Below are 72,089 nucleotides of genomic sequence, written 5' to 3' on the forward strand. Positions count from 1 at the left end.
CCCCTTCCAATAGGCTTTTGTATTATAGACTCTCCCATAAAGAGAGACTTGGTATAATACAATCTTTGTGTTCCTTGTGACCTTGGTGATTCTATGAAGATGGAAAGCTTCATGCATCACGAGCATAACATAAACTTTGTAAATAGCATTAACCATCCCCGGCCTTAGTCCCAAGCCCTCAAACACCTTCGAAGGTGGAGAGAGCTAGCGGGGAATGAGGGTAGGGAAGAGGAAGAAGAAGCATTCCATAGGAGAAAGAAATAGTTCCTCACTTATCATCACTCTTCTTGCTAGCACACATAATAACATAATAATGAAGATGGAGAAGATGGAAAGCTTAAGCATTGAAGCATGGCTCTTGGTTGGATTTGCATTCCATAGCCAAGAGTGTTGGTGTAGGCATTCAACTTCTCAACAAGCTTGGAGAAGGAGGTGAGTTCCTCTACTTTCACCAAGTGAGAATCCTTGAAAAATGAGTGTGTGAGAGGGTGTATACCCCCAAGCACACCCCTTGCTTGCTTTGGTCTGCCCCTTCTTTTTGCTCAAGCTAGAAGCTCATTGGACCCCTCTAAGGCTAGCCAATCACATGTATAATGCATTTCAATCAACATGGGTAGCATTAGGACAAGTGTCCTCCTTACCTCTTTGAGAGAGAAAGCTTGAAAATATCTAGATATTTGTTGAATTGAACTAGAAGCTCATTGGATCCCTCTTTAGCCAAGCCAATAGGATTCAAGCCCACCATGTGGCTAAGCATAGGGAGAGCCTGACATGTGTCCTTGTGCCCCTTGAGAAAGGGGGTGCCCTTTGGGTGAGTGGTGGGAGGTTAAGTCAAAGATTCCCCTAACTTTGGGGCTTTCCCCCTCCTTTGTAGGATCTCTTTTTGACTCAAGCACCTTACCCCCCATGCATGGGAAGCACCTCAAGCACCTTCCTCATCAAGCACGACAAGCACCTCAAGCACCTTAGTCATCAAGCACGACAATCACCTCAAGCACCTTAGTCATCAAGCACGACAAGCACCTCAAGCTTAGGCCGGGTTCCCACCTCAAGCACTGCCCTAGCTTGCCTAAGGTCTAAGGACTTTTAACACTAACCTTTGGAGGCCTTTAATGAAGCTCACCCTAAGGTCTTTTAAGCTCCATTAGATGCACGTTGCTCTTTGATAGACTACCTCCTTTTGGACCCCTATTGAAATGTAACCATCTCTCCTCTTGGTCCCTTATTGAGATAAGTCTAGAATCACTTATTGCACATTGCTCTTTGGTAGACCATCTCCTTTTGGACCCCTATTGAGATGCAACCATCTCTCCTTTTGGTCCCCTGCTGAAATAGGTTCAAAAGCACATGTCTGTGTTCTAACTCTTGTTCCCCTTTTATCTTCCCATATTAAATGATCAGTTTAATATGAGAAAATCATTTGGTAAACTTAGATATTATATTTTATGACAATCCTAGAAAAAGGTTAGCATCATTTCTGTCAATGCCCTTAAACACTTGGAAGGATCCAAGCGCATATGATGGAGCTTCTTGTCAAGGTCCACCAATGACTTTATTCCACGAAATTGGAAATAATATGCTCACATAATGAAGGAAAAGTGTTGTAATTGACTTGCTACATCAGTATCCTCCCAACCGGCGGTCTCATGGAGTGAGAGAACTCTTCACAAAAAGTGCATATTTGCAAGAACATCCAAGACAAAGTGTATACATCCACACCTTTTGTGTAGACATCCTCATCATTTGCTCCCCATAAGCTCTGGAGCCATCCATGCTCTCAAGTCATGGTCCTTCCTATGGGGAGTCCGGGACACACACTTTTTGTAACCTAGCCTCAAGGCTATATCTCAATCAATAATTCCAATGCGAGGCTGGTGATCCTGGGTCAAATCTAGCACAACATTTCTTGGATGCAAGTCACAATGTAGCACGCTTTGCTATGAGCTAAAACAATCGTTTGCACCATAGCATGAATGAGCGATGGTGTGTTATTACAAAAGGCCTTAATGCGGCACGTTTCAGCTTCAGACAACACTGGATGAGAACCTCATTCAATCCCTCTACCATCTCCTTGAAGCTTTCTTTGACAAAGGTTCCCTTCTCATAAGGTCACGACATGAGCATGTTGCAAATAGTTACCCCATTGAAATAAGGGGAGACGCTTATCCATGGGACTTCCCATGCGTGCCCAATGCTTCAAACAATTCCATTATGCATGAGATCCACACTTAACTCTTTTTCAAAGGACTTTTGACATGAATTCCAAGGGATCCCAAGTCCTTTTTTGCAACATAAAAAGTACCTCTCGAAAAGACGGAGATACCCTTTAATTGCACTTTTTGGCACTCTCCATAAAATCCACGCCCTAGAGTAGCAAGATGCAAGATTGCATCGTGCTCAACACCAAAGGAAAAAGTACATGATGAATGTATAAGCATAAGATCCAAGTAGTTGGCACGAGCATTTTTCATAATATATGTCTCTATCTTCCACAGAAATGGCCCTATGAGCTTGGGTGGCTCCAGTTTCTTAGAGAAGAAGAATTGTGCATCCATGTCATGAGTGCACTTGGTCTTTGCTTTCTGTGAATGCCATTACAAATCCATTCCTTCAATCATTTAAAGTGCACACTCAGTGGCAATCCATCATGTAAATCAATGCCGCATTTTGTCATATTGTCGATGATTGGGGACGTACACGAGAGTGCCTTGTCCACTTCAATTGGATAAATATTCCTTTTTCCATCATTGCTTATCGCCTCTCTAAGGAAGTGGTCTAAGAGACTAGGATGCTTCAAGGTGTGAGCAAGCTCATTTAGTGTGAGTACTGTCAGGACAAGGGCAAGGCCGGACTAGACAAGGGCAAGGCCGGGCTAGGCAGTGTGGAAAGGGAGTCCAACTAAGGCAAAGGGCTAGGAGCCATGCTATATAGTGGGTGGTTGGGAGGTGGACTCCTAGGTGCTAGTTCCCCTTGTCTAACATTGTTATCAAGAGCAAGGTTTCTATTTTTAGGAAGGCACATCCGTGGTGTTGGAGAGCCACACAACTTCTTGCATGCTTTTGCATGTCGGGGTCACTGAGGCCCTGGAGCTCACCCCCTGTGAGGAGGACAACGAAGCCGACGGCGTGGGCAACACCACTTGCTAGGGGAAGGGGTCAACAAGAGACCTGCATCGAATTGCACCCTCTCGGGTTTGACGGCATCGCGCGACCCCGCTGACCATTTCATGTGCCTGCGCAGGCGCCCTCGACCACCATACAAGGCGGGGTGAGCAAATGCTCCCCCCTTGCGCTGTCTGCGGGCGCCATAGCCTGTGAGGAGATTTTTTTTCACACCCGGTGGGCGCCCAACCCATTGGGGGTTAGTGGCCACAAGTTTTTTCACCAACTAAGGGACAGTACCCATAGTGGGGTACCCCCCCCTCCCTCTTGTGAAGCTTCGAGCGAAGCTAGGAAATCCGACAGAGCCAAGCAAGGGCAAGGCCAGGAAATACAAAGGCAAGGTGATATTTTTTGCTGCGTATCCTGCATAATCTTGTTTCGTACCTTCATTCAAGTCATCGGCAAGTTATCCAAAATACACAAACCAAGTGCAGTACAGGTGCTCAAGGAAAACATACCTACACTATTGAATTGTTTTCTTGGAACCCGGAGCAAGATTACATCCTCAGTGGAAATTGGAGCACGAACAAAATTAGCAAGGCTAATTATCGCTATCAACGGAATTCTTTATCGGTATTTACCAGTTGCGGTACATCATGTATTTTTCTTGCTATTCCTTGCACTGCACTGTGTCACCGTGGATTCAGATATCGATATGACTTTCGATTTCGAGCAAAATACACCTGATCCTGCCCATGATGGCTCTCGGCCGGAAGCTCCCACGGAGAGTGCCCACGACGCTACGACAGGTGACGACACCTATGAATTGCTCGACATTCAAGAATTTCGTGCATTTCAGACACGCATATCAGTCATGGAAGGAAATTTTTAATCTTCAAATGAAAACGCTACTAAATTATCCACGTTAGTGATCCAATTAATGCAATAACAGTCCAAGGGTCCTGTTGACATGCACATGCATGAGCACGTTGCTACACAGGGGCAAGGCCCTTCTAATCAAGGACAAGGTCCACATGCTGATACTTTGCACACTCTCACTGCAAAAGAGGTGGATGAGTTGTTGAAAAACAGCGAACCACCGACTTTTAAGGGAGAAGACCATGATCGCAATAAGGATGCAGTGAATATCTTTCTCAGCAAGTGGGATGGAATTCACACCTTACGGCATACTCCGGCCACAGTCAGAGCACTGCAAACGAGCTTAACTCTGGAAGGCAAGGCCTACAAATGGTGGATGTCTCTCAAGGAGAAGAATATCATACCACAGAGTTGGGCAGCTTTTGAAGCTATGTTTCGCAAGGGATTTTTGCCTACAAATGAGGCAGATTGGAATTGGACGGCTTGGGACACGTGTTCCATGCACCAATACCCATCATTACTTGAATATATATCTCACTATCGGAATGTTATCCTCAAGTTGGAAGGCTTAGATAACTTTCAGCAAGTACGGGGATTTATACGTGGTCTGACACCAGAGCTTAAGAAGCACGTCAAGACCCAAGACCCTAAAACACTTGAGGAAGCCATAGTCAAAGCACATATTCATGATGATCCAGATGAAAAGAAATCACATAATACTCACCTGCCTGCTAATACACATGGTAATACATGCACACAGTATGGGCACAATAAAAGGAAATTTATAGTAGCCAAAGAAGCATCTAAAAAACCCAAGGGATCCAGAGGTCCTCTCTCTCCTGAGGACTTTGATAAAGCTAAGAAAGAGAAATTATGTTTTCAATGTTTAGGAAGCGGTCATGGCAAAAAGGATTGTCCCAAGGGGAAATCTGCTGCTCATGGCAAGGAGAAAGCAATGTACATGGTGCAACTGCTGCCTCTTGAGTCTTCCTCACGATTCTCTACAGTGGAAGTAACACACACCGAGGTGGTGCATGAATGCTGTCTCACAGCTTCCATGTGGAAACAGACCTTCGGACCACATGAGTTAGTATGTATGCACGGATCTTTGCAAGGGCACAAGGTGCGCATCTTGGTAGATGACGGTGCTACTCACAATTTTATCAATTACGGATAGGTGAAAAAACTCAAATTGTCTCAAACTCCAAGTACCCACCGCTACAAGGTAGCAATGATGAATGGACATGATACCGAAATCTGGGATACTCAAGTCAGAGCTGTTCCATTGGAAGTACAAGGTTACTCCACATCCTTGGATTTTCAGGTTATGAACATGGAGAGGGCAGACTTGGTCCTTGGGAGGGAATGGTTGCATGGCCTAGGACCATCACTGAAGCGTAGCTATGAGCACAACAGGTTGATGTTCGAATCCCATGGCGCACATGTATTGTTGTTAGGAGAGAAAGATGTACCTTCTTCACCATTGATATGTACAGCTGAGCTTATGCATCTCATTTCTGATAATGAAATAGATCAAGTTTTCTTGTGTTACTCATTGTCTCATTTTCTCTCTAACATTGAATCTGTTGAACATTCCTCAACGCCGCATGCTTCTCTCTCATCTCTTCCCCGAATGGCTACTTCCAAATAAGCAAACATTGCTAGTGAGTTACAAAAATTATTAAAGGAATTTCAAGATGTTTTTCCTAATGATTTGCCACCAGGATTACTGTTGACACGATAGGTGCAACATAGCATCGATGTGGTTGCAGGTAGTAAACCTGTCAGTAAACTGCCCTACCATATGAGTTACTCTGAAGCTGCTGAGGTGGAACGTCAGCTTCCTGATTACCTTAGCAGAGGGTTTATACAACCCAGTTCTTCACCATGGGCTTCTCCTATCCTATTAGTGAAGAAAAAAGATGACAGTATGCGCATATGCGTAGACTACCGTGGCTTAAATGCGGTTACGGTTAAGAACAAGTACCCATTGCCACGAGTGGATGAGTTGTTTGACAAACTCACTCATGCTCGCATTTTTACAAAAATAGACTTGAGGTCAAGTTATCACCAAGTCCGTATTCGACTTCTGATATACCCAAAACTGCATTCCGAACAAGGTTTGGCCACTACGAGTTTTTGGTAATGCCCTTTGGGTTAACCAATGCGCCCGCAACATTCATGACACTTATGGATCACTAGTGTCTTGAAGCCGTACTTGGACAAATTTGCCATCGTTTTTCTCGATGACATTCTAGTCTACAATGCTTTTGAAGAAGAACACTTACAACATCTAAGGCAGGTGTTCGAATTGTTACAAACAAATAAATTATATGCCAAGGAATCTAAGTGTGATTTCCTGAAAGAAGGGGGACGGTTATGGAGCAAGCTTTTTTTTTTGCATCCCACCACCACTACCTCCCATTGCCGCCCCTTAGCACCCATTGCCACCACCAACTTAGCCCACCACTGGTGGTTAGTGGTGCCAACTTACTACCACCATATGTGCCACCCCTAATCCTACAACCATAGCCCATTGCCGTCCCTCCCTCCAGTGGAGTAGCCAAGAATCTCCTCCTCCTTCTATGTGTGTGCGCGCCAGCTCCTACCCTCTCCCCACCCCCCTCTCTCTCCCTCTCTCTTTATCCCCTCACCCCTTCTCTCTCTATCAGTCCCTCCCCTTCCCCGTCTCTCTCTCTCTCTCTCTCTCTCTCTCTCTCTCAGTTGGCCCTTCCCTTCTCTCTCTCCCCCTTCCCCCTCTCTCCCTCTCATGATCCCTCTAACCCATCCCCTCTACTGCCCCCTCTTCTCTCTCTCTCTCTCTCTCTCTCTCTCTCACACACACACACACACACACACACACACATCCGCCCCTCTCCTCTCGCTTCTCTCTCTCTCCATCCCTCATCTTTATCTCCCCATACCCTCCCCTTCTCTCTCTCTCTCTCTCTCTCTCTCTCTCGCGTGTGTGTGTGCGCACACGCGCTAATAGAAAGAGGAAAATGGTATAACCTTTCTATCATCCAAGTGTGGTAGATTGGTTATCCCATTTCCCTCTTGAATAATAGGTCTTGAGTTTAACTCTCGTATCTTTGAGGTCTCTTGGATAGTTTCCTATGATGTTAAAATCCTCTTCTTCTCGGGTGTGTGTGTGTGGGTGTGAGTTAATAAAAAGAGGAAAACGGTATAACCTTGCTATTAGCCAAGTGTGGTAGATTGGTTATGCCATTTCCCTCTTGAATAACAAATCTTGAGTTCAACTCCCATCATTGAGGTCTCTTGGGATAGTTTCCTACGATGTTTAAATCCTCTTCTTCTACTACTACTTCTTTTCCTTCCTCCATATCTTCCCTCTCTCTCTCTCTCTCTCTCTCTCTCTCTCTCTCTCTTTGACATGGATAGATTACCCCCTTTCCATGTGGCTAGACAGACCCTCCTTGTCTCTCACACAAACCGAGGTCACTCAGCTTATCAGAGAGGACTTGATTTAGTTAGACACTTGGAGGACATGGATACATCCTATGGTTGTGCATGGCAAAGAGGGCTTTCTACATAGAGAATCTGCTTGAGCTTATAGAGGATGGTTTTGTGACCAGACTAGCCTGATTGAACACTCATCTATCCCATGGATTACGATGTGTTACTGGACAGATGTACACATCATCACATTAGTTAGAGATTGAGGCTAGCAAATTTTGAGGAGTACCATCAGAGGCTAGGGTTGAGAGAGAGCGAGGTGCGGCAGAGAGAGAGAGAGAGAGAGAGAGAGAGAGAGAGAGGTGGGGGGGAACGGGGTAGAAATTGTGAGAGGAGAGGGGGGGGATACCTTCTTCTTCTTTTTTTTAAAGAGGGAAAGAGTGGGAGGAAGTGTGTGCTTTAGGAAAAAAAGGAAAAGGGAAAGAGTGGGAGGAAGAGGGTGCTTTAGGAAAAAAAGGAAAAAAAAACAAGCCCAAGCAATAGCGATATGCTTTTTTTTTTTTTTTCTTAAAGCACCCCCTTCCCCCTCACTCTTTTACTCTTTTAAAGGGAAAAAAAAAGGCATTCCCTCCCCTCCCCTCTCTCCCTCTCACAATTTCTACCCCCCCCCCCCCCTCTCTCTCTCTCTCTGCCACATCTCGATCTCTCTCAACCCTAACCTTTGATGGTACTCTCTAAATCTTCTAGCCGCAATCTCTAAATGATGTGATGATGTGCGCATCTTTTGAATAACACATCGTAATCCATAGGATAGATGAGTGTTCATGTAGGCAGGTCTGATCACAAAACCATCCTCTGTAAGCTCAAGGAGATGCTCTCTGTAGAAAGCCATCTTCATGCCAAGCACACGCATAGGCTGTATCCATGTCCTCCTAGTGTCTAATTGAATCAAGTCGTGTCTAATGAGCTGCGTGATCTCGGTTTGTGTGAGAGACAAGGAGGATGCGTCTAGTGTATAATAGTAAAGGGGGTAATCTATCCATGTCAAGGGGGGGGGGAGAGAGAGAGAGAGAGAGAGAGAGAGAGAGAGGCAGAGGCGAGGGCAGAGGGGGAAGAGGTGGCGGCAGGGAGAGAGGGGGGGGGGGAATACAGGGGGAGAGAGGGGTGACAGGGGGTGGACACAGACACACACACAAAGGGTGACGAGAGGTGGGGGTGGAGAGAGAGAGAGAGAGAGAGAGAGAGAGAGAGAGAGAGAGAGGAAGGGGCGGGGGGGACATGAGTATAGAGTGATATGAAAAGAGAGAGGAAGAAGGGAGTGGAGGACCTTGTGGAAGGGAGGCGAGTTGCTGGAGGACAAGATGGAGGAAGGGAAGGCAGTTATAGGAGTAGATGGAGAGAGGAGGTGGAGGATGGAGGAGGAGGAGGAGGTTGAGGAGGAGGAGCAAGGGAGAGAGAAGGAAGCACATGGGCGGCGAGAAGAGGAAGGGGAGGTAGAGACAACGGTCCTTTAAAAAAAGAAAAAGCTCGCTCCATTGAGCTCGCTCGAAGACCTAACTCTGAAAGAAGAAATTCACTATCTGGGGCATGTTATTTCAGCTAATGGGCTATATATGGATCAATCCAAAGTGGATACAATCCGGCAGTGGCCTTCTCCTAAAAATCTGGAAGAGTTACATTTTTTTTAAGGATTTGCAGGTTTTTACTGAAGGTTCGTCAAAAACTATGCTAATATTGTTGTTCCCATGACGGATCAACTGAAAGGAAAAGGCAAAGCTTTTCAGTGGAGACCCGCTTAACATCACAATTTCGATATGCTCAAGGAGCATTAGCTACAACTCCCATACTAGCTATTGTAGATCCTTTGAAACCATTCATTTTGGAAACGGATGCCAATGACCGTGCTATTGGATCAGTCCTGTTACAAGACGGACGGCCAATTGCATTTGAAAGCAAGAAGCTTGATGCAGCTCAGCATAACTACTCTGCTTATGAGCGTGAACTCTATGCAATAGTGTCTGCCTTAAAAACATGGCAGCATTATTTGTATGGTGCTCAGTTTGAGATTGTGTTTGACCATAAAAGCATCAAATGGTTTACACAACAAATGGATTTGAAGGGTCGGAAAGCCAGGTGGGCCGAGATTCTTCAGGAATATGACGCCAAGCTCCGGTATCGTAAAGGTCGATACAATGTGGTGGCTGACGCTCCAAGTCGTATGCCGGAGATCAATTCTCTCTTGTTCACGGAACTTCGTAGTGAATTTTTGGATTCTCTCAAAGGTAAATATGAGCATGATGAAGCATATTCCAAAGTGTGGATCCATGTACAAATGAGGGATCCTTCTCACTCCAATGATGGTAGTGTAACGTTAACCTCCACACCTAGTTCTCCTCTATCGAGCGATGAACTACAGTGATGGAAGCATTTCACCATCGACAATGGGTACCTACTCCATAAGGGGAGAGTTTGTGTACCGACGGACACAGACATTCGGCGCCAAATTCTTTATGAATGTCATGATAGTCCAAGTGCAGGGCACCCGGGTATTAGAAAGACTTATGCTGTCGTACGACGACAGTTTTACTGGCAAGGTTTACATGGCTTTGTTCAAGCTTATATCTAGCATTGCCAAAAATGTCAAGTTAACAAAGCAGAGCGCCTGAAAGCAAGAGGGCTCTTACATCCTTTGGAGATTCCCAATGGAAAATGGAAAAGTATCTCTATGGACTTTATTGTGGGTTTACCAACCACTGTACGAGGTCATGACTCGGTATGTGTGGTCGTAGACCGGTTGACTAAACTATGTAAGTTTACTCCAACCAAACAACGGTTAAGACTCCAGAACTAGCCAAGTTATTTGTGGACAATCTATACAAGTTGTATGGTTTGCCAAGTAACATTGTCAGTGATCGTGATCCCAAGTTTAACAATCATTTTTGGAGGGCTGTATTCAAACGATTGGGTACACAACTAAACCTCAGTACAGTCGATCATGCAAAACTAGATGGTCGGACTGAACGAGCTAACGAAGTGCTAGAGGATATGCTAAGAGCATACGTCAACAAAAAACAATCATACTGGGAAGAATACTTACCTATTATCAAGTTTGCCTACAATAGTGCTAAGCATGTCACAACTGGATTTAGTCCTTTCATGCTCATGTATGGGTTTCAACCTAGGTCACCCGTTACGGTGGGGTTGGCAACAAAAAAGCTCCAACAGGTTAAGGATTTTCTCCAAGACCACATGGATATGCTGAAACTCGCTCGTCAAAATGTCCGACAAGCGCAGGATCGGTATAAGAAGTACGCTGATGAGAAGCGTCGGCAAATTACCTTCGAGGAAGGGGAGGAAGTATTTTTATGTGTGCCAGAACATTCAAAAAGCCTGCAAACTGGGCCAACACCTAAATTATCTCCTCGATATTGTGGGCCTTCCAAAATACTCAAGCGAGTAGGTGATCGTGCCTACCAATTACTGCTACCTACACATTCTCATATTCATCCGGTGTTTCATGTAAGCCGTTTACGTAAGCGGTTACATGGGGACGACAATGTCATTGACCAACAGATTTTGGTTGATTTCGTTGAACCTCCTACCTTACCGCACGAACCTGAATGTATTTTCGACTATCATGAGTTACGTACGCCTCATCATGTATGTCAACAAGCCTTAATCAAGTGGAAAGATCGACCTGAGGAAGGTGCCACTTGGGAAAACATTAGTGTTCTTAAGAAGAAGTTCCCCACTTTTGTTTTCGAGGACGAAAACTCTTCTTTAAGGGGGGAGTAATGTCAGGACAATGGCAAGGCCGGACTAGACAAGGGCAAGGCCGGGCTAGGCAGTGTGGAAAGGGAGTCCAACTAGGGCAAAGGGCTAGGAGCCATGCTATATAGTGGGTGGTTGGAAGGTGGACTTTTAGGTTCTAGTTCCCCTTGTCTAACAAGTACACTGACCTTGGTACATAAGGACATGCGTAGGGATTTTAACACAGCCTTCTTTTGCTCCTCCATAGTGGCCATTCTAATCTAAAAAAGCAAACCTTAATTGCTAATAAATTTTGACACAGTCAGTTCCATACAACTAACAAATTCATTTTAATTTATCACCTCTTTCAATGTAAGTGTGCTTACAAATTCTAAAAGAAAACTACTCCATTAGATGATGAGACCAAGTCAAATGATATGACTTAACATCAAACTCTATGGTTCACAATTTCAATAATTGACATACAACACCAAAGAATATGGTGTAACGCCAAAAGAAGGCGTGTATGTAAAAGACTCCTAAAGGAAAACATCATGGTATAGTGACATACATGGCCAAAAATTGCATGATCAAAATCCTAAAGGAAAACATTGTGGTATAGTAACATACATGGCCAATATATTGCATGATCAAATGTCAAAAATCGACATATGTATCAACCCAAAATTGCACACACGACCAATATATGACCAAGTGCATATTTAGATGATGCCTTTTCACCTACATTACCCATGCATAAAATAAAATACCACAAAAGATAAATGTTCCCTTTACATGACATAGTAAGTCAACTTAATGATCTAATGGCGAGAGAATAAGGCACAATCCATACAGACACATGCACATACACATCCATAATGCTTTTTAATTAGACTTCATGTCCATACGATACCAAACCATACAATTCAATTTTCCATCTACAAAAAAGGTCACCAAAAAGACCTAATGGCTATGAAATAGCATGAGAGAGAGAGAGAGAGAGGGGGGGGGGGAGGTGAACATGGGGTCACTTGGAAGTCTAAGATGACGCCCTTACATGAGTTCGATATAGCATTCAAAAAGTTGCTCTGATTTCAAATACACTTTCGAGTTTTGTGTAGAAGCAATTGTACGAGAGCAAGAGAGAGAGAGAGAGATCTTCCCTCAAGCTTGATGTTGCAAAGCTTAAAAAGAAAATGAATTGAAGTGCATGTCCATACACGTGCATGCGCGCACACACACACACACTCACATAGAGAGGGAGAGAGATGTGTTTCCATTATATTTCTTCATCTCTTTCTCTCATACATCATGATCAAAGGTTTTTTCCCCCATTATGATGATATTGTACATCACACACACAAACACAAAGGTTCTCTTTGACAGTTTACATGAAATTCGAAAGTATTTAGGAAGCTGAAAAAGAACATTTGAAAGCTTTTAAGGCAAGAAAGAGTTAAAACTTCTTACTATGAGATGCGTGCATGGTAATGATAGCTTTAAATGCACAAAATGGGTAACCATCTTCTCATTGAAAAACCATCAAGCTAAGTTAGAAAGATAGTGTGGCACTATTCAAAAATGACATCAAATTTGCTCATTTATAAAGATAAAAGAGAGAGAGAGAGAGAGAGAGAGAGAGAGATTTGCTCATTTTTCAAGATCAGAGAGAGATAGAGATAGAGAGAGAAAGAGAAGGATACAACGAGCAAGGGGGGATGCAAGCAGGTTGTGACCTATTGGTTGGTCTGTCCTACTTTTTCGCCGCCTTCTATGGTGGCTAAAGCTTTTTCTTGAGCACTAGTAAGGCCTCATTTGATGAAGGCCAACCCCCACCAATAGAGTTAGCTTCTCCTCTTTGTCGTGAAGGATCATTTTTGCTTTATCTCTCCCTCGACATCACAGATGAGAGACTTAAACAGAGGCTTGTGTTCTTATGAGCTTCCTAGAAATTCCTTTTCTTATGCAAAACCAAGTCATATGGCTACAACTGCTTATACATCTAGTGTGGTGGATGAGGAGAGACAATTGGCAAAGGAGCAAAGAGCGATGGGATGCAACCAACGTGGTCTTTGACAAAAGGACCACGATAGATGAAGAAAGAGTTAAAAGAAGATTGAAAAAAAGTAATTGTGGAAAATACAAAAGTAGTTTTGTAGAATTCTCTTTCTCATAGTACATACATAAAAGTTTGCTCGATCACTTAAATGCATGCTCGTACAAAATGCTTTTCGAGAGCCCAACTTAAGTGTACACAAAAATCCATGTCTGTGAATCTTAATGAGTGATGTGATGTGCGGTGAGAGAAAACACATAAGAGATGTTTTCAAAATACGAAAAGAATACCATGGATGCATCCGAAATGTCCAAAAACTTAGGATAGCACTTTAAAACGCTGAAATCTGACATCTCTAGCTCAAGATATAGCATTTTAAAGCTTGGGGCCTCATGAGCTCAGAACCAAGCGAAGCGAATAGAGGTCCCAAATGGCCTCATGAGGTCAAAACCAAGTGAAGAGAATAGAGGTCCCAGATGGTATCATTTTAAAGCCTGGGGCCTCATGAGGTCAGAACCAAGCGAATAGAGGCCTTGGATGGTATCATTTTAAAGCCTGGGGCCTCATGAGGTTAGAACCAAGCGAATAGAGGCCCCAAATGGTATCTATATCTTGAGCTAGAGATGTCATATTTCAGCGTTTTAAAGGGCTATCCTAAGGTTTTTGGACGTTCTGGATGCATCCTAAGGCTTAAAAATACTATATCTTACGTCTAGGGCCTCGTGAGGTCAGAACCAAGTGAATAGAGGCCCCATAGATCCCTCAAGGGCTTTTGCTCGCTTGGTTATGACCCTTTCATAGTCTTAAATAGTACCTATCGATCGCTATCAAGTACGATCCGTTCGAATTTGAATTGCAAGTATTTCATAAAAAGGTGACTGATGCTTGTGCAAGATGTACACGTATAAGTACTTCACTTTATAGGATAGCAATAGCGGGTCACAAAAAGGCGTTCGATGCTCGTGCAAGATGTCAAGCGCCTTACTTTTCTAGTGATAGTGACAATTTCACCAAAATGGTATTCTTGGACATTTTCAAATGAGAAAAAAGGCCTTTTCTACATAACGTTAACCTTCTTCCTATTGGCTAAGAAGCATTCTCTTACTAGAGCTGAACGACCCGAAAACGAGTCCAATTCTTTCCTAATGGAACTGCAACCTTAAAGTGCAGGACTCTCTCTCTCTCTCTCAATGAGACGGTGGTGCTAAGCTCTTTCTCTCAGTAGCACCGTCCTCCACACCACTGTGAACTACAACCTTAAAGTGCAGTGACTCTCTCTCTCTCTCTCTCTCAGTGAGATGGTGGTGCTAAGCTCTTTCTCTCAATGAGGTGCTACTGACTTTGAATATAGTAGGAACTTCTCTCAATGGCTAGGCATCCTTTTAATACGTCCTCGCTTCAAATGAAGCCGAGCTGCACCAGAATTCAAGAATCTAATTAAGTTGCGCCAAGAATAGAGCCCGAATTGTACCAGGAATCTTAGCTATCGATGGGTGTAACACCTGACACGAGAGAGAGAGAGAGAGAGAGAGAGAGAGAGAGAGAGAGAGAGAGAGAGAGAGAGATCCGCAGTGTTGAGGGAGGGGTGTTGTTCGGGACACGTGTCTTGAACACCACCCCCCTTAAGAGATGTATAGATGTATAGATTCATTTAATTTCAGCTGAATATTCATTGGGCACGGAAGGTCTAGACTCTAAAGGTAGAGAAAGAGGAGTCAAAAGGATGTAGTTGGTGTTGCAACACGAGCTTCTACTCCAGTCTCCGCAGGAGCTGGACCCACGTAAGCGATATTTTGTGGTGCGATGATGTGATCAAAATTATGCTTCTTCTTCTTGTGATAGCACCGGCCATCGCTGTTCGCACTGGTTCTTTTCTGCTGGGCACGGCACGTCGATCGTTTTGCTTCCTCATCCTCTTCTCGCAACTTCTGTCTATCGACCCCTGATAGCTCGCTGCTAGGGTTTTGCGTCGACACTGCAGCACAGCTCCTCTCCTTCAAGCTTTCCCCCCTTGTGATCGTGCTGCCATCATCGAAGCTATTTGCACAGAGTCAAGGCTTTTCATGGAGCTCCAGCGCTTCTGCCATGCTCTACCTTGATCGTCCCTCCTTTCAGGTGAGAGCTCTGTCGAACCTCGCTTCTTGCGGATCCAACTCTTTTCTGCTTGATTTTCTTTTCATTGACATGCTCTACGTTTTGCGGCTCTTTTCCTTGTTTTGCAGGCCCATTATAAGGTCTGATCTGGGGCTGATCTGGGGTCCTAACGCAAGTTTATCAAAGGTTAAGTTAGCATTGTTGCGAATGGCTCAATGGTGGCATGCTAGCGTTGTTCATAAACACCCTCATCAGTATGTCACCTCCTACAGCTCATTGCAAACATGTACACGTATCACATGGAGGTCATTTCTGTCTCCTGCTGGCTGGGAATGTCTGATCGTGCGAAAAAATTCTCCAGAACTCTTGTCGGATATGTCTTTGCCTTCCGCACCAAATTTTCCGTCAATCAGCTGCTTTTGTGATGACGATCCATTAGTAACAGAGCACTTTTTCAACAAGGATGGAAGCACTCTCACTCTACGTACTAAGTTGGAAATTATGTACAGTCCGTGGGCAATGAGCATGCTAAATGGATATCAAATTCCAGTCAGGAAGTCTTTTAAAGAATCGACTGGTGGGCCGACAGGTGGTGGTAGAGGAGGAGATGGTGATGGTGGTGGAGATGGTGGAGGTGGTGGGGGAGATGAGGGGAAGGAAGAGCAAGTATGGGTGCTTCCATTTCTCACCATTGCTTTTGCTGCATTTCATTTGGGCTATTGCATTGCAATATGGATGAAAGATGAGTCGTTTGATTTTGAGTTTTTTCGCACTGGCATTGGACTTTTCTGCCTACTAGCCTTGGCGGCAATTCGTTTGAACAAGTAAGTTTTTTTTTGATGCTTTATATTGCTCAGCCTTTTCTTCTGTTGTAAGTGGAGATTTTTATGATTTGTATATTAGTGACTATGGGTCGTTGCTTGCAGCCGAACAGGAATGGATGCCTACCTTCTGGGTTTGGGAGCATCTGTTGGGGTGATGCTTTGGACAGGTACGATTTAGAGATGAAGTGGTTTTTTTGAACATAACTACATGGTTTTTGTTTTCTTTCTTTTAGTTGGCTATGTTCTGTAAACCACGAAATGTATCACATGAGCAAGTTTGCGTATGCAAATACTTCCTCTTCTGTGTTTTTGTGTGTTCCCACCCAAACAAAGTCAATATAACCGCTAGCTTGGAACCATTGCACTTTCTATCTTAGGAATAAGCAGACCACTATCACTATTGCCTTCTCAATAGCAGTTGCTCTGTCTTGGTACATACCTTTGGCATAATTCAGATGTGATGACTTCAGTCCAACAGCGTGCAAATAATCTCGATAAATAAGTTAGTCACGGGAGTCTCATAGTTGGGAGGATTTTGAGAAGTTTCATCGCTTTCCTCTCCCGGAATTGCATTAGGATTACCTCAATTGTAGGTGTTCCTCCTATAAAAACAATAGAAAAGTTGTGTTGTGATACCACTGTAATCACCCGCTGGTTGGATGATCCACTCAATCACAAAAGCAATAACAGAAATTGGAACAAAATGAATAAACTCATTAAGTCAGTATTCAAACTGCAGCAAACCACACTTGATTGCTTGAAGTCGAGACAGAAGGGTGGAGTTCCTTTTTGGAGTCCCCAAATAAGCGCCCTGGCACTATTGTTTAATTTTACTAAGAGAGAAATTTTCAACTGTTGACTGTTCACATTTACAACTGAGTTCCGAGCTTTTATTTACAGGCTCTAGTTTCAAAAGCAACTTACAAATCATTCGCTACATACCAAAGTGACCATAGTGCCATCAATCCATATAGCTTCGATTTTCTGCCGCCGTTTTTATTGTGGGTGGATGCGTTGTGGTTTGGGCAGGAAGGTCCGTAGTATTTGTTTGTGCGTTCCCTCCGTTTGAGGGAAAGGCTTTTTAATTTCCCAGATTGGGGAGACCTAATCCCAACTTTACTATGCCGGGTGGAATAAAGTTGGCCTTTGCACTATTGTCAAAGAAGATAAAAGCCTTTTGGTCTCTCACTTGCTCTTCAGAGCTTTGAAGACTCATCGTATGATCGTCGTGTTTCATTTCTCAAGGATTTGACACTAATCACATATTGGCCTTGAGCGAGCGTTGGAGGTTTGCTATTGGCATAGGCCTTCTCCACTGCTAGTGGGTTCCTTCTCTAGGCTGTAGTTACTTGTAAATGCATTTGCAAGCCTTTGCAGGTGCAAATGTTTGCCAAACTTGGAGTTCGCTTGCATGTTGCAAACTTGGCTATATTTTAGGTAACATGTTGTTTGAACTTTGAGCTGTAAGCTATGAACTTTCTAGTTTTCCGTAATGTTTTTATTTATTAACTTTTAAGATTTTTTGTTGAGCATTATTGTGGATGTTTCAAGTTTACGTTTCCAACTGTAAAACTCTACTCTCAATTATGAAGACATGCCACGAATGCAAGCTCACCCACCCTCAGTGCATTCTTTTGCAGACTCTGCATACTCCGCATTTTCAAATGCGAATGCGATGAACGCTTGTATAGATGCTCTAGGCTAGCATGGATTCACTTGACACAGTTGATGATGGCACGAGTCTCTATACAGAGCTTTATAAAGGCCTCATCCCGCACTCTTTGTATTATACAGAGCTTTATAAAGGCCTCATCCCACACTCTTTGTATCATACACAATCTCACTCTCACTATCTTACGTTGCTTTTCCAGTTTTGGAACCCTCTTCCATAAATGGTTTGTACCGGCGTTTTGACAGTTGTCACACTACGGTGGGCATCTGCCATGACGTGCATATAGTTTTAGGTTAGAGGAATCCAACGAGCCATTCCCCGCGTCACTCGTATTCTTGGGTGGGCAGATATGTGAGTTTCACCCAAAAACCTAGTGGAAGTCAAGTAATTCATTTTATGATTTATTTTTATAACTTTGTCTTCCTGTCTTCTAGTTTTGCCCTACCTAAGCCTTTAGAAATTCTTAAGCCCAATTCTCAACCTATAAACGGAGCAGTAGAGCCAATGTTTTGGATTAGATGAGACAGTGCTAGAGATCAGCCCAACGGTTTTGCAAATCAGCCCCGTGGCATTTTGGACCTTCATCATTAGCAGCCGCGCTGGATCAGCCATAACTGCCAGCGTTTTCAATTTTTAGCCCTTTGCCTCGCCGGAAGAGCCACGGATTCTCTAATGCTAGTCGCTTTGCTGTAGCTCAAAGCTTTTGGCAACACATCGAGCCTCTCTCTCGGCCATTCCCTCACCGTGTCGAGTGCTCACATTGAGCCTCTCTCCCAGTCATTCCCTCGTTGCATCGAGTGCTCACATCGCTGTCCATCGTTTCCTCCATCATCAGCTGCGTTTTCAGCCCTGATTCCCACGACAAATGTGTTGCGTATAGTGTGCGAGATATGTGTTTTTGCAGCCAGCTTTCAGCCCTTGTTTCCTCTCACATTGAGACCGCAAATCAGCCCTAGATCTACTCCTTGGTGGCCATGAACAACCCCTCATCGAGACGGATCCAAAGGTGCATCAAATCAGCCCCGGAGGTGCTTCATCTTGAAGAGTTATTGCGGCGACATTCCACATTCGAGTCAATAGAGTCTACACTTGAGGTATTGCATATGTGTACATTGAACATTCCAGTTATGCAATCAAAAGCAAATATGTGTACATTGAACATTCCATTTATGCAATCAAAAGCAAATACCACATTGGCAACGGTGTGGGGGGACCCTTGAAAGGGTTGGTTGGGACCCCATCGGGTCTCTCTCTCTCTCTCTCTCATTCCCTATTTTCAGGAAAATAAAAGGAACCATCTTTCATACTTGAAGCAATCATGAACGTAAGGAAAGATTGTGGAAGTGTAAAACCTAGATCATCACAAATTCAATCTGCTTCACCTGACAGTTCTATAACTTAGCCTCGTTCATTTGTTTTTTACCTAGTGTTATTCATCCAGAATAACTTCATAGTACGAGAGTTTTTCTTATTATAAAGATGATTATGGATAGAGTTTCTTATCCCCGTAAGTAAAGTAACAAGATCTTAGAGGAATTGCTCTTGTTAACTCTCATTAAAGAGTTTTTGTTTTGTCCACATAGCCTCTTTAAATGCTTGGCCTTTATCACTAATGAAGATTTTAAAAATCTTGCCATCTTTTTTTAATAGTGCACAAGCTACAACATGCAACCTCTTTGCAACGCCAAGAGAGAGAGGTGGCATCCTGCTAGTGTCTTCAGCTTGCAAGCCTTTGGCTTCCCTTCCATACTCTAGTGCGTGCCCTCTTCCCCCATCGCCACCTCCACTATCGTGGGTTGCCCTCATTGCCTTGCCAATCAAGGCTATCCTAAGCTCGACAAGTTCACCTTGGTGCACTCAACTAGCGCTCCAAGTCCCAAGCGGTAGTCCTCTTGGATAACTACGCTTATAGTGCCTAGCTTTGTACGTTGTTTTCTACTCTTTGGATTACATTTAACATTCTAGATACGCTAAAAGTCATATTTTTACTAAAAGGGCCAAAAAGACACCATCAAAAAGGTCTCTTCAACTTCAAGCGAAGACTTACCAAAGTCTACCGCTCGTTCAATGAGAAAAAAATAAGCTTACCGTCAACATCATGCCCCAAAATTGAAGCATTGGAGAGGCCAAGAGAAGAGTCGAATGTGGACAAAGAAATTAGAACATGGCATCGCCTCTTGTATACCTTGGCACCTAAAGCCATTGTATTTTGATTCGACGATTACAACAAGGCTAGGATCCTTGTTAGATTCCCGTTTGGAGTTGTATGGTCTTTGTGTTCATGAAGATCTTGAAGTAAGTATTGGAAATAATGACCCAAGTTTAAACGATGCTCTAAATGCCATAGAGCAAGATCATTCCAATATAGAACAATGCTAAAATCTTGATTGGCATCCTCTTAACCTATTGGTCAAATCCGAATAAATTTAAATTTCATTTCCCATTTGCATATGCATGAATAATTTAAAGCTTTTTTTCCCATTCTGTGTCCCCTTTACATTGAAAATATGTAGCTAGTCTGTAAAGGTCTGAGACACTGCTCATACTTATTAGTATGTGGTAAGAGACCGCCCTATGCATTTGCATTCAGTATCCCTACATCACTTAGTTCTCACCCTAGATCGCCTTGAGGGAGGTACTTATCTTTTTGGGGGGGGGGGGGGGATGGTTTTTCTTGAGGTCAGGTATACTTAACCTAGGGGACTCCAGAGGCCTTTGAGCCATGGTAGGCTCTAGTCGTTGTTCAGCCTGTAACCCATGCATAGTAGTCTCCTATGAGCCACCTTTGAACATATCAGATGTTTGTTACCAACTATCCCCGTCTCTTTTGAGCAGTTTTCTTTTTTTTCTAGTGTCATCCCATAGGTTAGTTTCACCTATGTGATGAAGGGGAGAAATGTTGCCATAGACCTCCATTGCTAGTGGGAACCTACTGCCACGTGCACATGGCTCTTTGTGCCACATGGACATGCTTCATGGACTTCGAGGGCCAATTTTCCACCTATCCCTAGATAGGAGCGTCTAGAATGCTAGGAGGATCAATATCAGCAGTTTTTGAGCCTGTTCGTAGGACTTGCATGTCCGGACGAGTCTAATAGATTAGGTTTCCAAATATGGAACCCTCTTGCATAAATAGTTTGTACAAACATTTTGACAAATGTGATTACACTTCGATGTGCATCGGACTTGACGAGCATGTAGGTCTAGGTTAGAGGAACGTGTCAATCCAGTCGGTTTGTCAAATGCGTCACAAAATAGTGAGTTGTCATTAGAAACTCACACGTGCACACGTTTGCACACTTTTCCCGAAACCGGGCTTAATTTTCCCGACCTTACTAAAAGTCCCCTATGGAGGAAACATCAGCCTAGCAATTTTTTCAATTAGGGGAGCTAGTGCTAGCAAATCAGACCAGCGTTTTTACATCACCCTTTGCCCAACGTTTTGCTCCAACATTGTAGAGCAGCCCAGTACATGTAACAAACTTGGACACTCCAAGTCAAGAATCAACCGCGACAGCACCAAATAACCACTTCAAAACAATTCACAGATCACAATAGATTTGCACTGGCCCGGCGGAGTTCCGTGCCTAGAGATATTGGCCCCAAAGACTGGCGCCCCTTTCGGTATTTCTTTTTGTATTAATCAATCATCAAAGTACAAGAGAGCGGTTAGAGTTTCACTCTCAGACTCTGCGTCCAGATGCCCTGAGAAGTGAGGCCCTCACCACTAATTTAAAGGTTACAAGGGATGCCCAAAAGCAGAGCCCCAAAAGCTTTTAAAATCAAAAGCATCAGTTCTCTCTCTCTCTTAGAGAGTCTTTTCTCTTTTTTTTTTTTTAATAAAAAAAAGCAAAAGCAAAATTCGCGTCGCTCATCATTTTCTAAATTTTTTTTTTTTTTTAATAAATAATCCGCCTCCGCGATTTCCAGAATTTAGGGTTTTTGGCAAAAATTAGGGTTTGCAGGAATTTTAGGGTTTCTGGCAGAAATTAGGGTTTTTGCTGTCCGCCACGTCATCACTTTGTGACATACCCCCCTCTTGAAAGCATTGTAATCGACCGCGATTACGCCTGCAAAACCGACAAAAGCCATAAACCGTCTTAGCAGACACTGACTGTTAGTACCTACGTACTAGGAACACACATCTAGCACATGTACAAAATCGACACTCACATCACATGACATCACAGGACATCACCAGACATCACAGGACATCACATGACATTCAACATTCATTCGGATCTTAGACCATGATTTATCGGCAATGTAGCTAGCAATCACATCTAGGTCCAATCGGGACCTCATCGATGTCCGATTGACTAACCCCTATTGCAACCATGTCTATTCGAGATCAATCAGACCAAAATGCTGCAGTCATTTCGTCTATCAGTTCCTGTACTCACAAGAAGTCAAGAACAAATCAGTATCATAATCAGGAATTCCATTTCATAAAGTCATCCAGCAGAATACTGTCAGCTCTCAGTATCCCTGAAGCTCAAAGAGACATCAGTGACTTTAGTATCAAAATCGAGGCATCTGTTGACAAAGGAGTGGAGCGACTCCCCTCTTGTGCATCCCACTGCACCAGATCTTCGGCCAAGCTGAGTTTCTGGGTTCCGTTTGGAGTAGACTATGCTAAACCAAAACATCGAGGTAAAGTTTCACAATCCGAGGAGTATCTGCTAGGTCCTCCTCCTCCATCCACTTCGCATCAAATGCAGGAAAGTTCTTGAACTTAACCAAGAACTGCCTTCGGACTTTACCTTTCTTCGTATCATTATGTGCCAAAATCTGTTCAGGAACAAGGATCTCCTCGTTTTCTTCTATTTCGGGTTGCTCATCAGGCTCCCCATCATCAGGCACATCACCCTTAACAGGGTTCAAGAGACTCACATGCAATGCATTATGAATCCTCCAAGTATCTGGCAGGTCCAATCGGAAGGAGACATCATTTATCTTGTCAGTAATCTGGAAAGGTCCGTAGTATCACATACTAAGCTTTGGAAGAAGCCTCTCCTTTCCCTTTTTCTTTCTTAGGCGTGCCTTCTCAAAAGTAAGAGCACCCAATCATCCTCCTTCAATTTCCAGTCGCGACGATGGCGATCCGCTGCCTTTTTCTGTCGTTCTTGAGACTCCTGCAAAGTCTCGCGAACCTTGGCAAAAGCCGTATCCAAATCTCGCGAATATTCATCCGCTTCAAATTTCTAATCTTTCGTGCTCAGGAAGGATGGAACCTTCGTAGCAGTTTCAACAATCTCTCATGGCGTCTTCCCCGTCGAAGAGTGTATCGTGTTATTGTAGGCAAATTCCACCAAAGGTAAGTTCTTTTCCCATTGAGTCTTCTGATGCGAGATACAAGACTTCAATAAATCTAAAATCACTGAATTGGCAATCTCAAATTGCCCGTCAGTCTGCAAGTGGAACGATGACGAGAACTGCAACCGCGTCCCAATGTTCTCCCAAATTGCCTTCCAAAACAAACTCATAAATCTGGGGTCTCTGTCGGAGACAATCGTCTCAGGCGTGCCATGTAATCGGAAAATCATCGTGATCATTCTGTATTCTCGGGAGATAAAAAAAAATGAAATTCATTTCAATATTTTCCCAGGGGCGGGTGGGTGGGTATGGGTAAAGGCTATAACAATCCCGGTGCCTTATGCCTGTCAAACTTGACCTTCTAGCATACCAAGCAACTGCGCACAAACGAAAAAGGTACTCCTTTCTGTGTCAAGATATGCAAAGGGGAAGCAACCTCTGCAAACTTTCGTATGAACCGCCTGTAGTACGAACACAGTCCCAAGAAGCTTCTAACTTCATGGACATTCCTCAAATCGGGCCAATCACGGATATTCTCTATCTTGGCCGGGTCCATTCGCACTCCTGCTGCTGACACAATGTGTCCCAAAAAGTGTATCTCTGGTAGGAAAAAAATTCACTTTTCTTTGCATTAATCACTAACGTGTGATCTTGTAATGCCTGAAAGACTTGAAGCAGATGATCTCTGTGTTCTGCCTCATTCTTGGAGAAAACAATGATGTCGTCAAAGAAAGTGCCAACAAATAGCCTGTACTCTCGAAAAATCTTGTCCATCATCCCGTTAAATGTCGCAGGAGCATTGGTTAAGCCAAAAGGCATCACCAAAAACTCAAATAACCCAAAAGTCGTCCGAAAAGCTGTCTTGTAGACATCTCCTGGCGTTATCCTGATCTGATGATATCCACTCTTCAAGTCAATCCTGCTAAAGCACGAGGATCCCTGTAACCTGTCGAGTATATCATCGATCCTAGGAATCGGAAATCTGTTCTTGATGGTGATTTCGTTGAGAGTGCTATAATCGATGCACATTCTCCAAGATCTGTCTTTCTTCAAAACCAACAACACTGGAGAGCAATACGGTGAAGTACTAAGCTGGACAAGACCCTTTTCCAAGAGGTCTTTCACTGAGTTCATAATCTTTTCATTCTGTACTCGGCTCACACAATAAGGTGGCCGATTCGGTGGTGTGCTTCCAGATATCAGATCAATGGTATGATCTTCAGGCCCTCTCAAAAGCAATCGGCATGAGCGTGGAGCAAAAAATTTTGGCGTTCTTTTCTTCAGGTCAAAACATATTCAACTTTTATCCATGGTTCAGTTCTCCCAAAAGAATGAGTAAGAAAACTGAAGTTCATCAAGTACAATCTCTAAGCCCTTCATTTATCAAAGTCGCTTTCTCGGCCCGGTAGTCAACCACGGCGTAGTTCTTGTGGTACCAAGGGATCCCGAGTAGAACGTCACTCACGTGCCCTGAACACCCCTGTCATTGCAAACGAAGTTTGCCAATGCTCGGTGTAATGGCAACATCCCATCCGGGTGCCAGTCGAACTACCTCCGCCAGTGGCGTCAGTCTGTCGGGCGCAGTTCCAAATCGAGCCGCCAATTCCAAGTGAAAAGAAGTTGGCCTTGGCTCCTTCAAAAGAGCTTCCTGATCCTTCACTTTGCCCCAAAAAAAAACGGCAAAGTTTGTACTTTCATTCATTTGATTCGGTGCAAGTCCCACGCCATGTGGTACCAGTTCTGCTTTTCTATCTGCCTTTTCTGCCACATTCCTCAGCTGCTCTCGAACTCTCAGACCTGTCGTCGTCTTTATCATTCTGTTCTTTCTGTGCCTTATCAGGGCACTTTGCGGAAATATGTCCATGTTTCCCGCATCCAAAGCACTTCCCCTCTCTGATGAAGCGAGCTCTCTCCTCAGGAGTAAGCTTGGGTCGTGCATCCTTTTTTTTTCTCTGGGTTGCTCTTTTTCATTCTACTTTCATTCCCAGAAGTCTGTTCGGCTCGTTGTGTCATGGCCTCATCTGTGGGGTAGGTCAGACTGCCAGAGTGAATGGCAAAGCCCCGCTTCGCATGACTCATCAACTCCTGAATAGAAGCTGACTTCTGTTCCAAGCAGTGATCTCGGATCTCTGTAGGTAGACCCAAGGTAAACCGCTCGATCTGTTCTCTGAATGAGATCTTCTTGAATGAAGAGGCGGGTAGAAAAGAGCTCCAGAATCTTTCACAATAAGAATTCACTGTATCGCTCTTGGTCATCCGGAGATGGTTCCAAGCAGCTCGTATATCTCGCTCAAACTCTTGAGTCAACCAAGAAGAAATAAAAAGCCTCTTGAATTTCAGCCATGTAACTGGCACAGTCTTGCTTAATAGAAGCGTGGACCACCAAGTACGAGCATTCCCCTCAGAGTAAGAGGCAGCTCTCCGAATCTTGGAGTGCTCTGAATAGCGTCCTCCTGCGAAAGCGATGTCAAACTGCTGTATAAAAGACAAAGCCTTCGAAGCATCTGAGTATCCTGAAAAGTATCAAACTTGATCGAGTGGCCACCTTCCTTAAACTCTCGGACTTTCTTGCTGTTATCTTCGAGAAAGTCATACTGGTTGGCTTTGTAAAAATTCTTCTTGTTCGCATAAAACTTTCCGTCATCGGAATCTGAGCTGTCTGTAGACGAGTCCTCAGTAGAACTGTCAGTCTCTGGGCGAGATTTAGCCTTCTTTGCCTTGCCCTTTCCGAAGCTTTGTGTCTTGCTTCGCTTTTTGCTTTTTTCTGTCTTCTTCGCTCTAATCCGAGGAGCTAGAAGAACTGTCAGAAGAAGAAGAAGAAGAACTGGGTACTCCTTCAAATCGAACACGCTTCTTCCGTTTCTTTGCCTTGTCAAATGTCATACGACGACCCAAATATCCCGGGAAGTCAGTGCCTTTCTTCTGCTTTTTGCCGTGCTTTTTGGCTTTCTTTTGCGTGTCAGAAAGCTGAGCAATCTGTGCATCAACCACGTTCTCCAGTTCCTTCTCCGTATATTTCTTGGAGGCAGAAGGTTTCTTGAGAGCGGGTTTCGAGAGTGGTGTTGTGGTTCTCTACCACTCTGTCTGTACCTCTTCCAAAGAGGTCTGATTCATATATTTTGCCATCTTCGGGTCCTTGGCAAAATTGAGCATCATCTTTGTTGCATCACCAATCAATTGACGACGCTCCATCTCTCTTTGCTCCGCCTGAGTAGGCCGAGGCGGGCCATACTCTCTGCCTGAATCTTCGTTGTGATCCCAGCCCGCATCTCCAGATGCAGAGGGAGTCGACTGATCATTGCCTGAAGCCATAGGTGCCGTGGAAAAAAAATTTCGGAGATCGGATTTCCCGTAGAAGAGAAATCGGCCGTGCTCTGATACCACTGTAACAAACTTGGACACTCCAAGTCAAGAATCAACCGCGACAGCACCAAATAACCACTTCAAAACAATTCACAGATCACAATAGATTTGCACTGGCCCGGCGGAGTTCCGTGCCTAGAGATATTGGCCCCAAAGACTGGCGCCCCTTTCGGTATTTCTTTTTGTATTAATCAATCATCAAAGTACAAGAGAGCGGTTAGAGTTTCACTCTCAGACTCTGCGTCCAGATGCCTTGAGAAGTGAGGCCCTCACCACTAATTTAAAGGTTACAAGGGATGCCCAAAAGCAGAGCCCCAAAAGCTTTTAAAATCAAAAGCATCAGTTCTCTCTCTCTCTTAGAGAGTCTTTTCTCTTTTTTTTTTTTTTAATAAAAAAAAGCAAAAGCAAAATTCGCGTCGCTCATCATTTTCTAAATTTTTTTATTTTTAATAATTTTAATAATCCGCCTCCGCGATTTCCAGAATTTAGGGTTTTTGGCAAAAATTAGGGTTTGCAGGAATTTTAGGGTTTCTGGCAGAAATTAGGGTTTTTGCTGTCCGCCACGTCATCACTTTGTGACAGTACACAACTGATGATATTATAAGTCTCTATCAGGCTTGGTCGCCTTAACCTTAGCTTTGGTTTTCCATTGTTTGATGTGTTAAGAGTTTAGGCATCTCTCCGGATTCGTCCGATTGATCCCTGTCTCTCCCAGGGACGGTTGTTAGGGAGTGAGGGCTATTTTGTGGTTGTGCCCGGTCCGTGTGAGGTAGGTTTTCATGTTGGGTTGCGTCTAGCCATGTTTAGCCTTGGGTCTTGGCTCTTTCCTTGCCATGTAGCTTCCTACAGGCAATGAATAACTTGCTCCCCACGAATGACAATGGGAGAGTCACTCTTGGCATTGAAAGTGAAAGTATTAGGTGCCCAATCAATGAGAGGGTTATGCTCACGAAACCATCGAATGCCTAAAAGCATATCAGATATTGAAAGAGTAGAGACTACAAATTTTTTGCGGAAGGACGCTTGTCGAACAATGAACAAAACATCAAGGCACTCTCGTGTAATGAGTCCATATTGGGAGCGAAGCCTGACACCTTGAAAAGAGATGTCTTGCTGACCTCCAAGCGGGCTCTTTCGACAAGAGAGTCACTATGCATACTGCCTGGATCAAACAATATGACAAAACACTGACCCTTCACATGACCATAACACTTAATGAGAGACTCATCAATGGGAGGATCGTGAGAAACTTGGGTCACACTCGTGTTCTCATTTATTGCATTGACAGAGGATGTGGGTTCTGTGGGTTCTTTAGATTCATTAGAGTCAAGCTTAGGACATGTTCTTTTTATGTGACCCTTGATGTTACAATGATAGCATCGACCTTCCTTAGAATAAATGCTTTGTTCTTCTAACGTGATGTATCCTCCTAAAATTCCTTATGCTGTTTTTTCACTTGGGGTGAGCTTAGGTTTAGCAATTGTGTTCGCTTTACCCTTAGATTCATTTTGTGAGTTCTTTTTTGAGAGACTAGATGAAGATTGGTTAGAAGAGTTAGCATTCTTACCATTGTTACCGTTCTTACCGTTTTGAGGGTTTTGAGAATTCTTGAGAGGTACTTTGCGAAGTCTTGTTCTCCTTAGGCTTTCCCTTATTGTGCTTCTTCTCCTGTGCGAGAGCAGTCGCCTTGTTGAGATCTACGGGGTCGAAAACTTCTACATCAAACTTAATATCTTCATCCAACCCAAAAAGGAAAGCCTCTTTGCGCTCATCATCCGATTTGCGTAATTGGGTGCCGAGCTGCAAAACATGGTTAGAAAAAGACATGACTGGCATACCATTCTGCTTGAGATTGCACCAATCTTCTTTCAACTGCGCTAGGTATTGAGGAGGCATAAACCGCGCCTTGAGCTTGTCTTGGAAGTCGGCCCAATTGCAGGGAAGGGACACGTCTCCGTCGGCTGCCTCTAGGTGTGCGACCAACTGTGCCTCTTGCCATGTGTGGTACCAATTAATGGCATCACCAGCAAGGTACATGGCTGCTGTTAAAACCTTGCTATTTCCTGTCTTCTTAGTTGTCGCAAAATAAACATTAAATTGATGCAACCAAGAATGAATAATACTAGCATCCATCTTACCGTCATACTTACTGAATGTCAACTTCTCGGTGACGGGGTTGTTAGAGTCCGAATCTCGGTTTGCGCCACTTGATGAACCGTCATCTTTGGCCGGCTCGGGTTTCGAGACAGGGTTGTCTTCGTTCGTCACACACACACAAAGCCACATGGGCCATGGCCATGGCACAGGAATCATGCTCTCTCTTTAACCCTCCTCTCTCTCTCCCCTCAAAACCTATATAAGGTTGCCCACCCTCTCTTCTTCTCCATATCTCCCTCAAGCTCTCTCATTCATCAACTCCCCTACTCAAGCTTCCTCAAGCTCTCTCCATTCATCAAGGGCCAAGGCTTCAAGCCCCACGCTCCATCAAGGCTTCAAGCTCCCTTCATCTCCTTTAAGCTCTCCATTATTCCTTCAAGCTCCCTTCCCACCATCACGATTCACTCTCCTTACCATCCATCTCCTTCAAGCTCTCCATTACTCTAAAGTTCTCTCATCACTCCCCATTCCCTACAAGCTCTTCATCACGATCCACTCTCGAGTCTCAAGTATCTCATCACTCCCCATCCTTTAAGCTCTCCATAATGCCGCCCGCTCTTCATGAAGTCTTCACGAAGCATTGCCGCTACTTTGGTGAAGAGTAAGCAAAATGTTTGCAAATGGTATTGCAAATATTGCTTCAAGACCATGACCTCAAGCGCCACCTGCCTTATCTTGACCAAGTTGGGAGGGCAAGCGGGCCCTTGTCCGAATATCCCGGACGACATTCTCCAAGAGTGCAAAGCAAAGTATCTCCCCTTGAAGACGTGCAAGTGGCTTGCAAAGGCATCGGAGGAGGTGGTGCTGCCTGACCGTGATGTCTCCGATTCGGGAGAGGATGCTTCTCCATCAATGTCCGTTGCATCTGGCGCCGCTACCATGGCCTCCACCGACGGAGGTAGCATCTCATAGAAGAGCAAAAAAAGTCATGGTGGGTGGCCTCCAAAGCAAGCTACTCTTGCACAAGCGGCGGGTGGAACTTCCGGTCCATTGTCTTCCCTCAAAGAGAGGCAACGACAAAGTGGAGATAGAGATTGCACGCACCGTCGTTGAGTGCAATCTCTCTTTCCATATTCTTCGCACGGACTGTTGGAAACGCATGGTGAGGCTATTGTCGCAGCTGGTTGTTGCTAAATTGGCTTTATCTTACAGAAAATAATTCTAAATGAATTATTGGATTTATAAGTGAAAGGGTTTTCTCGCTTGGAACACCAAGGAAAAAATAATTCTAAATGAATTATTGGAATTTGAAGTGAGAGGGTTTTTCTCACTGGAGACATCCGAGTACAGAGTATTCCTAGTGCGTCATTCAAAGTAATGACGGGAGCACTGAGAACGGGAGTATCTGTAAGGCCACCAGGAACGGTACTTCTGACTCGTCACATCGGATGGGTGACAGGGAGCATCGGAAAGAAGTATCCGACCATTCGGGAACGGACATCTCTGATGCGTCATAGGATGGGTGACATAGAGCATCGTGAAGGAGATTGTACCGTAAGTTCGGTAGGAAAGGACTAGGTGACGGGTATTCCTGATGCGTCACAAGGTGGGTGACGGGTGCATCGGAAAGGGAATATCCATAGTCGGGAGGAAATTCCGAACTGTGTTAGAATTGTGCACAAGGAAAAAGCAAGCACTTGAATGAAGATTGGTTCAAAGGAAACTTTGAGGAAAAACAGATGCTTTCTGAGAAAGCGGGATTGCTTTTCGGGAAAGCAGATGCTTTCTCGCGAGGAAGTCTATGTCTGCATTGCAACTGTGCATGTGATTGCATCCAGGGACGCCTGGGAAGTACTGTGAAAGCATTGTTTTTAACTTATAAGGTTTTATTGAGTTTTTGGGCAGGTTCAGATTATTTTTAAAAATACGCCGGCCGCCCACTTAATAAGTGGGCAGCCATCTGATAAATAAGGCAACAGATCAGCCAGCGTTTTCTCTCTTTCTTTTTCTGGCAGAACAGCGAAAAAAAAAATCCGGTCGTGATCTCTATGCGAGCAGCTATTCATGCCCGTGGCTTGGAGCTATAAAAGCACCACATGCCCTCACTCAGAGGGGAGGACCAACCTTTGCAAGGAGGAGATGCTGCTGCAGATTTCAGCCATAAAGAAGACGTTGCCGGTGATGCCCATGGCTGCCCCAAGTGTACCAAATGTCGTCAAGACCCAGTGCGCGAGTTCCCTCGCGAAGAAGTGCATACGGAGCGTGTTTCCATCGCGAGAAGTTGCTGTTTTTCTCTGTTTTCAGCCCATAAACGTCGTAGACGGGGCTGATTTACGAGAAGGAACCCGAGAACACCCCTCTTCTGTGTGTAAGATTGGAAGAGAGGATTTTCTATGTAGAGATCTCTTCCGGGAAATTGCTTTTCGAGAACGGAGTTGCGTTTCGAGCGTCGAGACTTTGAAGGTAACGATTTTCATGTTATGAACTGTGAGTATTTGTTTGCAGGTGTACTTCCTCTTAGTGAGGGAGTAGGAGCAGAGGAAGGCATGAGCCTCTGCAGGAGAAAGCGCTCTGAGGAACTAGAGCCAGATCAGCCCAAGGGTTTCGTACCCAAGTTTGGGAAGCAAATCCACGGATCGAAGAGAGGTAGACTCTCGAGATGTGATCCGGAAGTTGAAATTCCCGAGGGAAGGACTTCGTGTCCAGGAAAGCGGAGTTAATCTGCAGGAAGAGGACTCTGGAAACAGAGTTAGAAAAGAGTTGCAGGGATGTCATGCCTTGAGTCTGGAAGGTGAGATCCAGAGGCGAGAACCTTGGTTCTCAAGGATTTGGAATAAGGAACAGAAGTTCCTTGGAATAGGGTTTTGCCCTAGGAATCGGAAGCTAAGGCTTCCAGGAACCATCAAGTCTTATTCTAGAACGAACGTGGTAATACGTTCGGTTCAAGTGCTTGTATAGACTTCTCCTCAGTAATAAAGATACTATGACGGGGGGGACCAACCCATCTTCTGGTCCCTAGTACTGTGTCGATCTTCTCACTCTCTATCTCTCTCTCTCTATCTATATCTCTCTATATCCTTTGGCTTCAGTACTAAGTGATAAAGTCTATTTATCTAAGTATATTTTATATTGTTATGCGCTCCCGTTTGTGACAGTGGTATCAGAGCATGGTCTCCTCTCTTTCTCTGTAAAGGAGGACGACTCTGGGAAGATACGGGAAGAAGCCATGACAAGCCAAGAGAGAAGTAAGCAGGCGGAAACCTAAGTCTTGTAGGAAAAGCTCGCAGAGCTAGAAAAATTTTTCTCTCTGCAAGAAGTCGACACAAGACTTGGGATTCTGTGAGAAGGCGACAAGAGCATGATGCTCAAGAACCTAGAGAATCCAAGGAGCGGAATGCTCGAGATCCTTTAGAATCCATAAAATATCCATGAACGTCATTCCAGAACTATAGCCATGAAATCCCGTCATTTCGGGAAGGATATGAAGAAGGTCTTTAGACCTAGGAACACTCCAGTGACTAGTCAAGTTTGATACTTTTGACGGAAGGGAAGATGTCCTGAAAGCTACTGCTTTCATTCGACAGTTTGAAGTTGCCTTTGCAAACGGCAATTTCTGAGAAGCGTTGAAGGTGAGGCATGTGACCAAACACCTCAAGGGGATTGCAAGTACTTGGTGGTATACCAAAGCTCTGCAAGGAACTTACAACAAGACTTGGATTCAATTCAAGGTTGAATTTTCCGACAAATTTTTTTCCTCTACGCTTTGAGGAAGGCATCCAAGAAGATTGGGATCGGTTTGCCCAATAGAAATACGAGCGCGTCCAAGCAAGTAGTGGTTCACTCTTACCAAGGTAGCTTCACTCTTGATCCTCTTTGAGGAAGGAAAGATGAAGAAATTTTACGAAGGACTTTTGTCCGAATTTTGTAGACACATCTGCAAGATACTTTGCAGCAGATGGTGGAGTCAGCGATAAAAGGTGAAAGTGTACACCTTAGTGTACATAGACTTTAATCCCCGTAGTGGGACGGGAACCATTGAACACAGAAAATTTGGAGTAAGGGAATTCAATCTAACTCCCGAGTTTTTGAATAGAAGACCCTCGAACTTTAAGTGAGAGGGCAGGTTTTCGATCAAAGTTACATCTTTGCGGAAATCATAAAGTGCATTGTGCTTGTTTGCTCTTTTGCACGAGGTATGGTTATGTCTAACCGAGACTACTCACTCTCGAGTGTTTATATCAAATTGAAACATTGTTTTTTGAGATGAATTGGTTTGCTTAACTAGCCGGAAGGTCGACTATTGATTTGGTATCCGGTAATTCTCGAACAGATTACCTACTACTGTGGGTAGGAAATTATGAAGGAACCATCCAGAGCTTTCCAACAAAGAAAAGCTTTCATTAAGCTTGAGTACCTTATGAACCAACACCCCTACCCGGTAAGGGAAGATATGGTAGTGCTTTTCACACAAGTGAATGAACTCTCTTTACAAGGGAAGGAACAAGCGACGACTACGGCCTGTGCTTGAGGAATCCAAGGATTAAAATCCTAGATTATTTATGAGCGGGTTTTACTCTAAGACCGAGCCAAGGGATCGTCAAGTTGAGCGTCTTCGCTCTAAGGATCTTACGAAGGGAAGGTAATTTCCCAGGTTCACTGAAACTCTAACACAACTTAAGAATTATGTATACTTTTGAGTACATGGATAACACACGAAGATGCAGACCTATGCCAAGGAACTGGACGAGAGTTTGTTATACTCTCTTGAGCGCCTTTTTGCGCGCAAGGATATTCCGACACGACAATCTCTATTTGAGATGTGTTCGGTAGAAGGAATTTGAGTTTCTCTACGGAGAAGAGGTTTTCTGATGGTCGTTGATCATTGAGTACGCTATGTGCTTTTACCATTACAGTAGGCAACTTTTGGTTGCGGTATATGTTTCTCCATGAGCAGGTCAAGTAGCATTTACACGCTGCTGGAATAAATTCGAACTATTATGTTCGTAAGAATATAGTTCGCCAACCGTTTCAAAATGGTAAGAATCAAAGAGCGTTCGCTGTATCGTGAACCGGGTTTGAACGTACGTTCAGAAAATGCTATGGCTAGAATCCTATCTGCCTGAGATTTTGCAAATCGTCATTGATGCTCGCAAGGTGAATCATTTTTTATGATTTTGTAAGGAAGAGACGCTAATGGGCGTCGGGAAATCACTGCTGGTGGTAATAACTCGCAGGAGGAAAAGATTGGAAGGAAGTGCCGCCGAGCACAAAGAATCTTCGGATTGGAACCGTCCGCCTACGTTGAGCGACGGCCCGAAACAAGAACCTTCTTTAAGGTGATCGCAAACTTTGTTTGTGAAAGAAAGACATCGAGCTTAATGCTCTATGGCTTGAGCATTCCCTATGTGGGAGGACACAAGAGGTTTAATACCCTCTGGACTAACAACGCAGGATTATGCGCAAGGACAGATACCTAGATTGATTTCTAGGAGGATTATTCTTCTCAAGGTTGAGAAGGCGAAAGTGAGTTAACAGATTCTCGAATGAGGAGATTTTTGATCTGTTGGAAAGACACGAATGACGAGTTCTTACATGGTTCGTAAGTTGAATGAATGGTGAAGGATATCCTCGAGGTACTAGAGGAAGGACATGAACTGGTAAGGTAAGTATTGAATTATTGAATCTTTGTTTAATTTAATTTTTAAGTTCTCTTTTGAGAAAGGACTAGCTCAACTCACCGTTGAGCAAGATTTGGAATCTTTCCGGTTTCTCCCCGGCAGTTCAGTTGGATCTCTACAGTTGAGGACAACTGTTTATAAGTGAGAGGGATGTTGCTAAATTGGCTTTATCTTACAGAAAATAATTATAAATGAATTATTGGATTTATAAGTGAGAGGGTTTTCTCGCTTGGAACACCAAGGAAAAAATAATTCTAAATGAATTATTGGATTTTTAAGTGAGAGGGTTTTTCTCACTGGAGACATCCGAGTACAGAGTATTCCTAGTGCGTCATTCAAAGTAATGACGGGAGCACTGAGAATGGGAGTATCTGTAAGGCCACCAGGAACGGTACTTCTGACTCGTCACATCGGATGGGTGACAGGGAGCATCGGAAAGAAGTATCCGACCATTCGGGAACGGACATCTCTGATGCGTCATAGGATGGGTGACATAGAGCATCGTGAAGGAGATTGTACCGCAAGTTCGGTAGGAAAGGACTAGGTGACGGGTATTCCTGATGCGTCACAAGGTGGGTGACGGGTGCATCGGAAAGGGAATATCCATAGTCGGGAGGAAATTCCGAACTGTGTTAGAATTGTGCACAAGGAAAAAGCAAGCACTTGAATGAAGATTGGTTCAAAGGAAACTTTGAGGAAAAACAGATGCTTTCTGAGAAAGCGGGATTGCTTTTCGGGAAAGCAGATGCTTTCTCGCGAGGAAGTCTATGTCTGCATTGCAACTGTGCATGTGATTGCATCCAGGGACGCCTGGGAAGTACTGTGAAAGCATTGTTTTTAACTTATAAGGTTTTATTGAGTTTTTGGGCAGGTTCAGATTATTTTTAAAAATACGCCGGCCGCCCACTTAATAAGTGGGCAGCCATCTGATAAATAAGGCAACAGATCAGCCAGCGTTTTCTCTCTTTCTTTTTCTGGCAGAACAGCGAAAAATTTTTTTTTGAAAAAAAAAAAAAAACCGGCCGCGATCTCTACGCGAGCAGCTATTCATGCCCGTGGCTTGGAGCTATAAAAGCACCACATGCCCTCACTCAGAGGGGAGGACCAACCTTTGCAAGGAGGAGATGCTGCTGCAGATTTCAGCCGTAAAGAAGACGTTGCCGGTGATGCCCATGGCTGCCCCAAGTGTACCAAATGTCGTCAAGACCCAATGCGCGAGTTCCCTCGCGAAGAAGTGCCTACGGAGTGTGTTTCCATCGCGAGAAGTTGCTGTTTTTCTCTATTTTCAGCCCATAAACGTCGTAGACGGGGCTGATTTACGAGAAGGAACCCGAGAACACCCCTCTTCTGTGTGTAAGATTGGAAGAGAGGATTTTCTATGTAGAGATCTCTTCCGGGGAATTGCTTTTCGAGAACGGAGTTGCGTTTTGAGCGTCGAGACTTTGAAGGTAACGATTTTCATGTTATGAACTGTGAGTATTTGTTTGCAGGTGTACTTCCTCTTAGTGAGGGAGTAGGAGCAGAGGAAGGCACGAGCCTCTGCAGGAGAAAGCGCTCTGAGGAACTAGAGCCAGATCAGCCCAAGGGTTTCGTACCCAAGTTTGGGAAGCAAATCCACGGATTGAAGAGAGGTAGACTCTCGAGATGTGATCCGGAAGTTGAAATTCCCGAGGGAAGGACTTCGTGTCCAGGAAAGTGGAGTTAATCTGCAGGAAGAGGACTCTGGAAATAGAGTTAGAAAAGAGTTGCAGGGATGTCATGCCTTGAGTCTGGAAGGTGAGATCCAGAGGCGAGAACCTTGGTTCTCAAGGATTTGGAATAAGGAACGGAAGTTCCTTGGAATAGGGTTTTGCCCTAGGAATCGGAAGCTAAGGCTTCCAGGAACCATCAAGTCTTATTCTAGAACGAACGTGGTAATACGTTCGGTTCAAGTGCTTGTATAGACTTCTCCTCAGTAATAAAGATACTATTACGGGGGGGGGGACCAGCCCATCTTCTGGTCCCTAGTACTGTGTCGATCTTCTCACTCTCTATCTCTCTCTCTATCTATTTCTCTCTATATCCTTTTGCTTCAGTACTAAGTGATAAAGTCTATTTATTTGAGTATATTTTATATTGTTATGCGCTCCCGTTTGTGACACTGGTCCATGTGAGGGGTGGACGGGAGTGTCATACCATGACATGCGCACCAAGAAGCTTGATGAAGAGAGGGTGCGAATCTACAAGTCTCTTGACCCCGTGCGTGCCGGATGGGAAAAGTATTGTTGCTCTATTCTCACTGATGGATGGAGTGACCACAAGAAGAGGGGAATCATTAATATTGCCTCATGCCCTCTTGGCACCTACTTCTTGCGAGCGGTTGATGCTGGAGCAAGGGGGAAAAGGTCACAGGTGCCTTCATTTACCGCCACATCCGTCAAGCCATAAAAGAGGTAAAATTTATGATTCCACTCTGAAGTATCTACTATTTTCAATTTTGTCTTTTGCCTTGGCTCTTCTCACTTTCCCTTTTTCTCCATATGTAGATCGGTCCAAGCAACGTCATTCAAGTAATCACCGACAATGCCTCCAATTGTGCTTCCATGGCCAAAATGCTAGAGGCGGAGTATCCACACATAGTATGGACTCCATGTGCATCTCATTGGATTGACCTCCTCTTGGAGCGACCTACCTTGGGTGAAGGACATTCTAACCCAAGCCCTCTGAATCGTCAACTTCATCAACAAAAAGGTGAGAGTACTTGCGATATATCGCACTTACTCCAAGCCTTACTCCGGCTTGGAGTTGAAGAAGCCTTCCGCAACACGCTTTGCCGCTATGTGGCTCCTCCTTGAGCGCCTCTATGATGTGCAAACCAACTTGCAAAAGACAATGGTCTCGGATGAGTTCAAAGCATGGATGGAAGAAGAGACCCAATCGGCCCAACAAGATGCAAAGGCCATCCCACGGCTTTGCTTGAAGGAGGAGTTTTGGCAAGAGGTCAAGGGTCTTGTCATTGTGGTATTGCCATTGTATAAGGTGCTTCGGATGACAGACATGGAAGGGTTCTACCATAGGTCTCCTTTACCACTTCATGGAGGAGGCTTACAAGGAGATTGAGAGATCCACCATTCTTGATGGAGCACCCAATGGTTCACGGTAAACAATTCACCTTATGATTTATCTACATTGTAAGTTGTCTTTTTCCATCTACGGTTCTACCCTCCCATGCTTGACTATCTTTCTCTCTCTCTTTGTAGTGATGTGTTGGAGGACACTCCAAAGAGAGATGACATTCTCTTCCTTGTTAAAAAGCGGTGGGATTGGATAAGGCGACCAATCCATGGCTTTGCCGCCCTCTTACATCCGGCTTTCAAAAAGCCATCCATCTTTGCTGATCAAGCACTTCAAGAGGAGCGCGACAAGTACCTTCCAAAGATACTCAATGAAGAACACCATGCAGAGTTTCTCCAAGAGCTCATCAACTATGGAGACCAAAGAGGCATGGCATTCGCTTCCTCGGTGTGTTGGAAGAGGGATTCGTTAGTGAAGCCTCTTTTTTGGTGGGAATGTTTTGGCTATCAATCGCCTCACCTTCAAAGGGTGACATTGCAGGTTCTTGGACAGGTATATGATATATATTATACCATAAATTATAAATTTATAATCTCAATCATGTCATCATTTGACATTCATGTGACATGAATCACCTCTCAATTCCCACAATTCAAATCTCATGCCTCTCTTCTATCATCTATGTGCTCTAGGATTTCTCATCGGGTGCATGTGAGCGGAATTGGTCGGCGTATTCTCTTACACACACCAAGATCCGCAACAAGCTTTCTACAAAGCAATTGGAGCGGCTTATCTATTGTCGCTCCAATTTACGCATGTTGCGGTCCATGCATGAGATGCCAATGGCTAGGCAGGTAATTGAGTTGGCTACATCCTACTCTTTATTTATGCTTTCTCATGTACGATGTGCTCATATTTTTGGCATGCCAAATTGCTAACTCTATTAATCTTCTTGCATGTTGTAAATGAAAAATAGGTGAATGTAGATGAATGCAAGCTCTCCATTGAGACTCTTAAGAGTCTCAACAAAGATCGCGATCTAGAGGAGGAGCAAATATTTCGAGACCTCTACTTGGAGTTGGAGGAGAATGGAGATTGATCGCCTGTGTCATAGTTACTCGGAACGGGAACGGGAGGGTCCGGAACGGGACGGGAACGGGGAGGAGGAGGGGGGGACGGAACGGTCCACCTAGAGTAAGGCTTGAATTACCTCCATTCAGCTTAGTCCCAAATAAACTCTTAAACAACTCCAAAACTGTCCCCAAATCTGCCCCCTAACCTGCCCTCAAACTGCATCAAATATGTTCCCTGAACAGCCCCAAATCTGCCCCCAAAAGCCCACTTTTTTTCCCCCAAATGCCTACGTTTGCCCGTTCTGCCCCGCGTTTCGTCGTTCCGCCTCATGTTCCACCTTGTTCCCCCCATTCCGGAACACTGCCCGAACACCGTTCCGGTTACACCCAGTTCCGGAGCGGTGTTCCGTTCCCATCTCCGTTTCAGGAACCGGACTCGTCCGGAACGCCGTTTAGGAACGTTTAGGATGTGTTCCCCCCGTACCCTGTTACACTAGCCTGTGTCTCTCGCACACGGTCCCGTAAGAAGGTGGTTGTGCGAGCTTTGGCAACTACAGGTAGAGGAGCTTCCACTCCGGTTGCTCGTGGGAGTGGAAGAGCGTCGGCACAGACACCCAGGACCTATGTGCGGCGAGGCTCGGATAGCGGATCTACTATGGCGGACACCACTTTGGAGAATGTGTCTATTTCTAGGCCTGCGGATCCTAGAGAGCCAAAGTTTGATGATGAGGGCAACATCCTTAGTGAGGGAGATTATGGTCTTGCATCTAGTGCATCCGATGCAAGTAGTGATGAGGATGATGCAGCTACCGCAAGCTCAAGCTCTAGCTCAAGCTCGGACCACAACTCTGTTGATGAGAGCGATATGAGCACTTAGAACTCTCTCTTTATGCTTTAAAGTTTGCACCCATGGGCCACGAGACTATGAGTTGTGTCACTACTTTTTTGTACTACTTTTTGTCACTTGTCTCTCTCGAGCTTCGACTCTCTACTTATGTAGTGAAATCTTTTTTCGCACATTGCCGTTTCCAATGTCCATGGCCAAATCTTCAACTTTCTTACTTGTAAGACATCTCCTTTAAGTTGTAAGTACTTAATACTAAGTAGTTACATTACTAAGGTCTATGTCACGACTCATAATAGACTATAGGATCTAAAAGATATATGATTTATTTTTTTTGCATCGTACGTTACTTCAACGAACGTCTAATTTGTGAGTACCTGTAGGACCAACTCTTGCATGCGTTGGTCTCTCTGCGCCTCACGCTCTAACTCCAAGGCCGCTCGTTTGTCTTCGGCCGCTATTCGTTGGGCTTCATGTGCTTGCTCGCGCTCTAGCTCAATAGCTACCTTCCTTCTTCGGCTGCCATGCGCGCTTGCTCACGCTCACGCTCCAAGGTTGCCCTTTGCTTTTCGGCCGCCAAGCGTGCTTGCTCGCGCTCACGCTCCAAGTCTGCCTTTCTTTCTGTTTTTCTTTCTTCGGGTTCGCGATCCAATTCTGCTTTCTTTCTTCGCGCTTTGCGCTTCTTGTTGTAATATCATGTCCATCATCGTCTTGACCAAAGCCTCCATAGGATTTGGTGCAATCCTTGGCGTAGATGGGGAGGGTCAGAAAAACCTCCTGGTGGGGAAAATTCTTCTTCGCCACTTCCATGCTCATCACCTCCGTGCGAAGTATCCATTCCGCTTCGGGTATGACCATACACTGAAGTCTTGGGTTCTTAAGTTCACGAGGAACTTGGGTTCTTGTGATTCTTGGGTTCGTGTTGTATAAACATGTATGTTATTCAAGTAATACATTAGCAAAAAATTATAGTTGTTTATGTGATCTATAAGGAGGACTTATCCTTGTATCTCAAAATTTCACACACGAAGAGTTTTCAATTTTTACCAGAGAAATACAAACTTAAAAAGTGAACGTGACTTTGAAACTTTTTGTAAATTTCAATAATCTCAATCTCGTTATAACACATAAAGAGCATCGATAATCCCATTTACATGGTTTTTTGGTGACAAGTTTAAATTTTTGATAGATTATGCATGACAAAATTTTGAAAAGCAACTTGATTTGTGAGATTTACGAAAGATTGGATGTCCAAAAAACATGTATATTCTGGGTGTAACATATAGATTTGCTTTGGATCATAGCTTTGCTCTAAGATTGCATCAATTCTTTGATTCAAGTTTTGAAATTTCCCCCTTATCAGCATTTTCAAGTTTGCATATTTTAGTAAGCATGAAAACTAGGCTTTTAAGGTAATTTCACATCTTCATAGTTATTATCTATTACCAAGGATTTACAAGCTTGAGAAATCAACTAGTTATAAGTCTTTTACGATTTTTTTGAAAAAAAAGCTTAAATTTTTGGTAAAATTCTCATTTCCAAATTATGATCAATCTCTTAGTATAGTGCTCATTTTGACAGAGGAAAAAATCATGAGTTTTCGTTGGCTCATAAGCTAACTCCTTGATGATCAACACTTCAAGTAGTTTCTAGCTTCACAAATTAATGCAAGTATTAAACTTGAATTTTTGATATTCTCTCTAGAACATGCTGATTTCTCTCGCTAAAAGCAAAGATTCTCTCTAAAACTAAATTTGAAAAGATAGTGAATTTTTATTTCGCTTTTTCAAAAAAAAGGGGGTACCAGCTTTTTTTTTTTTTGGGGGGGGGGGGGGGGGGGGGGGTGGGCTTTACTTTTTGAAGGGTCTGCTATTGGTGCAGGCCCTTTGGGCCTATAAAAGCACCATTCTCTCTCTCTCTCTCTCTCTCTCTCTCTCTCTCTCTCTTTCAGTTTGTGCACACAGGATTTGCAGATTGTGATTTCGTGATTGCTTGAGCTTGTACCCTTTGATGTCATCCCTCGGACTTCTTGAATCAGAAGACATTCAGTCGATTAAGGAATACCTGATTGAGGGCGTTTACAGTGGTAGTTCAGCCCCCCCCCGAAGTCCCAAAAGCAACTTAAAATCACTTCTGCCCAAAAGCAGTAAGAGATCTACTTTTAGAAACTAGTGCCCAAAATCTCATCCCAGCGTAATACTGTCACATCATCCCTGTACGTTGTACCACGTCATCAATTCGTAGACTACTACGTGGCACGTCAGCAGTCCGCACAGCCTCCGTGATTCACGCCACCAATTAGGGGCTTATGAATGGCTCCTCTCTGTCCAATCAGGTACGGGCCACTTCCATGACATGTCACCATTTTGTGACACAAGATGATTTATTATTCTGTCAAATTCAAACCAACAGCACTTGTTCTGTGTAGCTGATTGGTGAGATTGTATAAACTGAAGCTGGACTAGACTAGTGCATTCTTGGCAAAAGTTGTAAAATGAACGAAATGTACGTGGAGCTTGAGCGATGTCTAATCAACAGCTTTATATGAAGTAAAGAATTGTGGTGAATCCATTCATGAAACAGCATTGGTTTGATGGGCTCGGGTGATCTGATTGTTTGCAGGTGAACGGTGCTTGGTGAAAAAAGAAGGCAGTCCAGCTGGAATAGTTTCATTCTTTGCTGCTGCAATGGCTGCTCTGTTTTCTACTGCAATTCATGAGACAATACGTCGGCGCTTCTAGAATCATCGTGGCTCGGTTAAGTGCAACATCTACGCTATCTTGACACTATAGCCTGCTGGAGTATTACTGGATTGTACAAAAGCTCTTAGTAGCAGCAGAATGCTGACACTGTTTTGTATTATAAGTTGTGTTATGTACATATGTCGCAGATTAGCAAAGCCAACAGAGATGTGATCATTTTGTGGCTCAAAAAGCCACTTTCCTGAGTAATATTACGGGGTCTTTGATAAGCTCGCTCTCTCTCTCAAGTGTGGTAGATTGGTTATGCCATTTCCTTCTTGAATAACAAGTCTGGAGTTCAACTCTCCTCGTCGGCTAGATCTTTAAGGTCTCTTGGGATAGTTTCCTATGACGTTAAAAATTTCTTCTTCTTCTCTTCTCTCTCTCTCTCTCTCTCTCTCTCTCTCTCTCCAACTTTCTTGACAACAATACATTTGATGGAGCAAGTTGTGCATGTATTGTCAGAATGCTTTGAGTCTGTTCATTATGGTGGTTGTATTGGTTGTGAAATTTACAATTGTAGAAATAAACCATCTTTTTAATCAAGAAAAACTAAAATATTTTTATCACGATATAATCTTTTGAAGCATATAAGAAAATCAAAATGTAGAAGCTATAAACTTGACAACCTTGAGAAGAAAAGATACGCAGATAATGTATGAAAGAGATTTGGTTAGCCCTTCTGTATGCTCCAAGAAAGCTCTTACAGTGGGAAGAAGCTGTTGTAGGAACAAAATCCCAAGGGGCCTCTCGGATTTGTCTGACGGGTCTTGACCTTGAGGCTTCAGAGAGGCAAACATGATAACCAATATGCAGCGCTTTAATGCTTGAAAGGTCATTCCATTCTTTGCTTCTTCCTTTTTAGCCGTTCGAAGCTTAGCTCCGACTAGTTTTACGGGATTGCGCCCACTATGGTTCGACCCTTGAGACATCCATTCTCTGCTTCTTATTCACGTGCACACCCACCCATAAGAATATAATTTTTAACCTCTCGGAACAAATCCATAGAGATTTAATGATTTTTGGGCTTAAGAAATCATAAAAGCTTAATGTGCTTTAATGATTTCTTGAGCCCAAAAGGCCTCGCTTGGCATGATCTAGGCCATTGCTTTCAACCCCAATCGCTTGGCTAGGAGCTTCAAGCTTGATTTAAATTAATGACCTTACGTTTTGTACTCGAGGAAAATGGGATACTTGGAAGATAAACGGTCAAGGATTTGGAATTGGAAATGAAAAACAGATCTATATAAGAACTACACGATTGTAGTGTGTATTAAATCCTCTCTCTCTCTCTCTCTCTCTCTCTCTCTCTCTCATCCATTCCACATGAATTATTTAAAGTAGATCCAAGAGAATTCTATTTCGATGTTGTGGCCCATCAAACCTAATTATTGATGTGATACCATGACATTGCTAGTGTCCCAATATTACAAATTTTAGAAGGTGTGTAGTTGCACACCACAAGATTGCACTTGCCATTGAGAAACCAATGGATTTTGTCGCAGTTGTGAAGATTATGATGTATAAGGTGTGCCACACAAGGGAGTGCGATGAAAAGATTGTTTCGATTGGTTTGGTGTGCAACTTCCCATGTATGAACTTCAAGCAAGATGTTAATGCTGGTGAAACTAATATGCAAAGGTGGTGATACCATAGGTGGCCTTGTCTTTTTAATCTCAATGTCTCTTTAGTGCTTATGGAATTGGGCATTAACAAGGACTTCCATGACAAGATTCTCATTCAAAGAGAGGTGGTGGATGAAGCTTCATGTTAGCTACAAGCAACTTCTCAATGCTTCCTTGGAATGTGGCATTCAAGGGCTAGTCAAGAAGATTCAAAGCAAATTATCAACTTCCTCATCTCTACCTAAGACCCTAGGGGGGAGGGAGCTCCCTTGACATTGATAGAGAATGGAGAAAGGTGCTCATAACACTAAGACCCTAGGGGAGAGGGAGCTCCCTTGACATTGATAGAGAATGGAGAAAGGTGCTCATAACATCGACAAAGAGCGGCTAGGTTGTTGGAGGGCAAACACAACAAGGTCTTTAGTCTAGATGTGGGGACATTGAGTTTGACATGCACAAGAGCACATATTGGTACATACATACATATGGCTCTACAATCAAAACAGTGCTCCAATTAAAGCGATAAGAGAAAGTGTCCGAACCCGGACTCGAACCGGAGACCTCTAAGTGTGTGGGACTATAGTAATAACCATCTACACCATCTCTCTCTCTCTCTCTCTCTCTCTCTCTCTCCCCCCCCCCAAACACTTCTGTAAAAGGTTTTGTCCACAAAATACATTAAAGGAACACGTGCCTTAAAACTCGCGATAATTCCAGACGGATTATGAGATTTAGGAGAAGGCAAACTTTGCATGCCCCCTTTCTTTTTTGTTGATCGTGTGATACCGTTTTAGGGAATGCTGGCTAAAGCTATGCCACTTGGCATTAGTTGATTGGAGAGGGAATTGTAAAAAGTAGAGGAGGGAGGTAGTCTAAACTGAGCGAGCATCATGCAAAAAAACAACGCTATCGTGCGTCTATACTACACGAATGCAATTGAAGCGAGGAGATCGAAGGGAGCACTACTGCCAAAAGATTGCGAGACGGTGGGACATCTTGCCACCAGAGCATGGTGCATGCCTCCCACAACTGTAGATGCATGTCATGCACTACGAACTTACTGATCCAAACCCCATCTCACTAATGTCATCTCTTGGAATACCTTGACCTCTGTGCTGAAGAAGCTCTAGGCTGTTTTCAGCAGATGCAAAGTAACGGTACGTTTCCAAGTGCCATCACCTATGCTTGCACCTTGGATGCTAAATGAATGCCTCTTCTATCTTTTGCGCCTTTCACAAGATTAACTTGGGTACCATATGAAGATGAAGGAAATTTCAGGTTGGTCTCCATCCCCGTTAGTCAGTATGTATGGCAAGCGTGGTGTCCTTGTCTAAGTGCAACAAGTTCTTGACGAGCTGTCGTGCTTGGCACTCCTCGATATGTATGCCAAATGTGGTGCACTTCAAAAGCAGCCTCTTGAGGAGCTTACTGTTTGAAACGGCGTCTCTTGGAATGCAATGATTGCGGGATACCCACAACATGAGCATGGACAAAGAGCTCAAGGATGTTTTTCAACGGATGCAAAGTGATGGCCTTTGTCCATATGAAATCAACTACGCGTGCATCTTGAAGGCATGCAGGGCCAAGTAGCTCTAGGTTGTTTTCAGTAGATGCAAAGAGAGGGCATCTCTCCAAATGCAATCACCTACACGTGCAACTTGAAGGCATCTGGTATCATGCAAAATTTTGGTATCGGCAAAAGAGCTGTTGACATAAAACGTTGTGCTTGGCATTGCCTTGGTTGATATGTATGCCAAAGGTGGTGTCCTTCATCGTCACAAAAAGTGCTTGATTGTTGTCTCGAATGTAGTCTATTGGAATGCAGTGATTGTTGCAGGATATGCTCAACAGAGGTAGGGCCAGGAACCTCTGGGCTGTTTTCAACAGATGCAAAGAGAGTGCATCTATTTAAATGCAATCACATACACTTGTATCTTAAAGGCTTGTGGCACTATGCAAGATGCTGATATGGGCAAAATAATTCACAATGATATTGTTGGTTAGGGGCTCTAGAAAATAAACGTTGTACTTGGCACTGCCTTGGTTGACATGTATGCCAGATGTGGTGTACTTCATCAAGCACTCCTTGTATGCGTGCGTGCGCACACGCGCGCACACACACACAATTCTCTCTATGCGGCGCTAGTTTTGTTTTCACAGGATAGAGCAATATCCACTAAACAAGCAAACATGGAGAGGAAGAGATGAGTCTTTCTTTTCTGAGCTCACTTAAAGATTGTCCTAAGAGCAAGGATTTGTGCCACAATAAGAGGGTACATGCTGATATTTGCGATAGTGGGCTACTTGAAAATAACACATATTTAGCCAACATGTTAGGTAGTATGTATGTCAAGCGTGGCGTACTTGTTCGAGCCCACCAAGTCCTTGACAAGCTTTGGGGTATTTTCAGCAGATGCGAAGCGAGGGCCTTTCTCCATACGCTATCACCTACGCATGCATCTTGAAGGCATGTGGCTCTATGCAAGATGCTATTGAAAAGAAACATCATGCTTGACACTGCTTTGGTCGATATGTATGTCAAATGTGGTACACTTCAGAAAGCACAAAAAGGTTAGAGGAGCTTACTTTTTGGAACGACGTGCACTGATTGTAGGATATGCAAAACAAAAGCAGGGCCAGAAAGCTATAGCTCGATTTTAGCAAACGAAGCGAGGGTCTTTCTCCATACGTTATCACCTACGCATGCATCTTGAAGGCATGTGGCTCTATACAAGATGCTATTGAAAAGAAAAATCATGCTTGGCACTACTTTAGCGATATGTATGTCAAATGTGGTACACTTCAGAAAGCACAAAAAGGTTAGAGCAGCTTACTTTTTGGAACGATGTGCACTGATGTTACCATATACATGTGGTAGTGATGTGTGTGAACACACTAGGACCGCCGGTGCATTTTTTCCCTCTTTAGGAGGTTTTTTCCTTGTGCATTGTATATACGCCCATCACTCTAGGGCTATCCATCTTTCCATTGCACACTAAGTAACACACTCTCTATTGTGTGCCTTGAGCTTCCTTCGTCTTCTCCAAGCTGTGTGTGTCTCTTTGCAACCCTAATTCCAACAATTGGTATCAGAGCAGGTTGCGTCCTCTCGGGCTTAGTCGCCAGCTGCTCCAGCACACGCCTACTCACTTTCTTCGATTTCAGTGAGGTTTAGCGAGCGCGCAAGTCAATAAATGGTGAGAACGCAGAGCTCGGTCTGCTCAGATTTCTGATTGGGGCTCATTTCGACCTCCGTTTTCACTACATGCAGTATTGCACAGGCTATTTCATCATTTTGTGCATAATTTTTGTCAGTGTCGTTTTTTGCATAACAGGTGCCTTATAGTCTTCTATGGTTTGTGCTATATAGCACGTGTTGTTCTCGCTCCGTTTTTTCTATTTTCAGACAGTTTTTACATTAGTCTGCTCACTTTCTCCGATTTCAGTGAGGTTTGGCGAGCGTGCAGGTCGACAAATATTTCGGGTGAGAACGTAGAGCTCGGTCTGCTCAGATTTCTGATTGGGGCTCATTTCGACCTCCGTTTTCACTACAGGCAGTACTGCACAAGCTATTTCGTCATTTTGTGCATAATTTTTGTCAGTGTCGTTTTTTGCATAACAGGTGTCTTATAGTCTTCTATGGTTTGTGCTATATAGCACGTGTTGCTCTCGCTCCGTTTCTTCTATTTTCGGACAGTTTTCACATCAGGTTCACCATTTACCATGACTGACAACAATAACACAGATGTGTTCAAGATGTTTGCTGCTGAAGACAGGTTGGATGGGGAAAACTACCCTATGTGGACTTATATGATGCAACGTGTTCTTGTGTCAAAGGGCGTATGGAACATTGTGCAGGGCATTGATGTACGTCTTGGTTGTGAGGATGTATGCGATGTTGAGGATGTTGCAGGTCTTGCTGCAAGGATTGCTGCTGTTAGAGTTGTTTTGCCTACGGTAGAACAAGCTCGTTGGGATGTTAAGGATGCGCAGGCTCATGCATTGATTGCGTTGTCTATGAAGCGCACCATTGTTTCTCATATCCGTTCAATAAAATCTGCAAAACAGGCTTGGGATATTTTGGTTGGCCTTTATGCAAGTCGCAATGAGGCTAAAATTGCTTTGCTGCATAAAGAGTTGGAGTCGAAGATTATGCATGAGGAAGATGATATGGACACTTTCCTTGCTAGTGTCAAGGATATCAATGAGCAGCTTATTTCTGCAGGTGAAGTCATTTCAGACAGTTCCCTTGTGCAGACTGTTCTTGATGCCTTACCAGATTCCTATCAGACTTTTGCTAGTACTTGGAGACTGATGACCTAAGGAAATCCTGAAGTTGTCAAGTTTGATGCATTATGCACATTGCTGTTGCAAGAGTCACTTTCTAGAAAACACAGGACTACGCAGTGTGCAGTTGAACATGTTTTTATTGCTTCTCAAAGAAAGGGTGGTAAGAATAATGCAGCCACTCTACTGCGAGTAGCAAAAATTCTTTCCCAATGCTTCTGCTGGAAGCAATTCGTCTGGAAATTCTGGTGATAAGGGCAAAAAGAAAATGCGTTGCCATTATTGTAAAGCTAATGATCACTTGATCAAGTCGTGTCCTAAGTTGAAGGCCAAAGAGGCTAAGAAGAAAGAGGGTGGTTTCACTGCAAATGCGGTTCCACTACAAATGCAGCCATTGTTGAGTCTTCTGTGAAAGGAGACTGTGATGCTGATGTTGATGTAGAATGGGTTTTTAGCGCAGAGTGCACTTACAATCTTGTTGTCTATGATGCATGCTAGTCAGTTGCTGTAGATTCACATGTATGGTATTCCGATAGTGGTACTACAAAGCACATTACCTCACATCGTGAATTGTTTACCTCTCTTGAGTCTGTCCCTCATGGGAATTCAGTCACTTGTGCCAACAATGCCTCTTATCCAGTTCAGGGAGTTGGAAAGATTGTGCTTATTGCTGCTAATGGCAGTTCCTTCACACTTGTTGATGCACTTTATGTACCTGGGATCAAGAGCAATCTCTTGTCTGTATCCGCACTTGCTAGACTTGGACTTGTAGTCAAATTTGTGGATGACAGATGTACATTTCATGATCTCAGTTTTGGTGATGAAATTGTTGCATCTGGCCTTTTGTGCCGTGGGCTGTATAAGCTCACTTTGTATGACAAGTGTGGACAAAATTTTGCAAATGCTGTTGCAAATTCAAGAGCTATTTCAGATGCAAAACTTTGGCATGCACGTTTTGGTCATCTGAATTTTGCCAGTTTACTGCGTTTGCAGAAATCTGATATGGTTGCTTCTTTGCCGCCTTTTGAAGCACCTGTCAAACATGTTTGTGAAGGTTGTATTTTGGGTAAGATGCAGCGTTCTAAGTTTCCAAAAGATGGTTCAGTTCGGGCAACATGCAGGTTGCAGCTTGTGCATAGTGATGTTTGTGGGTCCATGTAAACTCTGTCCTTGGGCAATTACCTGTACTTCGTGACTTTCATTGATGATTACTCCAGGCATGCATGGGTATTTCCGCTTAAAGCGAAGTCCGAAGTTTTTATGTGCTTCAAACAATTTCTAGCTATGGCTGAAAATGTCTCGAAATGTACTTTGGGCACCCTCCGACCGATCGAGGGAGGAGTATATGTCTCATGAATTCAATGCATTTCTGGCTAGTCGTGGGATAAAACACCAATGTACAGTGCCTTATACACCTCAACATAATGATGTTGCTGAGAGAAAAAACAGGTCACTTATGGAAATGGCACGATGTATGGTCAAAAGTCAAGCTTTGCCGCATTCTTTTTGACTTGAGGCCATCATGTGTGCCACTTATGTACTTAACAAGTGTCCTACGAAAGCTTTGCAGTCTATTATTCCATATGAAGCATGGCATGATAGAAAGCCTTCTATTGAGCACATGCGTGTTTTTGGCTGTTTGGCATATGCTTTGGTGCCACAAGTGCAGCACAGAAAATTGGATGATAAGGCTGTCAAATGATTTTTGTTGGTTATAGTGCTGAAAGCAAAGGTTACAGGTTGTATCATCCGCAAACAAAACGTATTCTGGTTTCATAGGATATAGTGTTTGTGGAAGATTCTGTTCATCCCTTGCTGTCATGTACTAGAGACAGTAATGTAAGCTCACAAGACATTTATGACACTTTGTTGCCTCTTTTCAGTGGTGGAAATACGAATGTAAGTTTTAACGAGGCAAATGTATAGCCTATGGGGGTTTCTGAAAATGTTACAGATCAGTCTATTACTGATGCAGATTTACATGATGTACTTGATGAGGAAAGGGCTGAAAATGAGCAGGCTAGAGGTATGCCAAAATGGCTGGTGCACACTTTGCGAGACAGTAAATTGGATGCACCTTTGTCTAGCCGTACTCGTTCAGGCTCTCGCCATGCATCTTATACATCAAATTGTTATGCTCTGGCTGTGTCTAGCTTACATGATGTTGAGGAGACTCGGTCTTTTGATGAAGCACATAATTCAGAGAATTGGATGCCTGCCATGTAATCAGAATATGACGCACTTATAGAAAATGACACATGGACTTTATGTGATTTTCCTCCTGGCAAAAAGGCCATTGGTACGAAGTGGGTTTATAAGTTGAAACGCAAGCCGGATGGTGAGATCGATCGACATAAGGCTAGACTTGTTGCAAAGGGTTATGCACAGCAAAAAGCCATACATTATGAAGAGACTTTTGCTCCTACTTGTCGTATGACTACTGTGCGTTTTCTATGTGCATTGGTAGCTCATTTTGGTTGGGGTGTACATCAATCAAACATTGTTACTGCTTTCTTGAATGGTGACAAATTTGAGGAAGTTTATGTAACGCAGCCTCGCGGTTTTGTCATAAAAGGACAAGAGGACAAAGTGTGCAGATGTAAGAAGGCTTTGTATGGGTTGAAGCAATCTCCTCGTGCTTGGTATGAGAAATCTGACACTCATTTGATCAAACAAGGATTTTGTAACAGTCCAACAGAAAGCACATTGTATGTAAATCGTGAGGGTGATGTACTTCTCATTGTGGTTCTTTATGTCGATGATTTGCTGATCAGTGGACCAAATGAGAGACATATTGCTGAATTTAAGGCTGATTTGAATGCTACTTTCAAGATGAAAGATTTGGGGCTGTTGCATCATTACTTGGATATACAGTTTAAGCAGTGTGATGGTTGTATTGCCTTGTGTCAAAAAAGTTACATAGAGACATTGCTATGTAAGTTTGGACTTGAGGATTGCAAACCTATTGCCACTCCCATGGAAACAGGTTTGAAGTGGAGTCTACATGATGCTGGCGATCTTGCTGATGTCACTCTTTACCAAACTGCTGTTAGCTGCCTCATTTATGTATGCAATACGAGGCCAGATATTCAATTTGCAGTCTCACAGGTCAGCAGATTTATACATAGCCCAGGGTCTAAGCATTGGCAGGCTGTCAAGAGGATTTTTTGCTACCTTAGTGGCACTTTACATCTTGGCTTGTTTTATCCCAAGAGGGGATCATTGCCGCCAGACTTACATGCTTTTTCGGACTCAGATTGGGTTGGTTGTTTTGACACGCGAGTGTCCACAAGTGGTTTTTGTTTCATGCTTGGCAGTTCATGTATATCATGGTTGAGCAAGAAGCAACCTACTGTGGCCACTTTGAGTTGTGAGGCTGAGTACATGGCAATCTTCACAGCTACGGTTGAGTGTGTATGGCTCAGACACCTTATGGCTGATTTGGGTGTTGGACATGACACTGCCAACACTATCTACACTGACAGTCAGAGCGCATTGGCAGTTGCGAGAAACCCAGTTTTTCATGCTCGCACAAATCACATTGACGTGCATTACCACTATGTCAGGGAGAGGCTCTAAGCAGGAGAGATCAACTTAGCTTATGTGCCAACACAGGACAACCTTGCAGATCTTTTCACAAAGGCATTGTCTCGTGAGAAGCTTGAAGCTTTCCGTAAAGCTTTGGGCTTACTCCCCTTTGTGGACTGATCATGTCCTTAGGACATAGCACTTTCCTTTACTCATGTGCCAGCTCTCGTTCACCGCATCACTCCAGGGTTACTTAGTTTTTAGACGACGAAGGAACCTCAAGGCACACAATAGAGAGTGTGTTACTTAGTGTGTTACTTAGTGTGCAATGGATGCGGTAACATTTAATGGCCTAAAAACTTGTGTGTAGCGGAAATTAGCATGAACATAGTGGGCATTTCATTAGAATAGATTCCTAATGAGAATTACAAGAGTTCTTGGGTGGAGAGAGCAACAAAAAGCATAACACCTAGTTAGATAGCATGAACAATACTTTTAAAAGTGAGAGAAATTAAGCTATTGACAATAGTTGAGGACCGGATTTGCATGGAGCCGGTCCCCCCCTCCAAAAGGCTTTGTATTATGGTTTCTCCCATCAAGAGAGACATTGTACAATACAATTCTTTGTGTTCCTTCAAGACTAGCTAGTGCAATGAAGATGAAAGCTTCATGCACTAAGCAAAACACTTAACAAACACAACATCAATTATCCCCGGTCTCAGACCCAAGACCTCACACACCTTCGAAGATGGTGAGAGCTAGCAGGGTATGAGAGTAGATTGAGAGGAAAAAGGAGTATCTTACAAGAAAGATGTACATCTCCTCACATAATCACTCATATTAGCATAGCTTAGCTTGAGAAGAAAAAGGAGTATCTTACGAGAAAGATGTACATCTCCTCACATAATCACTCATATTAGCATAGCTTAGCTTAGTAATTAGCATGGTAGAGGAGATGAGCATGCATTGAAGCTTGGCTCTTGGTTGGATTTGCATCCACATGCCAAGAGTGTGTCGATGTAGGCTTCTATCTCACAAGCTTGGAGTAGGTGATGAGCTCTCCATTAAAGCTTGGAAAGAGATAGTCTTTTTCTTGCTTCTCACATAGACCGTGTGAGTGTGTGTGTGTGATAATGCCTTGCAAAAATCAGCCCCCTCTCTCTCTCTTGGGCGAGCTGTCTTGCTATTTGCTCTTGCTTTACCCTCATTGGACCTCCCCACGCCTAGCCAATGGTAATTAAGCAGTATAAGTGATAGCCTTCTGACATGTGTCCCCCTTTCCCCTTTTGTGAGAGATTTAGGTAATTTAATAATTCAATTAAACTCTCATTGGACCCCTTTGCCTCCTGGCCAATAGGAATCAGGCAAGCCATTGGGCTGCTGAATGCTCATTGGACCCCTTGGGAGACTGTCCAATAGTCTTCTAGAGGACTTAATTCTCATTGGTTCTTTTATTAAGTGTTTTTAAATTAATTAAACTATATTTACTCTAGCCTAATTCTCATTGGTCCACCTCCAAGGCCATCCAATAGGAATTGGGTACACCTTGTGGGCATCTGGGCTAGGGAGCTGACATGTGTCCCTCATTCCCTTTGTGTAAAGGGAGCTTGTGTGTGTGTGTGTGTGGCTTTCTCTCTCATCCCCTACAAGAAAGGATCGCCCCCTCCTAAGTAGGGATTGCAAAAGACTTTTTTTGTACACACACAAAGCATCCAATTCCCCTAGGGTTGACCTTTGGACACAACCTTTGAATTTTGGAACCTTAGCATTTTGGAAGTCTTAATGGACTAATGAACCTTAGGGTCTTTTTAGCCCATTGTTGCACATGGATCTTTTGCAGATGGCCCCCCCTTTGGATCCCTATTTTCCCTCCTTTGGATCCCTACTGTGGCCGGTCTGCTAGCTTAACCAATATTCTAGCTTTTTCTCCCCTGGCACTTCCCCATATTAAATGATCAGTTTAACATGAGAAAATTATTTAGGAGAATTAGATATTGATTATTATGACTGAAAGAGAGAGTGATCGAGCATTGCAGCGGCATCAACGGTGACTAGGCGATTGAGCGCGGCGGTGACATCTCTCTCTTCTTCGCGGCACATAATCCTTCATGACGGCAAGCATTGAGTGGTGAGTGACACATCATTGCCCTCTTTGAGCTCGCTAGGACAGTTTGGTTGTGTACTTGTAGCCATTTGTGGGTCGCACACAGTGTTCGGTAAGTCCCCAATATTCGACACGTGCGGTAAAAGCGCACATTTTTGGCGCCACTGTTGGAGATTGCCTTGCACCAAGCTCGAGGAGCACTCAATGCTGCCTTGTGAAGCCATTCATTTTTGTCCTTTTTTGTTTTTTCTGAGTTTTGATTAGACTGTTAGTGCTGCAAGGTGCATGTTTGAGCATGTCTGTTAGTGTTAGTAATTGTGTAATGTGTAGGTTTTTTGAAGTGGGCAGTGTTGAGCAGTTCTACTAGGTGTATTAATTAGTGTTGCAATGTAGCTAGTTCTGACAGAGTTGTAAGGTGCACTTGCACGCGTTAGGCAAGCTTTGTACGTGTGAGCTCGGCACCCACGCAGCACAACCTTATCCACAAAAAGTTTTTTTGTATAAAAATAGAAATAACTTTTTTTTATAACAGATATTAATGATAAAACAAAACGTTAGAAAAATTTGAATAAAAAAGAAAAGGAAAAAAGAAAAAGATTATATTAAAAGGAAGGGATCGGGATCATTTCCCAAGCCCAGACCCAGACCTCAGTCGCAGTCTCATGATATAGTATAGATACTACTATATATACATAGACTACCCCCTCAAGAGGAAGGGAGGGCACGTGGGACAAGTCCTCCAAGTCCTCCACCCTTCCCTTCACACTTACACCCTTGGACTTACTAATTTTCGTTAGCAAAACTAGGTGAGGAATCCAAACCCGTTTTCATTGCCCAAGATCTGACAGAGACTGAGGAATATGTACTTAAGGAGCTTCTCAAGGAATTCAAGGATATATTTGCTTGGACGTATCATGATATGAAAGGTGTTCCACCTTCTGTGGTGCAACACACGATTCCTATGAATAGCATGGCTAAACCAGTCCAGCAACGACCCTACCCAATGAATCCTAAGTATGCAAAGATTGTTCAAGAAGAGATTGAAAAGCTTGGCAAATGTGGATTCATATACCCTTGAGTACTCAGAATGGGTTTCTCCATTTATTATTGTACCAAAAAAAAAGGGAAACTCAAAGTGTGCGTGGATCTCAAGAAGATCAATGCTACTGCTAGGAGAGACCATTACCCCTTGCCATACTCAGAACATGTGATTGAAAGAGTTGCATGGAAGGGAGCTTATAGCTTTTTAGATGGGTACTCTGGCTACAATCAAATCACGATTGCACTAAAGGACCAAGCTAAAACTGCTTTTATAACTGAATTTGGAGTGTTTGCATTTCGTGTTATGGCTTTTGGCTTAACCAAAGCCCCTGCTATCTTTTCAAGATTGATAAACACTGCTTTTAGGGAATATTTAAAGGAATTTTGTGAAGCTTTCTTAGATGACCTTTGTGTTTATTCTTCTTGGAAAGAACATCTATCATGTTTACAAAAAGTGTTTGAAAAGTGCAGATTGTATCGCATCTCATTAAACCCTTTCAAATGCCAATTTTGGGTTAAACATGGAGTCATTTTAGGACATATAGTGTCCAAAAATGAGATTTCCACAGATGAGAGAAAAATTAAATCCATTTCCAAGTTTCCACCACCTACAAACTATAAAGGAGTTCAAAGTTTCATGGGCCATGTTGGTTATTATCGGCGATTTATTTTAAACTTTGCCGAGATAACTCGCCCATTGTACAAGCTTCTTATTGAGTTCCAATGGACCGCAGAGTGTGACCATGCTTATGAGTTATTAAAAAAGGCCTTGACAAGTATTCCCATTCTACAAGTGCCCGATTGGAATGTAATTTTCCATGTGCATATTGATGCATCAAACTTTATTATTGGATGTGTTCTAGCTCAACTAGGAGAACATAAATTTGACTACTCCATTAGCTTTGCAAGTCGTCAATTAAATGATGCCAAGAGGAACTACACCACTACAGAGCGGGAAGGTTTAGCTATGATTTACACAATAAAAAAAATTTGCTACTACCTTCTTGCCAGCAAGTTTGTTTTCTATGTGGCGTTGTTGTATCTAGTAAATAAACCTTGTTCCACGGAAAGAATTACACGATGTTTAATAATCCTTCGAGTTTGATTTTACCGTTGTGGTGAGACTCGGTAAAAGACATGTCATGGCGGATCATTTGTCTCGCATACCCAATGGTGAAGCCCTTACTGGAATCGATGATGAATTGCCCGATACTTCCCTATTCCTAGTCAAGACCATGTCTGAATGGAGTGAGAAGATTGTGAACTTTTTAGTTAATGGTTTTCCACCCAAAGATCTTCATAAGGATATAGCTCAAAAACTATTAAAGGAATGTGAACCTTATTCTCTAATTGCAGGAACTCTCTACAAGTTAGGAAATGACGATATTATTAGACGTTGTGCTCGTGAGGATGAGTATTTATACACACTGCAAGAAGCCCACATGGGTATACTTGGAGGATATTTTTCAGGGGGAACTAACTGCTAGAAAGGTATTGCAATCAGGCTATTGGTGGCCTACCTTATTCAAGGATGCATCACTTTTTGCAAAAGGGTGTGATGAATGCCAACGTTACAATATCACACAACAAAAGGATAAGATGCCCTTACATCCTATTAAAGTGACTCAACCATTTGAAAAATGGGGTTTAGACTTTGTAGGCCCAATTAGTCTGACAACCATAACACTCAATCTTGATATATTATTGTTGCCCCACTCACTATGTGACAAAGTGGACGAAAGCCAAGGTGACACGCAAGGCTGATGCAAGGTCAACTGCTAAGTTTCTCTTTGAGAACATTATTACACGATGTGGTTGTCCCCTTGAGATTGTGAGTGACAATGGTACTCATTTTATAAATGGAGTGATAAAGGAACTCAAGACAAACTTCATGATAGCCCACCATAAGTCTACACCTTAGTATCCACAAGCAAATGGCCAAGCTGAGAGCACTAACAAGACTTTGATTTCTATCTTGACCAAAACAGTGGAAGGTCGTCGCACAGATTGGGATTTGAAGCTGACATCAACTCTATGGGCTTATCATATTGCTTTACAAAGTGGCTATTAAGTGTACACCATTCAAAATGGTATATGGCCAAGAAGCAGTTATGCCATGGGAGTTTGTAATTCCTAGTCTGTGGGTAACTTCACAAGAAGGTTGGGATGGTGACACTTTAGTTGAGTGTTTCTGTATCCTTGAGAGGTTAGATGAAGAAAGACAATTGGTTGTGCAAAATGCACTTGGGAGAAAGATAGGAGAAAGAAATGGTTTGATCGTCATTTAAAGAACAAGGATATCAAGGTTGGGAATAAAGTCCTTATGTATGGAGTGCATAACAAGAAGAAAAAGTTGAAATATGTGGGAAAACGACCATATAGAGTATGCAAAATCACCCCACAAGGTACCATTCATGTGGAAACTCTTGATGGAGTTGAAACCATTGGATTCCTCAATGGGAGTAAATTTAAAAGATACATGATCCTTTAAGCCAAGAGGAGCTACGTGCCATCCATGAAAGAAAGGCAGCCAAGGTACATGCAGAATTGAAAAAGATACAAGCTCAAGCTAAGGTTAAGGAGTGACAACAACGTATTAGACGCCAACGAGAGGCCAACCTTGAAGTTACACAGACATTTCAAGTTGAAACAAAGGATGATTTGTTGGACTCTGAAACATCTCTACAATATTCTATTGAGTTAAATAGCGCGTATGGGAAAGTGCTATATAATGCCTTATTGGACACATGTGCTAATATAATTTGTTGTCATATGGAGTGTGGTGTCAGTTAGGAAAGCCATCTCTATTTGAGAGTACCATCCAAGTCAAGGATATCAACAAGAAAGAAAACTATTGTTTTTGGAACTTGGCACACTTCTATGAGTTATGACCATGGGGTCGTAGCTTAAGACTTTTTGGTCATGCCTGCTGGAACTATGGAAGGCAATATAAACCTAAGACACATGTGGATGTTTGCGACCAAATGCACTATTGATTGGGGGACTGGGAGTGTCACAACACAAAAAACAACTCTTAATCCTGCCACTCAAGCGATAGTCCCTAAGATATCACCTCTCCTGAGGAAACACAACCCAAAACATTGCATGTCCAAGGGGTTGAATCGTCTGTACCTATAGCCCAACCCTCTAGAGCTTCAACTTCTGTAGCTGAAACAAAACATGAGACACACAAGACTCATCATAATATAACAAAGAAAACATACAAATGGGTTCCTAAAGCTTCTTTAGCATCCATTTCTGACACTAAAAAATAGAAGCCTTGTAAGAGACGTCCCACTCGCTCCAAGAAATGTAAGAAAATGTTGTGTTGGATTCCTAAACGACTATTGGAAGCCCAAGGCTATTCTGAAGGGAATGATAAAATTTGGGTGCCTAAACATAAATTATTTTTTTACCTATTGTCAACTATAGACCCATGTGAGCTAAATCCTATAAAACGACACAGCCAATTGAAGACCGTAGGAAGGGAAATATCATAAAATACTATACACCGGATCCAGAGCTAGTTTGGATACCGAAGCAAGAATGACTTGTATCGCTCGACTCAAACATAGAAAAAAAATGAAGCTTCTTGCTCTTCATGTAGTTCTTCTATTATAGAAACACAAACGTCTTCACAACTTCCACTACCACAAAAAATGTACAAAAAAACAAGGAAAGAATAGCACCTCCCATTGTAAATTCATCACCTAAAACAACGTTTCAAGTAAAATAATGGCAGAGTCCCTTACCACCCTTGTAGCTAGATGAAATGTCTAGGGTGGTAAAAAACTATTGGTCAAGTCTTCACCCATTACAGCTTGGAACAATTGGTTTCAAAAGGTGAAGACATCATTCCAAAAGGTATGATCTACCCAAAGAAGGGGAGAGTGTTTGCTGACATCCATCATTCACTTGCTTCCCTTTTAACCTTCCTCCTTGATCTTTCAATCTCCCAATCTTAGGGAATGTATATATATAGCCCTATACTCAAGAAAAAAAAAACGCAAGAGCCACCAAACAAAAAGCTTGAAACCTACAAACTCTAGTACATGACCCAAAAATCATAATAACACCTTATACACAAGGACACAACCTTTTAACATGACCCTTATAATATTTGCATAGTAACCAAAATCTATCAGTGTGTACTGATATGGATAGTAGGCTAGAGTCATCCACTTCTACCTTGGGTCAGAGGTACCCTCTTTACTTTTTACAAGTGTTTCACATAGTCTAACTGGTGCTTGCCTCTGAATCAATTTGGTAGATACACTAGCGTGTGAGAGAAAATTTGAGGAATTAGAATGGCTGATACGTCTCTTGAACATGACTGATCCTTACTTAGTAGAGAACGTATTTCTGATTGCACAAGCTTATCCTTTTGAGAAAAATGACCACACCTAGTGAAATTCTTAGTGAACATATGTGCATTTAATGATGATGAAGATTTACATGATTACACGGATGGCACGTATGGTCTCACTAATGATGACTTTATTTTTCTTGACAATGATGAGGATAGGGGCTAGACTTAGGAATATCCACCCATCTATACAATATCTTGTTCCCTTGATCCTCTAGGGGGGTACAAATACTTTAGGGTTCTTTATGTTGTGTTCAGTAAATGTTGGTGCCTCATCCCACTAATGTGTCTCCTAGAGGTATTCCTTGTGTTTTCTAGTGTGTAGAGGAACACATTGCAGTAGTTGGGTTTTTGAACTTCATGCAATCTTTGTCTAGTTTACTCTTCGAATTGAGCACGATCATCAACACAAACATGTGTTTCTTGTCCATTATCATTGCCTCTTGTCTTTTTTAGCATCCATGTTTGTCTACTTTAATTGTGATTGGTAGCACAATATTCAACACATTTGCTTAGTATTAAACATTAGATTCAATATAATTTTACGTCATAGTTCCTTGTCTAGGTTTACGAATCAAGAAGTCTGACTAAGCTAGTTGACCAAGATAGACATTAGAGATCTTCTCTTAATACCATGGGAAATGCCTTCTTAATTGTCAATGGTTACTTTAGGTTCTTAATCCAAAATTATGAAGCATTCTGTGTAATGTACTAGTGCTTTCTAGTGGGCTTAATCCCTCTTGACCTTTAGCTTAAGTATTATAAAGGGAGTTTACAATTGTGATGAGCCTGGGGAGGGTAACAATGTCATTATGACCCCCCAAAGTTACAAAATTGAAATGCAATGAAAAACAAAAAAACAAAAGTGCCAAAAATGTTAAATCTTAAGCTGGAAGAGAAATCCCAGCTTGATTTGGTATTTCACTCACATGTATTGCCTATGGTACTAGAGCCCTAGAGGTTCCTAATGTGGACGCTTTTCCTCGAAAAGCAAAAAGCTCAAGGCATACAAAATAAGCACACACGTCAAAAATTAAATCAATGTGGAAAACACTTTGTGGGGTCAAACAAAGGAAATAATACAGGCGATGATTTCATATGCAATTCCTTTTATCGTAGCTTAACTAAAAGGTCTTCTAGGTATAGCCTCTAGTCAGCCCTCGGACATGAAATACTTTGCTCTCACGATTAAACATCTTAATTGATCAGAGAGAATTGAGAAGCTTGCCCATGGTATTAATAGTTGACCTCTAGTGCCTCTTGATGGTTAAATTAGCAACCCTAGACTTGTTTATTTTTTGACCTTTACAAGTGCTTATGTGTTTGATTATATTACAATTTAATATTTCCTGCTGAAAAATTGTTTAATATTATGTTACCAATCAATCTGTGGGCCTATTCACTGCATATGCTTTTTAACTATATATATTCTATGAGAATGCAATTACTGTGCCATCTTTGGTTGCTTTTGTAGTGTTCAAAGAAAGCTAAAGACATTAAATCTCAGATGCTCTTTCACCTCAATGAACGAGCTTCACCTCATTAGCTTCCGAGGACGGAATCTACATCAGAAGGGGGGCATGTTAACCACTTACAGACACCCTATCACCTTTGACGGATGCCTTATCACTTTATTTGAGTCATGGACCGCACTTTTTTTCCACTGGGTTTTTTTTCCTTTGGTTATCCACGTATTAGACCTTAATTTAGAACCTTACCATTCTACTTCCCTTGTACATACTCTTCATAAATAAATAGAAGCCTCACCATTATGCTGCTGCAAAGGAAAAATGTGACATCATCTCTCACATCAAGAAACAAACTTGGACCAATGAAGATGCTAGAACGGAATGAACCTCATCAACAGATTCATCAATTGAAGACAATCAGCCCATCAACAACCAATCAAAAACCTTCCACAGTCTCCATGGACACTTCTCAATAGTGCCCGAGGACGGGCACTAAAATCAAAAGGGGGGAATGTTAACTGAGCCGACGTTAGTTAACAAAAGCTTCTAAAGGCCTAAGACTTAAGAGTGCACATCAAAGACGAATACAAAGAAGTAGTGAAGATTGGAGTTACACATTTTTCACATTTTTCTAAAATGGTAATGTATTGTAGATTCCCAATTTATTTCAAACCATTGTAATAATTGCAACATGTTACGGGCCCAATGGAAGTTCCAAGTTGTAAAGAATAGGTCAGATAATGTTCCTAGGTTTCAGATTCAATAAGTTGTGGAGCCCTAAAGGCCTTGCGTGCTCGGACAATGCATATTTTCACCCTAGGTATATAAGGCAGTGTGTAAATGAAATTGGGGTACTCAGTCTCATTTGTTGAGATCACTCTTTGATGAGAGCTCATGAGGTGTGTGGCTATGGAGTCCATAAGATTCTCCTTGCTCATGTGACTTGATTAACACTAATCAATGCCTAGTTCTCTTTCATGATGCCTCTCTCATAGTGTCTTGTGATTGCTAATGATGCTTGATTAGCTAGATCATAACTATTTAGTGGTTAATCCAACTCTACTGTTGTGTGATTTCCCTCTATTCTTTGTGTGTGCATGTAGGTTTGATTGGAGCATGGATTCTCAATAGATCTATGCGTGTGAGCTTGTGATTGCATGATGGGATCAATGGTGTGTGCATCTTTGCAATCATTAGCATGTGTGATTGGGTTGATTTGAGGTGAAGAGAAGTGGATGTGGAGATTGTCAATTATTGTGGTTTAGCTCCTCTATAGGCCGAGAAGATCACCTCATAGAGTCGTCATTTGTGTTGCCATGATTAGCTCACTAATTGATGAGTGTTTCCATGCCCTAGATGGGTAGCTCATCCCTCCAGATTGACAATTATTGTTGTTCATTAGAGCTATGCTACAATGGTACCCCCAACACGACTTTGCCAAATTCTACCATAGAAAATTGGTGCCTTGGCTGCCCCAATTTTGCAACTTATGACCTGCTGTAGATCTTTGATGCTCTCCCTCAATTTACCTACTTGATTTTTCTACATAGTGCTGCATGTTCTCGATTCCTACTCGATTCACTTTGTCAATGCCTTTAAAAACCTCAAGAACCTGCACTTGTAGCTCAACTGCTACTTGGGCTTCAAGCTCACAATCTTTGCAAGCCTTGCCTAGATGTCCAACTACGACCTGATTTCTTTGCCTAGCAAGTCGGCTTGATTATGAGCTACTTTGGGGATTCTGTCTTTGCTTGCTTCACCTGCAGATGCTCGATTTCTCCATACAAGCCCTTAATCTCTACTAACCGTTATAGATGCTTCCCTTTGCTTGCTTCACCTACAGATGCCCAATTTTGCCATGCGAGCCCTCAAGCTCTTCTAACCTCTATAGATGCTTCCCTTTGCTTGCTTCACTTGTAGATGCCCAAATTTTGCCTTGTAAGTCCTCAAGCTCTACTGACCTCTGCAGATGCTTCCCTTGCTCACTTCAACACCCTCTGCAGATCCCTTGCTTGAACTCAAGATTCCATTGCAAGCTGGGGTGACTGTACACGAGCAGAGTGGGGAGGAGGAAACCAAGCTCTAATACCATTTGAGGGGAGGAGATCCCCATGTGCTTGTGTGTGTAGGAAGAGGGAAGGAGAAGAGGAGGGGACATAGTGGTTTGGTGGATCTTACTGTGAGAAGTTCTCTCACACTCCTTATTCTTCCATATAACTTAAGAGTATGTTAGATGGGTGGCCGACCACTTGGCCTGAACCCTAACAGTGTATAAGTAGTATCTTAATACAACAACACAAATCCTAAACACAAGGTATTCCTAGACAACTGGGTTGGCTAGGATGCTGTCTTTGGACTTATGTATTGTTTGTGGTCTCTAATAGGCCCACTTTTAGTAAATCCCTTTTGGGTGATAGGTGTTAGGTGGTTTGGACACTGGCCTTAGACTAGGGTTCCTATACATAGCCTTTTTAGTCCTTTGCCTTGGTTGGTTGCAAGAAAAAAGAGTTATCTATTAGACTTACTCTTCATAGATTTTATATCTGATATTGATTTTTTTTATATCAGGTAAATACTACGAAAGTCTTCCATACTTTTTTCTATTGGCTCACAAAGCCTTAAAACACCTACTAGAGTATAATGTTCACAACAAATTATCGAATAGTGTTTTAATATCAACCAATTTTGTTGAGTCTATTAAGCCTAATTTATGCTTTATTATCTTCCTTGATTTTTAATATAACAACTCCCTTGGCTTCATACTTGAATTTTTTATTCTCATCGACTTGATGAGATAGCATGCCCATACTCAATGGCCCTACTGCCTAAACATTCACTATGGTGCATGGGTAAGGGTGCACACATACGCGCGTGCACGCGCACACACACGCACACACACACACACATACACACGCGCGCGCGTGCACACACACACACACACACACACACACAAACTCTTTTGTCTTAATTGGTTATCATTTCTTCATCTGGCTACAATTTTTGGTTGCCATATGTTTTCTATAAAGGTACATACACTATTTTGTCATTGTACTTTTGCTTGTAGCTACTTCAACTTGCTAACCTTCAGCTCTTTATAGTAGTTGGTTTGTACTATGCATGATGGAGCTGATGGTGGTTATATTGCCTTGTGGGTGATTACCATGAGTATTTACCTTGCACTTTCCTCAATGGGTGCATCAAGCTCATACTATGTATGATGGAGCTGATGGGTATATTGTTTTGTGGGTGATTACCACGAGCTTTACCTTGCATTTTCCTCAAACCTAGTGGGATCCTTCCCCTTTATTAGGTTGGAAGATGCTAAATATGGGATGTTTTTATAAAAAAATGGTCTCTGTCTCTCTCTCTCTCTCTCTCTCTCTCCCCCAATAAGGGGGCCCCTTCCCTGTAGACCTTGTCACAAGTTGGGATCCATGCTCTCTTTTTACCCCCTTTACCTTCTGGCTTGACTTCACGTCTCTACTACTTACGGATGTCTACCCTCCCTCCCGATTCACCAATAGGCTCCAAAGTGCCTATTGGATTTCTTTATTTCTTTCTTTGGTTTTTGACTCTTCCATTCACTCTTGTATGTCCTTGAAAACTTGGGTGCTTTCTATATCATATCATATAAACTTGTGTACTAAGGATACCTTAGCATTGTAAGATTAACTTTCTTTTTTATAGTCTTTAACTTGCTCCATTGATCTGCTCCCACCATGGTACTCTTGATAATGTACTTAGCTTTTTGTGAGGACTGCGCACTTGGTGATGGCATGGTCCACTGACACTCCTCCACCAAATGGAATCTCCATGCTTTGATAGTAAGAGACAATGGCCGCCAACAGATTCCACCTCCCAAGCTCTTTATATTAAGGTGATAAATCTATCTTTGCTTAAAAAGGTTTTACTTTTTTGCAGTCCGACCTTGAAGATGAAGACATATTTCATCCTCATAATATGGTTCAGTCTTGATGTACGTGATAGCTAAAATGTGATGTCATTTTTTCTCATATTTTACAAAAATGAATGGAATGCAAAATTGTTTTTGTGCAAATCACCTTCCTAATGTCCAAAGCCAATTGTCTTTTGAGCAAAATGTTCTTTTGTGTATAAATAGTATCTAAATATAAAAAAGCACACATCAAACAAGCAAAGTCGGCTCAACCAACCAAGCAAGCAAGCACCTACACCAAACATGAAAGAGGTACAAAACCTTTGAATCTAGAACTTTTCTAATGTGTGTGTGTGTGTGTGGGGGGGGGGGGGGGGGGGGGGGGGGTTTGTGTAGAAACTTACCTCTTGTGTTCCTCTAGCGGTCGAGTCTTCTTGTGGTCCTCTTGTGTAGAGCCCTCTTGCGGTCCCCCCTCTCCTCTCCAATGATCATCCGAGTGATGGGAGTGCTCCACCAAAGATTTGTTGTGTGTGTGTGTGTGTGTGTGTGTGTGTGTGTGAGGGGGAGAGAGAGAGAGAGAGAGAGAGAGAGAGAGAGAGAGAGAGAGAGAGAGAGAGAGGGGTGAGCTTTGAGAGAAAGAGAAAGAGAGAATATGGATGCAAGTGCAATGGCCGTAGGAGTAGGAGAGCAAGGTATGATGCAAAAACTGCAGCATACCTTGCTTTGTTCCTTTTTGAAATTTGTTAGGTAATATGCGGGGTAATACATGTGGTAATATACCCGATAATATTCATGATAATGAGCATGGTAATATACTTGGTAATATTTAATTTACAAAAAAAAGGGGCCTTCTCGCTCCCCTGTCCTCTTTGGCCACTCCATTTCTCTCTCTCTCTCTCTCTCTCTCTCTCTCTCTCTCTCTCTCTCTCTCTCTCTCTACAAAATGCAGTAAGGGGCCACTGGAAATGTTTTGAAAGTTTTGTAGTGTCGAGCATACCAAGGTGTGTGCGGGACAAAGAGCACACTAGTGAAGGGTGATCATGAGCAGCGCTAGATCGGGTCGAACGATAGTCGATGTACAATAGCAACATAGAGAAGGCAGGTGGGGCTCTAAGGGAGGTTGACGGTGATGTTGGCTATGGTTGAGAGCACACACATAGCGGTGAGCAATGCAAGGAGGTTTATGGCTATGCTTGAGGATGTAGGTATAGGTGATAGCAACAAAGAGATAGGGGCTAAGGGGTGAGATGTATATAACCCCAGTTCGTGCAAGACTTTGTAAGCCCTTGCTCAAAGAGTTATAATGAGCTGGAAGTCAGCATCCAATTCAAGGAGTGAGCATTGAGTAGGAGCAAGTGGAGAGAGATGTAGTTGGCATCCCACTGCACCTGCAATCCAACGAAGGAAGCCATGATGGTAGCCAACATGGAGAAGATGGGGAAGAAAAGGAATGAGACCATGGGTGTATGGATTTGCAGCCACGTGGAGCCTCACTCATGTCTTTTTAATCTACTCTATAGAAAGATAGATGACTAAGAAATAGATGTAAGTGGGGTGAGAATCATGTCCATGACTTTTATCCATGGCTCTTTGCATACATAAATCAGAACCAATTTATTTTGTAGGCGTGTGTTCCTCTCAATCCTAGTGCCAAGCCAGAGAGAGAGAGAGAGAGAGAGAGAGAGAGAGAGAGAGAGAGAGAGAGAGAGAGAGAGAGAGAGAGAGAGAGAGAGAGAGAGAGAGAGAGAGAGAGAGAGAGAGAGAGTGAGTGGTTCTTAACTTAATACATTGTCCTACGGAGGTCGTGTCTCTTAGAGAAACTTTCCATCCAAGGTATCAAGTTCAAATAACAAAGCACGTAATACAAAATTTATGTATCCTCCTTTGCATGGGGTGTTAGTGATCCCCTTGCAAACAAGGAGAGTAGAAGAAAATATATCAGTGACTATATTCAATACCCTTATGATGAACTATTTGATAAAAATCTCACTAAGAAACCACACTCTTTTTTTAAAAAGCCATACCCACAATAGTGACTAGATGTTCAATTAAATATGCAAAGAAAGTACAACGAACCTCAAGCACAACTTGTGCCTTGAGGGGACGCCATTTTCAAAGTGGGACTGAAGGATTCAGCACCAGGGAAGCTTACTAAAAAAGATGCAATTGGTGGTTAGATGATACTAGACCCAAGATAGCTTTGATTGCTTGATTCCAATCTTTAGAGCTCTTGTGTTTTTTGATGGAGACAAAAACCTTCCCTGCTTTCTTGTATAATCTCTCATCTGAAGCTGGCCATTGTTGGAATTAGGGTTGTAGAAAAACACACACAGCTTGGAGAAGACGAAGGAAGCTCAAGGCACACAACAAAGAGTATATTACTTAGTGTGCAATGGAAAGATTAGATAGCCCTAGAGTGATGGCCGTATATACAATGCACGAGGAAAGAAACCTCCTAGCGAGGGAAAAAATTCCCCGATGGTCCTAAGTGTGTTCAAACACATCACTACCGCATGTATATAATAACAAATCCCCCCTGAGAGTAACGTGGTGAATGAGAGCTGACAAATAGAGTATAGGGAAGTGCCATGCCCTGAGGACATGATCAATCCACAAAAGGGAGTAAGCCCAAAGCTTTGCGGAAAGCTTCGAACTTCTCACAAGACAATGTCTTTGTGAAAAGTTTTGTAAGGTTGTCCTGTGTTGGCACATAAGCCAAATTGATTTCTCATGCTAAGAGCCTCTCCCTGACATAGTGGTAATTCACCTCAATGTGCTTTGTGCAAGCATGAGAAACTAGGTTCCTTGCAATTGCCAATGCGCTCTGACTGTCACTGTAGATAGTGTTGGCATTGTCGTGTCCAACACCCAAATCAGCCATAAGGCGTCTGAGCCATACACACTCAACCGTAGCTATGAAGACTTCCATGTACCCAGCCTCACAACTAGAAGTGGCCATAGTAGGTTGCGTCTTGCTCAACCATGATATGCATTAGTTGCCAAACATGAAACAAAAACCACTTGTGGACACTTGTGTGTCAAAATAACCAAGCCAATTTGAGTCCAAAAAAATATTTAAATCTGGTGACAATGATCCCCGCTTGGGATAAAACAAGACAAGATGTGAAGTGCCACTCAAGTAGCAAAAAATCCTCTTGACACTCTGCCAATGCTTAGACCCTAGGCTCTGCATGAATCTGCTGACATGTGAGACTGCAAACTGAATATCCGACCTCGTGTTGCATACATATATGAGGCAGCCAACAATAGTTTGGTAAAGAGTAAAATAGACAGGATCACCAGCATCATGAAGACTCAATTTCAAACATGTTTCCATGGCAGTGGCAATAGGTTTGAATTCCTCAAGTCCAAACTTACATAGCAATGACTCTATGTAACTTTTCTGACACAAGGCAATACCACCATCACACTACTTAAACTGTATACCCAAATAATGATGCAATAACCCCAAATATTTTATCTTGAAAGTAGCATTCAAATCAGCGTTAAATTCAGCAACATGTCCCTCATTTGGTCCAGTGATCAACAAATCATCTACATAGAGAACCACAATGAGAAGTACATCACCCTCATGCTTTACATACAATGTGCTTTCTGTTGGACTGTTACGAAAGCCTCGTTTGACCAAATGAGTATCAGCCTTCTCATACCAAGCATGAGGCGATTGATTCAACCCATACAAAGCTTTCTTACATTTGCACACTTTATCTTCTTGCCCTTTAATGACAAAACCATGAGGCTGAGCTACATAAACTTCAAGGCCTTCCTAGGCAACTAGGTTGGCTAGGATACTAACTTTGGACTTATGTATTGTCTATGATCTGTGAGATAGGCCCACTATTGGTAAGTACTTTTTGGGTGATAGTCAGTGTTAGGTGGTCCAGACATTAGCTTCACAGTGGGGTTCCTATTCATAGTCTTTTTGGTCCTTTGACTTGGCTCGAGCTACCAATTAGGACTGTTCTTGGTAGATTCTGTATATGATATTGAATTTTTTTATTTTAGGTGATAACTATGAAAGTCTTCCATACTTTTGTCTATTTTAGGTAAAGACTATGAAAATCTTCCATACTTTTTCTACTGGCCCACAAAGCCATAAAACTCCTACATGAGTATAATGTTCATAGAGACATTATCGAATACTATTTCAATATCAATCACTCTTTTTGAGTTTATTAAACATGCTTTATGCTTTACTATCTTCCTTGATTTTGAATAATACAACTAGCTTAGCTTCAGACAACTTGATTATTTTATTCTCATCAACTTGGTGAGGGATTAGGCCCATACTTAATGGGCCTACTACCTTAACATTCAATACGGTGCCTGGGTAAGTGTGGGTGTGTGTGCCGCGTGTGCGCGTGCATGCACGCATGCACACACACACACACCCACAAACTTTGGCTATGGTTTCTTCATCCAACTATAATCTTCTGACTGCCATTGCATGTTTTCTTTAAAGGTACACAACTCTTTTGTCATTGTACTTTTGCTAGTAGCTGATTTAGCTTTCTAACCTTCAACTATTTATAGTAGTTGGCTTGTAATATGCATGATGAAGCTGATGGTTATTTTGACTTGTGGGTGATTATCATGAGTATTTAGAGTGCAATTTCCTCAATGGGTGAATCTGGCTTATACTATGGATGATGGAGTTGATGGGTATATTGTCTTCTAGTGGGTGATTTTCATGAGATTTACCTTGCACTTTCCTCAAACCCGGTGGGATCCTCTCCCTTTATTGGGGTGGAAGATGCTAAATATGTGACATTTTTATCAGAAATGGTCAATGTCTCTCCCTCCAATAACGGGGTCCCCTCCCTGTAGACCCTATGACGAGCCATGATCCGTGCTCTCTTTTGTCCCCTTTACCTTCTGGCTTGACTTCGTGTCTCTGCCACTTACAGACATCTACCCTTCCTCCTGATTCATCGCCAATGTCGACCCTCTATTGAAAGTACTTGCTGGATTTCTTTATTGGTTGCGTTGGTTTTTGAGTTTGGCATTCACTCCAGTATGTCCTTGAGGACTTGGGGGCTTTCTATATTATACCTTATGTATTCATTTACTAAGCAGATCTTAACACTGTAAGATTAACATTTTTTCACAGTCTTTAACTTGTTGGATCGATCTTCTCTCACCATTGAATTGTTGATCATGCATTTACCTTGCTTTGAGGACTATCTACACTTAGAGATGGCATGACCCATTGACACTCGTCCACCAACTAGAAACTCCAACTAGATAGTCCTCAAAGCATTTACCTTGCTTTGAGGACTATCTACACTTAGAGATGGCATGACCCATTGACACTCGTCCACCAACTAGAAACTCCATGCTTTGATGGTATGAAGAGCCTAGTAGGTTCCACCTACTAGGCTCTTTATAGTAAGGTGAGAATTCTATCTTTGCTTAAAAAGGTTTAGCTTTGTTGTAGTCCAACCTCAAAGATGAAGGTGTATTTCATCCTCATAATATGGTTTAGTCCTGATGTATAGGACAACTGGAACGTGATTTCATCCTTGATCATATTGTACAAAAATGTGTCGAATGCAGAATCATTTTTGTGCAAACCATCTTCCTAATATCTAAAGACAGTTGGTTTCTAAACAAAATGTTATTTTGTGTATAAGTAGTATTTTAATACAACCACGCACACATCCTAAACACAAGGCCTTCCTAGGAAGCTGGCTTGGTCATGATGCTTGCTTTGGATATGTATTATTTGTGGTCTTTGATAGGCCCACTTTTGGTAAATCCTTTTTGTTTGACATGTGTTAGGTGGTTTGGACACTAGTCTCACACTGGGGTTCCTATTCACAACCTTTTTTATCCTTTGGCTTGGCTGGTTGCAAGAAATAGGAGCTACCAATTAGACTTCCTCTTGTTAGATTGAGGATATATTTTGTATCTAATATTGTATCTCAATCTACCAAGACTTCCTTTTGGTAGAGTGAGGGTAGATTTTGTACCTAATATTGATTTTTTTTTGTTTCAAGTAAAGATTGTGAAAGTCTTCCATACTTTTTCCTATTGGCTCACAAAGCCTTAAAACTCTTACTAGAGTATAATATTCACATAGACATTATCGGATATTGTTTCAATATCAACCATTGTTGTTGAGTCTATTAAGCATGATTTATTCTTTATTGTCTTCCTTAATTTTGAATATAACAATAGGCTTGGAAGTTCAGACTTGAATTTTTTACTCTGAATAACTTGATGTGGCAGTAGGCCCATACTCAAGGGGCCTACTACCTTACAATTCAATATGGTGCCTGGGTAAGGGTGGCACGCATGCGCGCGCGCACACACACACACTTTGTCATCTTATTTGGTTGTGATTGCTTCATCTCGCTAAAATCTTTTGGCTGCCATTGCATGGTTTTTTAAAAGGTACACACACTCTTCAAACATTGTACTTTTGCTAGTAGCTGCTTTAGCTTGCTAACCTTCAACTGTTGATAGTAGTTGGCTTGTACTATGCATGATGGAGCTGATAGTTATATTGGCTTGTAGGTGATTACCATGAGTATTTACCTTGCACTTCCTCAATGGGTGAATCTGGCTTATACTATATATAATGGAGTTGATGGGTATATTGTCTTGTAGGTGATTACCATGAGCTTTACCTTCTTGCACTTTCCTCAAACTTAGTAGGAGCCCCCTTAATTGGATTGGAATATGCTAAGTATGGGACATTTCTATCATAAATGGTTGATCTCTCTCTCCAATAACGGGGTCCCTTCCTTGCAAATCCTGTGGACAAGCCACGATCCGTGCTCTCTTTCAACCCCTTTACCTTCTGGCTCGACTTTGCATCTCTGACACTTACGAACATTTTCGATAGGCTTGAACTGCTATTGAAAGTACCTATTGGATTTCTTTATTGCTTGCTTTGGTTTATGGGTCTTGCATTCACTCTGGTATGGTCTTGAGAGCTTGGGTGCTTTGTATATCATAATTTATACACCTATTTACTAAGGATATCTTATCACTATAACATTAGTCTTATTTTTAAGAGGTTTGAACTTGCTGGATTGATCATGTCCTCCTGCCATGGTACTCTTGATCATGCACTGAGGCTGCTGTGAGGGCTGGTTGCACTTAGATATGGCATGGCCCCTTGCCACTCCTCCAATCTCCATGCTTTGATAGTATGTGACAATGCCCGCTAGCAGATTCCACCTCCAAGGCTCTTTATATTAAGGTGAGAATTATGTCTTTGCGGAAAAGGTTTAGCTTTGCTTCAATATAACTTTGAAGATGAAGGTGTATTTCATCCCCATAATATGGTTTAGTCCTGATGTACAGGATAATTGGAATGTGATGTCATATTGTACAAAAATTAGCGAAATGCAGAATTGTTTTTGTGCAAACCACCTTTCTAATGTCTAAAGCTAGTTGTCTTTTGAACAAAATGTTCTTTTGTGTATAAGGAGATCTTAATACAATAACCCCACACACACACACACACACACACACACACACCTAAAATGAACTATGCTAGTATACTAGGATAAGAATAATTAGACTGATTTTGACAAGATATTGAATAGTTTAAACACATAAAGTAGAGGGAGAGGAAATAATCACGACAAGAATGGACTAAGCTTAGCCCCCAAAGTGCATGGCACAAACCTCTTTGCACTTGGGAGTTTGATAGTTTTAATAAAGTAACATGTCAATTTTAGGCCACTCTTTACAAGCATATCATTCTCATCCACCAACTTACAAGAGGGGTGCTTTGCATGACCATTATATCTAGACTAATCATGTGAAAGCTAAGCTATG

General features: G+C 42.7%; 2 protein-coding genes across 2 annotated transcripts; both read left to right on the top strand.

Moving 5' to 3' along the window:
• Positions 1-14,958: 14,958 nt before the first annotated feature.
• Positions 14,959-42,189, top strand: LOC147418929 (uncharacterized). The gene is made up of 4 exons (XM_086505692.1): positions 14,959-15,318; positions 15,426-16,121; positions 16,224-16,288; positions 41,841-42,189. Exons 2-4 carry the CDS (start codon positions 15,505-15,507, stop codon positions 41,957-41,959), a joined length of 801 nt encoding a protein of 266 aa, XP_086361818.1. The 5' UTR covers positions 14,959-15,318; positions 15,426-15,504; the 3' UTR covers positions 41,960-42,189.
• On the top strand, positions 28,045-41,018 carry LOC147418930 (uncharacterized). The gene is made up of 5 exons (XM_086505463.1): positions 28,045-36,679; positions 36,773-36,852; positions 36,978-37,385; positions 37,487-37,853; positions 37,994-41,018. Exons 1-3 carry the CDS (start codon positions 36,424-36,426, stop codon positions 37,344-37,346), a joined length of 705 nt encoding a protein of 234 aa, XP_086361589.1. The 5' UTR covers positions 28,045-36,423; the 3' UTR covers positions 37,347-37,385; positions 37,487-37,853; positions 37,994-41,018.
• Positions 42,190-72,089: the final 29,900 nt, after the last annotated feature.

Source organism: Adiantum capillus-veneris, chromosome 29 (assembly GCF_014529385.1).
Source record: "Adiantum capillus-veneris isolate H3 chromosome 29, ASM1452938v2, whole genome shotgun sequence".
Classification (NCBI taxonomy): Eukaryota; Viridiplantae; Streptophyta; class Polypodiopsida; order Polypodiales; family Pteridaceae; genus Adiantum; species Adiantum capillus-veneris.

What these genes read in the sequence shown, in the direction of transcription:
- LOC147418929 (XM_086505692.1), top strand. Translation starts at nt 15,505, where the DNA reads ATGGCTCAATGGTGGCATGCTAGCGTTGTTCATAAACACCCTCATCAG. An exon ending in GCGGCAATTCGTTTGAACAA is followed by an intron (nt 16,122 to 16,223) that starts GTAAGTTTTTTT and finishes CGTTGCTTGCAG; the next exon opens with CCGAACAGGAATGGATGCCT. An exon ending in TGGGGTGATGCTTTGGACAG is followed by an intron (nt 16,289 to 41,840) that starts GTACGATTTAGA and finishes GATTGTTTGCAG; the next exon opens with GTGAACGGTGCTTGGTGAAA.
- LOC147418930 (XM_086505463.1), top strand. Translation starts at nt 36,424, where the DNA reads ATGACATGCGCACCAAGAAGCTTGATGAAGAGAGGGTGCGAATCTACA. An exon ending in TCCGTCAAGCCATAAAAGAG is followed by an intron (nt 36,680 to 36,772) that starts GTAAAATTTATG and finishes CTCCATATGTAG; the next exon opens with ATCGGTCCAAGCAACGTCAT. An exon ending in GCCAAAATGCTAGAGGCGGA is followed by an intron (nt 36,853 to 36,977) that starts GTATCCACACAT and finishes ATCAACAAAAAG; the next exon opens with GTGAGAGTACTTGCGATATA.